Source organism: Pogona vitticeps, chromosome 2 (genome assembly GCF_051106095.1).
Source record: "Pogona vitticeps strain Pit_001003342236 chromosome 2, PviZW2.1, whole genome shotgun sequence".
Taxonomy (NCBI): Eukaryota; Metazoa; Chordata; class Lepidosauria; order Squamata; family Agamidae; genus Pogona; species Pogona vitticeps.
The window spans coordinates 238,616,577-238,688,665 of NC_135784.1; the positions used below are offsets into that span (position 1 = coordinate 238,616,577).

At 41.5% G+C, this 72,089-nt stretch overlaps 1 long non-coding RNA gene across 1 annotated transcript; it reads right to left on the bottom strand.

Moving 5' to 3' along the window:
* Positions 1–32,574: 32,574 nt before the first annotated feature.
* On the bottom strand, positions 32,575–54,414 carry LOC144586946 (uncharacterized). The gene is made up of 2 exons (XR_013542043.1): positions 52,699–54,414; positions 32,575–34,270 (listed from the first exon to the last, which is right to left on the bottom strand). It is a non-coding gene; the product is annotated as an uncharacterized LOC144586946 (long non-coding RNA).
* Between the last annotated feature and the right edge of the window lie 17,675 nt (positions 54,415–72,089).

Consider the following 72,089-nt stretch of genomic DNA (forward strand, 5'->3'; position numbering starts at 1 on the left):
TTTTTGTTGGATACTGTGTGATTGAAGACACAGATTCTTCTGCTCCAGTTAGGTAGGAGCAGGAGCTTTCTTAATCATTTAAACAGAAGTTCGTCATAGAAATACTAATTAAATTCATCGTTTTTGCACCTCCCTTTAAAAATATACATTTTAACATGAGCAACAGGAGAAAACCAATCTTGCCACATAAATCCTTAGCTTCCTCAGGCTTGTGGTGTATTTTGGCGAATGCATACAATTGAAAATGTGTACAAATCCACTTCGAACAGTGGGAAATGAGCACACATTGGGGAAAAATGGATACTTCAGGAAAGACATAGACAAAAATATACCCAGGTTTCCATGGGGAAAGTGGGGGCAGGAGATCTTAAAATCCAATACAGAATTGGGGTGGGACAATAATGCCACCGAGATTCGGAAAAACACCACAAAAACAAAATTCACCTATTTTCACATCCAGCCTCTGGTGTGAGCACCATGACATCACTGATTTTAATTACATGTACACACAAACACATACACAGAAATAGAATGCTGAAGCGGCAAAACAGTGTGAGAAATGAATCATCGTTAGGACAAAATCCAGGTTTGCAAGACAGCCTCTTTTTGCTGATGAAACCAGGCCCAATATATGATATTTATTATTATTGGCCACAGCCATCAGCCTGTTAAATTTTATCTGTATGTGTCTCAGGAGGTGAGCAGTAACAAAATTAATATTTTGTTGCGATAAATTCATTTCACAGTCATAAACCCAGAATCTCTGCTGTAGTTCACATGCTCAAATATTAATTGCCAAACTACAGTACAATTAAAGGGTAATAGGTATTTGCCTTATGCAAAGGGTGAGGCTTGGTAACTAGAAAATGTAAATGTAGTAGCGGGTACAAAAGACTCACAATGATGTGCTCCTAAATACTCTGACTATAAAGCAGTCCAATGGTGTAACTGCCATCGTAAAGAGCTAATCACCCTCACTTTGCTTTCCTTCATTTGCTAACACACTTAAGGGGTTTATGATCAGTCAAGGCAAGCTGGTAAAGTAGTCTCTTGAGAGTAGCTCTTTAGCAAAATAACTTAATATTCACATAATGTTTATTATTATTATTATTATTATTATTATTATTATTATTATTATTATTATTATTATTATTATTATTATTATTATTATTATTATTATTATTATTATTATTATTATTATTATTAACAACACCAGGCACAGTCAAAATTATAAAAACATTGACTATTATTATATAACAGAAACAAGTTTTAACCAAAAACCTAAGTAACTGTTAAATATCAGCACAGTATTATGCTGCTCCTAATATTGCTGGTTTTTTGTAGCTCTGATGGTGTGATTTCTGAGATCTACAACTGCTTATAGTACTGTGAGAAATTTCTTCATATTGTTCCCAAAGCCCCAATGACAACAGGGACCACTGGAGTGTGTTTCATCCACAAGTGAGATGTTTTGATTGCCAGGTCTCTGTACTTTGTTAGTTTTTCCAATTCTTTATTTTTAACTCTGGCATCCCCTAGAATTGCAATATCAATGATCCAGACATTTCTTCATTCTTTTACTACTATGTCTAGTGTGTTATTTTCAAGGTGTCTGTCTGTTTGGATCCAGAAATCCCACAGGATCTTGACTTTCTCATTTTCTGACATCTCCTCTACCTGATATTCCCACCACAGGTTTTTGCCATACAGAAGCTGGAAAGTTATATTTTTGCATAATGACCAATGCACTGATTTTGCCACTCTATCATGTGTAACATTGCAGTCTGTTTGTGCAATCTTTGGACATTTGCAGATTAGGTTTCATCTTTTTCTTGGCAGAGTTGACATTTGCCATTAGCATTAATTCCTTGTATCTTAGCTTTCATCATGTTGGTTTGGAGTGCTTGTTGTTGTTGTTGTTGTTGTTGTTGTTGTTGTTGTTGTTGTTGTTGTTGTTGTTAAGCAGTTGGATAAATCTTATAGATTATAGATTGTTCACATCTTTTCCTCCATATTATAAATTCTAGCCACCTCCACTTTTAGAAATACTGTAGTGCAATACTACAAGCAATTTATCATAGATAAGACAGTTGATCTTAATATGCTAGATATTGTACTTCTGGATAAGCAATAAAAAATCATACCATGTACAAGCTGGAGTTCTATGAACAAGCAAAATATTGTGGACTGTACCATTTCAGCATAGGGGCATGAAACTCTCTATACAAATGCTTCCCAGCTTTTTAAAAATAATTTAAATATATGAAATTCCAGAAGATTCATTCAGGCCTTCTCTCTGATGTGCTTCTGTACTGCTTTTGGTCTGGCTGTAGTTTTAATATGACAATTTGTTCAATAATATTATAACTTTGGGTTTTTTCAATAGTACCTTTTCTCTCCCCCACCCCCCAAATCATGCCTTGTGTTCTGGTCCCTGGAGAAAGGGAGGAAATGAAATGAAATGAAGAAGCACATATTTTTAAAATGTGGTGAACCTTTCAAACAGGGCATCTTTCACATGAATGTAAACAGTGAAATGGCCTAGTAATAGCCCTGGGGTCAAAATCCAACTGGAGCAGATACATCAAAGCAACTGCTGAATGGTAAGTCAACGCTTACCTGATGGTTTTAATGGCCTTTACTGTAGCTGGGACTAGCACTGTGTTTTGCTTATTATGTCTATGGATGCTTGAATATAAAGAAGCCAATGATTAGCTGAACCAGCATTGGCTGAATCGACGTCCATAATTTATGCAGACCTGAGATCCTAACTTACTGATTCCTAAAAAAAGTTAAAAAGGAGAGAGAGAGAGAGAAAGAAGAATAATTTGGTCATTTAGCCAATGCTATCTTATGATCACTACTGGATTTCTACAAGTTGTAGGATTCATAAAATAGTATTAGGAAACATTTATTATCATTTTCTAAGCATTCACAGGAAAACTTATTTAAAGAAAAAATATATAGAAGCATTCATAAATTAATGGCTAGGATGAGAAGGGACTTCCCAAAAAATTTTGACTCCAACTCCCAGAATTCTCCAGGAATTCCCCAGGGAGAATTCGGAGATATGTCACCCAAGAACAGAAGTTTAGCTTTCCTTACCTCCCTGGGTGCCTTTTAAGGACTGGTTTCTCATTCAAAAATTGTCCCAGTGGTTCCCAGGAATCACAGGGCTCCCTGGGAGGAGCCCTCTATAAAGCCTAACAGACAGCAAGACTTCCTCTCCCAGGAAGTCCTGCTACTTGGAGGACAAATGTTGTAATTTTGGGAAAGCCTGGTAAGTGAGCAGGCCGCTGAAACCTGTTTTGCAAAGCTGCCTGCAAACAGGAAGCAATGGACCCGTATGAATAAAAGGAGGTTTTTAAAAAAACATAGTACAGTAAAAGCTGTTTGTACCACAATAAAACAGTAGATATTTAAAGTGTCATTGTCATTTTGCTGCAACAACGAAACAAAAGAACAAAGAAAGGGTATTGTGTCATTCCAAACCTGATGTGTATTTGTGGTAAGTTTTCATAGGCTGCAGTTTCATTAGGGAACAATCCCATATACAGATAGTATGTTAATCAAAGTTGCTACTGAACAGAAATGTGTAGGATTTGCATGGTTAGTTTGTTTGCAGGGTGGTGGTAATTTTTACTTGGCTCTGCTGGGTTTCTCCCTCTGAAAGCTACATGCTGAAGTGCAACAGAGAAAGCTCTACAGAAATAATTGGCATGGTTCTGGAGGGATTTTGGATAGTTTCTTTAATATAGTGGTTTTTAAAGTGTATGGTAGAAGGAAGTTAGCAGAAAACACAACCTCTTCAAGATTAAACAACAACCCAATAAACTCAGATAGCAACACCAAACACTATCCTCCTCTTTCGGCATTGTTGTTCAACCACAGTGGTTTGTTATTTTCCATAAACGACAATGGAGCCCATGTGTTTCCCTAAATGAAGCAAACTGCCCCTTTCACGGTGGTCACGTGAAGCCATTTGCCTTCTCAAGATGTATTAAAAATGTTGTCGTTTTTCTTCTTTTCCTAGGCTTAAGTCAAATGCAACACACAAATCCAGAAATGTCTGGGCTTAAAGTACCACAGTTTTGCATGTTCACCCTTGTTAGTAATGTTGGCTTTTTACCAAGCCCTGGGGTTGCCATACCAGACCTTCAGCCGTGCTCTCACATTGTCTGGCCATACTCTCTTGACCATGCCCTAATGTTGCTCAGCCACAACCATTACAAAAATACCGACATGTCTCTCATCTCATCCATGCAATATCTGCTAGTGTGAGTTTTTGTGCTTGACCGCAGAGAAATGCAAGTTTTGTAATATGGAAAGGGTGCAAATAATTATATAAAAGGGAGTCCCAGGCATGGCACATATGCTTCTATGGACCGTGTTTTTCCACAGGCAATCTGCATTTTCAGTGTTTGTACATTAAGCCATGAATGCAGTGGGAAAGATTGTATTAGCTTCCTAGCTAAAATTCTATTTGGACATGCCATGAAAATTACGCCTCGAAAGATCAAGTCATCTTGTAAGTGAGGGAAATAATAGAAGTACATCAGACCCAAATCCAGACTCGCTAGCTTTTAAAAGGGATTTCTGCCTCCATCCAATGGAAATGTGAAATCATTTCTCACCTTGTAAAAGTCAAAGGCAGTCTCTGCATTTTCATTATTGTGTTGAAATCCAAATATTATTCTTCCATTCTCTAACTCATTCTCATCACTGTGTGATCAAACTATAGCCAGGGAAGGAAAGGTTAGATTTATCAATCAAAGTTTTGCTACCAGCATTCTAAATAATTGAACCCTCTGGAAAAACAAGCCTTATGTATTCTTTCTCTCTCTTTTTGTTTTGCTTTGTTTTTCAATATCTCCATAAAAAGTCATTTCAATATGTTTGGTTCTGTGGCAGGAGGTTTTTATGAAGTGTTTATCCTTTTCATAGTTCTTGACAGAAAAGCTGATATATACATATAAATATATTTGCAGTTTGGGCTTTGCAAACTTTCCAGAAACAGCCCAAACTTTTTTCTTTAATAATATTTGCTTTGCGTGCTTGCATTTGGAGCTGATGGGGCAAAGGCAGAGGAGGGATTTCATAAAATGTAAAGGTTTAGGAATGCTCTAAATATGGAACAGAATGAGCTGACAGAAGCTAGAGATGGTAAGATGGATTGATAACAAATTACCTGGAAATACTACGAAATGAAGACTGGAAGTACTTCCTGTAAAACTTATTGCAAATAGAAAATTAGCAAATGTATATGTGGGGATGGAGGGAGAGAAGTGTCATGCATTCCAATAACTATAATTTTTGCCACCTGAGGCTTTGGTTGTCCTATTGGTTGAACCTGGGTCATGTGACATTGGGCCATGTGAGGAAAAGACATGGGAACAGGGAGGAATGCCAGATCCTGACCATATGAGAGCCACACATAGAGCCAATCCATTCTGTGCCTCCTTCTGACCAGAAAATAGTGGCTGGAAATTATATACATGACCACAGCAGGCAGGTTTGTGCTCCACTTGCAGCAAATATTAGCAGGTGACTTCACACCCTTCCAGTAGCACATTTTTGCATCCCCTAAATTGCAGCATTCTGGCTCAAAGCCCCAGTCTTGCATATAGCTGTGGATATGCCACAGTTGGATCATGGAGTCCAAGGAGACCAAGGAGTCCAACAGTAGTCTGTGCATGGATTCGAAGGCTGAGGAGCCTAGGAGGAGACACTTAAACCAGTCAGGCCTGAAGAATTTCGACTGAGGCTGGACACCCAAGGACTGGTCCATCCAGAAACAACTGAACCAGCAGGCAAGCTCCATACTGCAACACCCTTGGCAACTGTGCAGCCCTATCACATTCCTGAGATGTACTCACCTTTTCCAGGAGCTCCATGTCCCTGGAAATCTACCTGTCTTGCCACTTGGCCATCCTCTGGGCTCGCCAGTCTGAACAAGACAAAAGGGCTGGCACTCAGCTCACTCCCTTCTGTGGTATCGATATAATCATTAACAACAAGTGGAAGGTGTTTTTTTTTTTAAAGAACATCGATCTCTTAATTAACTTGTAACTATTTCTTCTAAATAGATACTAGGCGTGAATTACATTGTTGGCATTCAATGAAACAGAAGTATTCCTAAGGTGGTGAGCAAGATGTGGCCTGGGAGATGTGCTAGTTCCCAAGACCCTCATTGCTGCCACCAAATCCCTGTAGCCCCCAAATGGTCAATTGTATAGCAATGGTGAGCAAAGCACAATCCTAGTCTCTATCAAACTGCTAAGGTTGTTTTGCAGCCTACAGCCCCACTCAGCTCCCTTACTTAAATCACTGAAAAATTGGCATTCCTCTCCTTGCAATCTTCTCATGGAGAATCCTGGGGACAGTTCCTGTCCCTCATATCATGGGTCAGCTTTTACTTGTAGGGATACCACACATACATTGATTTACTGTCATGATTTATTGGACAAGGTCATGTTCAGGTTTAACACACGACCAGGGGACACAATTTCCCTTTGTGCAATGAGTTGTGTCATACAACCAGTTTTGCAAACAGCATCTGCCTGGTTGCACTGAGGAGATTCTGAAGGACAGGGTGGGGGAGAAAAGTGTATGCAATTGCCTTTGTATGCCTGTTTAAGCAAACCAGATTGTAACCATTGTGTCTATGTATAGACCAGATAGATGGGGTTGTCAGCTTTTTGGCACAGCTCAGTGCCTGGAATAGCAACTCATTGTACATGCATTAGCAATGATAACTCAACAGCTCCATGCTGTGAATGGTGTCATCTGCTGAATCCTATACTTAGGAGCACAAGATCTAAATACTCTACCTGCCCATGTTCCTGCAAAACACAATCTCCCTCAAGCCCCATTCAGGATAGTATTAATGTTAATGTGTGAGTAGTAGGTTATTTCTGCTCTGCTCCACATTTACTGTCTTCTCATGGAAGGCTCTAAGCCCTATTCAACCATTACTGACCTGACTTCCTCCAATGCACTTAGAGGGGAGAATCTAGCCATTGTCTTCTTTGCTACTTTTTCTCCATATGGCAGGCAATGTGTCCACACAGGAACAAGACATTCATGCCTAGAATCCTGGAGGGGAAAAAGTAGTGACTGAACAGAGCTATTGTCAGGAATGAAGGGCACCCTTGTGAGTGGCACTCTAGACATGATCCAGAACCCTGAAAAATCAAAGCTTCTGGTCATGTGGAAAAGCTGCACATGTAGAGAATATTGTCCTCCTCAGGCTATCAGTCTCTACAAGAAGAAAGTTCCACCTTCTCACACATTTAGATTAACCTAATCCTGAGTGCCTACCCAGGACTTTACAGTAGTTTGCTTAATGGTGGATGCTTTGCTGTTCTGTTTAAAGAACAGGGCCATCATACTAGAGCCACTTGCAATACATTTTGTATTCCTACAAGCCTTCCACAGATAACTGATGAAATTTTTACCAGGCAAAAGGAACTTTCTGGCAGGATTATATTTTAAACCCTGACATAAGACACTGTTCATTTAATTTATTTATTGAATTTGCAACTGTCTCAATTTAAAATAGCTTAAAGCCTCCTTGAATCAATGTGCCCTTAGTAGCCATGGGTGTCAGAGCGCTTTGAAGCTCATTTTGGCCAGAATTTGTTAACGATCCCTGATAATGTTACGCCTAACAGCAAGTTAAGAGATAGTTTTCACTTTGGCAGAAGATGAATTTTCATTCCTTTATGTCTGGTTTTATGCATTCTTGGCTAGATGGAGAAATTCAGATTCCGAAATATATCATGATGAACATAAAAACTCACACTGCATTTCTTCCAAATGCTCAAAGCATCGGATTCAGTTATCTTTACAAGAGAAATAGGGGAGTTAGGAGTGGACTGCAGCTCCCATCAGCACTAGCCACCACAGCAAATGGTAAGAGGTAATGAGAACTGAAGCCCAAACCCAACACTGAGCCATTGTCTCCTGCTTTGCCACAACCTCAAGGGAAGGCTGGTCTTCCTATCCCTATTTTATAATATGGGAATTTTGTGAAACTGCCATTTATATGAGATATGACCCTCTGTATCTGTTCGATTGCTAAATACGTGGTCCCTTACCATTGGTTTTGCTGGCTAAGTCTGATAGGATTTGAGGTCCAACAGAAGTGGAAATGCTCAAACCAGCATTGTCCTCCACTGGACTTTTAGTGAGGTCATAATATGAGTAAGCTTTGTAAGCAAGCCTTAATTTACTACTTAATTAGTTATTTTCTGATTCTTCTTCTACTCTACTGCACATCTCCATTCTGTAGGATCAGTGATAACACCCAGTGCCCTTGGACAACACCTGGAACACAAGTGCTTCACCAAGCCCCGGATGCTGCTCCTGGGCAAACAAAGCAAAATAAAAATGTTTTTAAAAAATCATTTTGGTGTCATTTTGGTGATGAGAACTTGCCCACTTTTTTGCAAATGTCTTCATATTTGAATTGGAACAATCTGAGAAGGAAAAAGGAAGGAGGGAGAATAAGAAATCCACCGATTTGTCTATTAAGCTCAATTAACGATGTGCCCAAAAATTTCTCCTGTGAGGACTTCGTGTGTTCTCAGCCAAGTTAACAAAAAAGCAAATCCTTCTGAAAACAATTCCAATGGAAGAGAAACCTGAGAAAATTTCTCATCGATGAGTGTCATGTAGAGACCAGATGTGTCTATGATGATCTCTCTAAATATGGCAATTTATAGGCCTTGGGAAGGTGCTAAACCTTGAGGAAGGGCTAGCAGACTTTCTCTTCCATGGGAGGTACTCCGAAATTTCTTTTTTTTTTTTCATATACATTGCAGAATTATTTCAACATTTTTTTGTTTGTGTGTGTGAGGGGGTGCTTCCTTCATAACACTGACTCCACTGCCACCATTCCCTACACTAGCACTAGAAAAAGGGTATTGTGGAAGAAGCTGTTAAAGTTATGAGTTTGTGATGATGGACTTTGCCATTCCAGCAGAGAGGAGTATCCTTAGTTCCTTAATTGCACAACAAAAATAGTAGCAGGAGGTGAGATTGAGTCCCCAATTAAAACACTCACAAACACACACACCCCATAGCATTTAATGAGCTTGGTTAATTACTCAAACATTGGTTTTAAGGGGAAAAGGAAAAAAAATCTCATGGAACAAGAATAGACGCAAATATAAAGAGGACAGCAAGAAAGACGAAGAAAAAAGTTAAAATAGTAAAAGAACAAAGGTTTGTTCTCTCAGACCATATGGTCGGGAGAGAAAACATGGTGGACAAAGGAAAGAAGCTCAGTGCAGCATCTTTTCCTTATCTTGTCCCCAAAACTTCTGATCAGTTAAAGGCAATAAAGCAATTTGAAAGGACAGAGGAGGCCTTATATTTGCCTGCCAAGAAAAGGCATTAACTAATTGGCCAAGGAGAAGTGGGGATCAGTCTAACTACCAAAGATGTTAGTAAACAAGCACTTCCTTCCACTCAGGGAATCACGCACTGACTTGCATGTAGAAGCAAAATGGCAGCCAGGCCACCAACACAATTCCTAATGCTTGTCACTTGCAGTGGCTGCACAAAAACAATGGTATTTGAGGGGGGAAACACTACTAATGGCAAACGTCACCTCTGGAAAACTGGTGGAGAATTTCTTCTTCCTTTGAAGAAATTCAGCAAAATTGACCCTTCAACTTCCCTTCCCACAAAAGGAGAATTTCTCAGTGCGATTTTTGCACAGCGAATAATTTGTAGTCCCGTGCAGTCTGTCTTGTCAGTACTGAATTAGAATAGCAATTTCTTCCCCCCACCCGCCTCTCTCCAACAAAACATCTGTATGGGGGGGTAGGTATGATGTATTCCTTTCCATGCTCAGAAGAATTCTCCCTCAGGAGTCGCATTTGACATGGTGAAAATGGGTGAGAATTTCGGTTCAGTCTAATTTTTGAATAATCTACTAAAATCTAGACAGAACATGGTTTTTGAAAAAAAATCTAAATGCAAGAAAAGGTGAAACAGATGTTTTTCCCATGGGGGCGTCTGCATCTTGGCTCTTCTTGTTGCTTGAGTTTTCCATGGTGTCCTGAAATGCCTGACATTAAATATTGCAGTATGTCAGAATTTGGTTTAATACTTGTAACCCTGTCTTCCCTCTCTCTCTGATGTCCTGGGTCAAATCATATTTAATGAGATACAGTATGATTTATCCTGAGACTTTATAGGTCAACAGTCCAATACAGTTGTTATTTGTAACCCATTTTGAATACAAGAGTGTCTGATGCATAAATGTGCATGCATATGTATGTAATGATATGTATAAGAGAGACGGGCAAGGACTGAACTATGAACAAGAAAACCCCACAAACTGCGCTGATTCATGGTTCAGTATATGACCCAGTTCAGGGATCCCATTTTGCCAAAATGAAACAAACTGCTGCATTTCCCCCTTCCCCCTTGGTGCTTCATTTTGCTTTGGCAAAAAGGGATTCCTGCCCATCCCTTCCCAATAGCCCTGTTGCCTCACTGCCTGGTCCTAACTCTGTTGCTGCCACCACGACCACCATCCTGAAAGACAGCAGGCCCAGCTCCTGGCATGGAAGTTGGGCCCACTGCTTCCGCACATGCACCCACCACTCAGCAGACAAGCAGGAGCATGTTCAGATGCAGCAGGGGGGCTCCCAGAAGGAAGGCCAGGCTAGCTGCCTCTGAGGATGATGGCAGAGGCAGTGGAGGAGGAGGAGGCAGTGGCGACAGTGGGAGAATCAGGTAGGGAGGTGACGGGACAGTGGGAAGGGGGCAGGTGGGTGGCAGAGGGCAGGGGCACATAGGCTTCCTCCCAGGCATGGGGGGAAAAAAGAACCACAAACTAGCCTGATTCATCATTTTTCCAGTTTGTGCCCATCTCTAACAAATAGGAATGAACACTGATTTGTGTATTAAATTATGGGAATACATGACTGGCCCCATTTTTGTCCATTTTGACATGTGCAAACTTTGCACATGTGGGTATAGAATTATAGATTTACTTCACAAATCTGTAAGATTCCTTCCTTACTAGTCACATTTATTGGCATCCAGGAAAGGTTTCTTCACATGGGTAATTAGTTCTCCCTTCATTTTCCATCTGCATACAGTAGGCTCTTATATGGTGGTAAATGTGGATAAAGTCTGTTTGTGATGCTGTTTTTCTGATTAAGCTCCATCCATGCAACCAAAACATGTGAAAGATCAGATACCCAATTTTTAGCTACTGGAACCTAGAGTTGCAGTATTTCAAGTCTCTAAATCCAGCCACTGTAATATATACATTATGCTAATTTGTTATTGTTCAGTCATTAAGTTGTGTCTGACTTTTCATGATCCCATGGACCAGAGCATGCCAGGCCCTCCTGTCTTCCACTGCCTCCTGGAGTTGGGTCAAATTCATGTTGGTAGTTTCGATGACACTATCCAACCACCTCATCCTCTGTCGTCCCCTTCTCCTCTTGCCCTCACAATTTCCTCATAGCAGGATCTTTTCCAGGGAGTCTTCTCTTCTCATGAGATGGCCAAAGAACTGGAGCCTCAGCTTCAGGACCTGTCCTTCCAGTGAGCACTCAGGGTTGATTTCCTTCAGAATAGATAGGTTTGTTCTCATTGCAGTCCAGGGGACTCTGAAGAGTCTCCTCCAGCACCACAATTCAAAAGCATCAATTCTTCGGTGGTCAGCCTTCTTTATGGTCCAGCTCTCACTTCCATACATGGCTACTGGAGAAACCATAGCTTTGACTATGCAGGCCTTTGTTGGCAAGGTGATGTCTTCACTTTTTAAGATGCTGTTGAGGTTTGTCACTGCTTTCCTCCCAAGAAGCAGGTGTCTTTTAATTTTGGGGCTGCTGTCTAGAGAACATGGTAGCTGCTTTGCCAATCCAGCTCGACATCTAGAGAGTGTGTCAGAGATCGTTGAGCCAAGGTTCAAGAAATCATGAACAGCCTCTAATTCTTGTGCAGAGATGGTAATAGGGGGAGGTGAGTACATGTAAATGGTTGGTACATATAAGTTATAATGTAGGTGAGCAACTGTACAAGGGAGCTTACTGGTGCTGCTGGCCAGTCATTGTGCTTCTCACCTCCCCAAGGGTAGCAGTGAGGAACAGTTCACATGGTGAGTCACACCGTGGATGGCAAGCCATGAGGGAAAACTGCTGTGGGATTTTCCTTATGTGTTCCAGTAGGACTTGGGCCATTGAATTGTAGGGCTCCTAATGGTTATTGAGCCCAATTCCCTTCCAAAGCAGGAATAACAGTAAGAAGTATCAGAGCAAGAAGAAATTCAATTTTTTTGGACCACAGCTCCTTTAATCTCTCAGCTGGCATAAAGTGTTCCTTGATTTCTATTCATTTGCTGCAGCCAGCTCTGCAGGCAGATTCCAGCTTCCTGCAGAACATAAAGAGCCAGGTTTCCCCACAGTCGCAACATGTATCCATGGATTCGGAGAGGATGAGCCTTTAATTCATGCATTTGTGAGCTCCTGTCAAACTGTGGATAGCTTTACTCATTGGCTAGTCACAGTGAATACTCCTTCTACAAACCAATTGGACAACATGGTGACAGAAAATGTTGCCTTATTATGTCTGATTTTTTATGGCCATAGACTTTTTGTTTAAAAAGAAAACACACACAAAAGCATCTGGACCAACTAACAGGCGAAGTGTGCCCAGATGGCATTCCTAAAATACATACTACGCTGGAATCTAAAGAAAACTCAGAAAAGTATGTCACCAGAGGCCTCCCCACCCCACCCTCAAAATTTAAACAACTTAAGATCCAACAGAGATCTGGTACTTGGCATTAATACTTAACTACTTTTGTCATGTTTGCAAGACATTTAAATATTTCACAGACATTAGGCACATATTTCATGTTTACTCAGCAAAAGGGTTCTCCTCTCTTCTTTTTTGCATATCGGTGAATAAAACATTTATGAGTTGTATTGTGTCACATGGAGGCAGCCGGAGAAGTTACTGTTTGCACTTGGTCATATGAGAGCAATGGTCCCCAACTTTGGGTCCCCAGAAGTTCTTGGACTAAAACCCTCAGAAGCCTTCACCACTAGTTGTGCTGGCCAGGACTTCTGAGAAGTTTAGTCCAAGAACATCTGGACACCGAAGATTGGGAATCACTGTTTTAGAGCATCCTGGCCCAGGTCCATTGGGACAGATGGTCTTTTTTGGACTCATGGAATGATTCAGCAGAGGAGAACAAGATTCCTACACATGATGCTCATTGTTAGCAGGCTTAGAATAAAGAACAAAGGCTCTTTATATTGACAAAATATTAAAATATCATGCCCAAATCATGGGCTCCAATCTCAATCCTGCCCTTTGGGGAAAATACATAAATAAAGAAAATGAGAAAAACTTCCAGAAATGTTACAGACTACAGGGACAGCTTGTTGATGCCGGGATGCAATCTGTTGTTTGTGGAAATGTCTATCAAGATTTTTCCTTGTACAAATGCCACTGAAATGAAGAGTTGGTCTGTTCTTATGAAATTCTGGCCTGTGACCCCCACAAGCTGTTCCAGTCTTTCTCCCAATTTTGCTTGCCCCACTTTTGTGACATCAAAATAATCCGTATCAGTGACATCAACCTTTGGTCTTTGATTTTGGCCTTGAATCTCAAGAAAATAATGCTATAGAATGCTACAGTGGCAGCCATTGGCCCAAGGCATAGCTCATTACCGCCCCTTCTACCTTTGTTTGTGGGCCCTTCTACTGCCACTATTGCCATTCAAATATATTAAGGCACCTTAACAAAAGGAGATCAAGAGAGAACAATGCTTTTAAATTTCACACATTGTAGCAAATTCATAACTAAGGCAGAGATAATCATCTTTTTTCCTCCTCATTCCATTGGCAGAGTAGAGTGCTCTGTGCAGAACAGCAGATATGGCTGAGAGACATTGTAAGATCTGACAATAGCAGACAACATATCTGAACTATTAAATAAAATCATCTAAAAAGGAGCTTTTGTTTCTATGTCTTGTCTTCATTTTGGTGGAACTCTTTTTTTACAAAATGCATTCTGAATTAAGGTACTGGTGTGTATTTAGCTTAATTAAATATTTAATCAAATTCAATTCTTTAAAAAAAACACTCTGGTTTATTAATGTGGGATATCATGCTTCTGTATCCACAATTCAAAACACCAGGAAATGGCCTGTTACTGATGCATAATATCATGCCGACATTGCCGGTAGGAAAAAGGATGCCAAGTCTGAAGTAGCAAAGGGCAGCCTGAATGCTGACAACACCAATGGCAGCAAAGTCAAGATGGTCTACAGGATACCTCTTGTGCTCACCATCCACAATGTGACACCAAGTAAGAGAAAATCCCAGAAGTTGACTCCTTTTTTCATCAGGTAACCCCTTCTGAACCAGACACAAAGCAGTTGTGAAGAAAGGTAGGAGGAAAAAAATCAATTCATTTGAAATGTGGCCTTACAGAAACCACGGAAAGGCAAATAATTGGGTGAACTCTCACTACAGCAAAAATGAGTAAATTGAGACTATCCTATCTTGTATATATAATGAACATGCAGAACTGACCAGAAAAGACAATATTGCTGGGAAAAGTGGTGGCAGGGGCAGTAGGAAAAGAAGAAGACCTGAGATGAGTTGGATTGACTCAACAAAGGCATCCACAGCTGTTAATTTCCTAGACCTTAGCAAAACTTACTGGAGAAAACAATCTTGCTAGGAAGGAGGGAGCAGTAGGAAGAGAGAATGACCGAACATGAGATACCATTGGTTCCAAAGATCTGAGTAGAGCTGTTAATGATAGGACATTAACTCATATACGCATCACACATCAGAAGGGATTTGATGTTACATAACATCTTTGGGTGCTTTTTTAAAATTATCAAACAATTGTATGGTGATGAGATTGATTGAAAGGAGACTATGACAGAAGGCTATGGCAAGATATAGGCACCAAACCTCTGCTAACATCAGGGAAGACCATCTTATGCCACAACTCAAAAAACAGCAATTTCATAGCTTAAACAAGTGAGCTTCTCAATATTTGTTCTGCATCTGTTTTTAATATATTTTTAAAAAATATTTTTAATATCTGTAGTTTTCTATTTTTAAAATATTCTTTCTGGATCTCCATTTCTCCAACCAGACACAGAATTCCCTTGCAGGCATGATTCAGATAAAACTATTTGGTTAGGAAGGAGATAACCATCAAAATTTAGCTAAGAGTCAGCTAATTGTGTTCTGACTAACAAGGTGACAATTTCAGATTGTCCCAGTTGTGATAATCTTACACGAGGAGGCTGTTTGGTCTCAGAAATCCTGAGATAATTTTTACTGAAGATAAATGGCAAATGAATGAAGTAACAGTCATCCTTTCTGGAAGACTGTTACTCCATTACTTTCTTTAAAGCAAACTATTTTTTACTTATTAAAGAAAAACTGTCTTTTCAATCTTTCTGTGACCATTCTCTTTAAACATGCACCTCTCCTGTACCTACAAATGTGTACAATGTTTGATTTCACAAAATTCCTGATGGTTAGCTTGTATCATGTATGTTTGGCCTCATAATAAAGTGGCTATGTTTCCCTTTTGAAAGGCCTTTTTTGGGGGGGAAATCAGTATTTCAGGCCCTGCAGCCTGGACTCCTTCCAAATAAAAAGGTGGATGGGGCTAAGATAAGTAAGATTGGTCTTTTCAATTTATATAAAATCTTTTAAAACTAGAGACATTTAGGGTTGCCTATTTCTGAACTGGGGGGGGGGACTATTTTATTTTTAAAAAACATAATTCAAAAACAATTTGTCCAAACTTCACAAAATTGAGCTCAAGGCAAGAGCAATGCCTGTCTGCTACAATGGTGCTAATGCAAAGCCAAGTTTAAAAGTTATATTTTTTGGTTGGACTGTGCTGATTTTTAGAATTGCCTTACAGAATGTTGTTATGCTCTGCCAGCACAAAATCATTGCTGTGTTCTCATGTGGCAATGTAATTCAGATATCACTTCTGCTACTATAAATTTCTGTAATGCCCTTACAAATTTTGCTTATTTTACCATTTCTGTTGACTTTTGGAAAGTTTAAGACTGTTTTAAGGCTTTATTTGTGTAGGCTCCTCCTTGAAACTCATTCTGTTCCTTTTTTGTGCTAATATGTATAGAGAAGGAGCATTTCCTTGTAACAGTGGTTCCACAGATATTCTTGGACTAAAATGCCCAGAAGCCTTCACTACTTCTTGAACTGGTAATGAGGCATCTCCCAAGAACATCTGGAGACCCAAGGTTGGGAACCACTGGCATACAACATGGGAAGGAATTGTATGACCTATGGATCACCATCAGCCCTTCCATCTGATCTCCTCCTACCACCAACATATCTACCAATTTTTAGTGATATACTCTTTGAAGCAGGAAAAAAAAAGGGTGTGTGTGCAATTCTTGCTTTTACATAACATGCAAAGAGTGCACATCTTGTTTCAAAATGCACACACAATTTATCATCCAACCTCCAGTGCATCACCAAAATTGTCCAGAGGACTAGTCTATATAATACATCTGATAATACAGGGGTGGGCAATCTCCAGACCACAACTGCCTATCCCAGGATTCAGAGGATTGTAACCCCTCCCAACATTCCGACCCCCATTGTTTTTGAAAAAACGTCCACCTCCTGAAAAGAGAAAATGTTTTAAAAGAAAGGACCCAGGATTGCTGAACACCATCAAAATATGGTAACATTGACACATGTCACTAGAGGTAGGATTTTTCAGCCAAAACTACATTTGTTTAGTGTAGTATGTAACACTAGAGTAGTAGTAGGCATCCTTCAGTCTCAAGAGACTATGGTAATATGTTTTGAATAGAGGTCTTTGAATAATGTCTAGTGTAACTCAGAAGGCCAATTCAACAGTGACAATTCCTTCCATACTGAAGACAAATACAATTCCTGTCCAGCTCCTTGATTTGGCTGGTTTCAGGACTGCCTCTTTGCCTCGGCCTGCTGGACAAGGGTCTCTTCAAATTGGGAGAGGCTGTGATGCACCACCTGTCTCCTAAGGCCTTCAGATCCCGCTTGCAGATATCTTTGTATTACAGCTCTGCCCTCCCTCTGGGACAATTTCCCTCCACTAATTCTCCATACAGGAGATCTTTTGGAATCTGCCTGTCAGGCATTCTCATGACATGCCTGAGTCAATGTAGATGTCGCTATTTCAGTACCGTATACATGCTAAAAATTCCAGCTCATTCTAGGACTACATTATTTGGAACTTTGTTCTGCCAGGTGATACCAAAAATGTGTCAGAGACAATGCATATGGAACGTGTTCGGCTTCCTCTCCTGCCATGCATGAAGGGTCCAGGACTCACTGCAGTACAGGAGTGTACTCAGGACACTGCAGACCTGGATCTTGGTATATGCCATCAGCTTCTTATTTAGCCATACACTCTTTGTGAGTCCAGAGAACATGGTAGCTTCTTTGCCCATGCATTTATCCAGCTTGACATCTAGGGAGAGAGTGTCAGAGATTATTGACACTGTGGAAAACTTCTGCTTAAAGGCTGTAGCTGCATTCTGCTTCAGTGACGTGCATACACTCCTGGCAGGATGCAGCAGCTGCCAGCAGGCAGGTTAGCCCCCTCTTTTGCCCTTTCACTTAGAGATAGAGCATAAGATCAAAGGGTTATTTTAGCCAATCCTAGTTATGATTAGGTAACTAGTATCCTACCTGTTTCTCTCATAATATACTATGCAATCATGCTAAGTCAATAAAAGAGGGTGTTACTAGTTGGCTCTGTTAGCTCGGACATTCGCTGTTGACTCCTTTGTTATCCCTCTAAGGCAGTTAACCTTCCTTTGTTCCGTGATTGCCCACAGTACACAAAGTCATGAACAACCACCAATTCTTGTGTAGAAATGGTAATAGATGGGGGTGAGTCAATGCCCTGGCCCATGACTTGTGTTTTCTTCAGGCTGATTGTTAATCCAAAGTCTTGGCAGGCCTCACTAAAATGATTCATAAGTTGTTGTTGCTTTTCAGCAGAATAGGCAACAACAGCTCAATCATCGGCAAAGAGGAAGTCCTGCATGCATTTCAGCTTGACTTTGGTCTTTGCTCTCAATCTAGAGAGATTAAAGAGCTTTCCATCTGATCTAGTCTGGAGATAGACACCCTCTGCTGCAATTCCAAAGGCATGCTTCAGCACAATAGCAAAAAAGGTCCCAAACAGGGTTGGTGTGAGGACACAGCCCTGTTTCACTCCGCTTCGGATGTCAAAGAGATCTAATGTTAGGCCATCAAAAACTACAGTGCCCTTCATTTCCTCATGAAAGGACCTGATAATGTTAAAGAATCGAAGTGGACATCCAATCTTGGGAAGTATTTTTAAAAGGCCATCCTTGCTAACCAAGTCAAAGGCCTTTGTAAGATCTATGAAGGCCACAAAGAGTGGCTGTCGTTGTTCCCTGCATTTCTCCTGCAACTGTCTGAGGGAAAATACCATGTCAGTGGTGGATCTATTAGCTCAGAATCCACACTGTGATTCTGGATAGACTCTGTCTGCAAGCACCTGGAGTTTTTTCAGAACAACACGGGCAAGCAGCTTCCCTACAATGCTGAGAAGAGAGATGCCATGGTAGTTATTGCAGTCACCCTGTCTCCTTTGTTCTTATACAATGTGACAATGTTTGCATCCTTCAAGTCCTGTGGTACTCCACCTTCCCTCCACCAAAGACAAAAGATTTCATACAGCTCAGTGGTGATGATCTCTTTGCAGCACTTCAGCAGGGATGTTATTCTTCCCAGGTGCCTTGCCAGATGCTAGGGAATACAGTAGAGTAGGTGCACTGAAACAGTGGGGCTTTGGTGAGTCAACATCTCCATAACTTCCATAGATTCCAATGGGTTTACTCTTGTTGTGACTTGCTATGCTAACAATAGCATTTTGCTGGGTGTGTCCAATTCTATTTTCTAGTTTCTTTTTAAATTTAAAATATCTTCAAGATAGATTTTTAGTAATGTTTTGATCATATTATTCTCTTTCCAGTCCTAAGACCTCTTTAAAAGGATATTCAAACAACATAGCAAGTTACTTTTGAAACACTACCCAATTTGAATGCCAACTAATAGTAATTAAAATTCATTCATTCATTCATTCATTCATTCATTCATTCATTCATTCATTTATTTATTTATTTATTTATTTATTTATTTATTTATTTATTTATTTATTTATTTAATTTGTATAGTGCTCCCATTAGTTCTGAAACACTGCTCTGAGCGGTTTACAATAAAACATATAATCAAAGTAAAGTGATGTAATTCACCTACTAATGACACCAAATTAATTTTTTTAAAAGAAACCACTGCAACAAATAAAAAGAACAAGTAACTTCACAAGAGTATGTTTCCAAGCTCCCCATCCTATTTCATCTGCTTTTACCACCTGTTATTAGCCTTCTACTCATCCTGAGCAATGTTGACATATGAGCTGGAATCTTACTGAATCTCACCTATCACCCTTTGACAGATGGCCTGCCGTGAAACTGGATATTCTTCCTCAAGGAAATTTATCTGCAGCATTGCCTGTCTATCCCCCAAAGGTCTCATGAATTTTATCAACTTCTGGAACTTTTGCATGCACATATAAGTAAATGTAATAGTAATGTCATGTCTAAATTTTCCTTGAGAAACATGAAGGCTCAATTCAGCTATCATCCTAAAGTCCCCATGTTTGACATGATAGATTAATATAGTCATACAGATTCTTGAAGAAGAAAAACAGCTCTGAGTTCTGCCAGCCTGAGACTACCTAATCCTATATCATCTCAAAAGTTCAACAGGGTCAGCGCTGGTTTATGTTCGGAAGGGAGACTACCTGGCTGGAAACACCATATGCTGTATAACTTTGGTGTTAGAGCCAGTAGGCCTTCGAATGCCGGTTGCTAAGATACCTGAGAAGGAGTATCTTACCAAAGCTTGGAAGTAACTCACTTTTCTAAGGACTTACATTTTGCAGCAGCTGAACTGGAGCAAAGTTGGGTGTGTGTATGTCTGCATCACCCCCTCATTCTAATTTGTTATTTTCCCAAAGAAACAAGAATGAGGTGCTTGTTATGTGCTTTTAGGAGGAAAGTTCAAGGTGAGCAGTGAAGGAAGAAGAATCATAAGGATGGTTCATTTTGTTCAGCTACCTTGCCTCCCTTTCTTGCTAGAGACATTTTAGGTATATAGGGTTCTGTGCAATAGCATAGTACAGACACAGTAACAGGCACCAGCTGTTTTTCCCAGGGTGATTTAGAAGGATCTTTTAGGGCCTCCCCACCCACCCAATTTCTTCCTCATTTTATCCCTTCCTTTATCTCTCTCCTTTCCATCTCCTGACTTGTACTTCAAAGCAAATCAAGCTCTTTACTCTCTTTGGGGAGTGAGGTGGGGGGGTAGGAGTGGACTGATGATAATAAATACCTAAACTGATAGGAATGATTTGTTTTTTTAAGTCTACTTTCAAGTGATACCATGTACACTTGGAGCACTGATTCCTGGTACATTCAGTGGGATTTTTCTCTGTGTAGTTGTAACAAACTGGAATGAAATGTAAAGGCTATCTGGTACACTAAGATATAATAAATGCAAATGTATGATAAAACTGAATATGGGTGCAAATACTGTATCTTCTTCTGTATCTTTCTATTTAACTGACTGAAAATAGAAGAACTAGGTTTTTTGTTAGTGATACAGAGGTCAAAACTGTGATAATGAGACATAATTATTCATTTAAAACATTTTGTCTTATTCTGCCCCACTCAAACAGATTTGTTTTTCAAAGATTTTAGAATTTGTTCTAACATTAGTTACAGTGCTTCAGTAATAATAATCAAGCACCATCAAGTTGATCCCAACTTATGGCAGCCCCTTTCAGAGTTTTCTAAGTACTGTATAGAATATTGAGAAGTGATTTATCATTCGCTTATTCTGAGCACACTCAGGAACTATGTAGCTTGCCCAAGGACACACAGGCTGCTTTCTCTCCTATAAGGCACAATAAGAAATAAAACTCTCAACCTTGATGCACCCATTTCACTGACCTATCCAGTAAACCATACCATCATTTATACTGTTATCACCATCTATAAATGTTTAAGAGATGGTGTGTGTCCAGGAACCGAGGGAGAGTTTCTGCCATAGTTCCAAGACTCTTGACACTGGGCCCTAACAGTGTGCAGCTTAAGTTTATTTTCCTTATCAGGGATTGGTTCATTTTAGTTAATTAAAATATGGCTGCAAACTACAGTACAATTTTGAATCACTAGGTGGCAGTCTCCCCCCAACTTCCCTTAACCAGCAGAGACAAAGCTGCAGTAAGCCTAGTGCACTTAATTACTCAGAAGGGATCTAGGCAGTTCTGCCACTGATTGACTCTGGAGGGAGGGAGGGAGAGAATGTTCTAGTTCTTGGCAGAAGTACCAAATGACAGGGACAGAAAGATCACAAAGAAAATAAAAGAACTTGCAAAGGAAGAGAAAAGAAGAAAAAGACTGCATTAACAGAAGTATAGTCTCCACATTCCGTGAAGTACTAGTTCCCCTCTACACGGTACTAATTAGGCTTCATCTTACGTACTGTGTCCAGTTCTGGACACTATGCTTTTAAAAGGATGCAGACAAACCAGAATAAGTTCAGAGGATGGCACAAAGATGATCAGGGGATTGTAAGCCAAGCCCTATGAGGAAAGACTGGAATATCTGGGCATGTTTAGCCTTTAGAAAAGAAGACTCAGGGGAGATATTATAGCATGTTTCAAATACTTGAAAGACAGCCATACAGAGGAGGGCCATGAGCTGTTTTCAATCATCCCAGAGTGCAGGGAGCTAAATTTTGGCTAACTTCCTAACTGTTGGAGCAGTATAACTGTAGAACCAATTACTTTGGGAAGTGGAGAGTGGTCCAACACTGGAGGAGAAAATTGGACAACCATCTGTCAGATCTACAGTGGACCCTCGACTTACAGAATTAATCCATATTGGAACGGTGGCTGCAGGTTGAAAAGTCTGTAGGTTGAGTCTCCATTGAACTACAATGCATTGTAAACCGATTAATCCCGTAACCAGTTGTTTTTGTTCCATTTTTGTTTCATTTTTGTTCCATTTTGGTTTTTTTCTGGTCTGTAGGCTGATTCTCCAGCTACAATTCAAACCTAAATTTTGTGGCCAGAGAAGTCTGTAACTTGAAAGTCTGTAAGTCGAGCCGTCTGTAAGTCGAGGACCCACTGTTCTTTGATTTGGATTCCTGCATTGAGTAGGAGTTTGGACTCGATGGCCAGATAGGCCCCTTTCAACTCCATTATTCTATGAGTCTATGATTTTAATTTATAAGAATGGAAGGAAAGAGAAAGCGCACTGGGAAGAGTGCTAAGATGCTATCAGTTTGAAAGTAGGATGCTTGTGCTAGCAGTACATAATGAAAAATGATGAAATGACTAATTAGGAAAATAAAATGGCTACATAACTTCCTACTATTGGCTGAACACCCATTTTGTCACAGAATGTTCACATTTAGGTTAGGATAAGGAGTCAGCAGGTGCCAGAAAAATAAACTCTTGATTTGCTGAGATCTGAATTCCCCATGTTCAGTAAAATCTTTGCTGGAATAAAAATAATTCCATAAGAGCAAAGGACCTTGGGTAAGATATTCCCTTCATTAGATATGTAATCCTAATACTGTATGTCAAATAGATTGATAAATGAATGTCATACAGAGCCAGTGATGATATAGGACATTCTGGAGAGTACTGCTTAGTCACAGGAAATACTTGTTAGATTTTCATTTTGATTCACACCTTCATAGACTCATGTCTCAATCTTGAACATATTTTCTTCTTCTAATCGTGTCCCATTATGTCTGGGCAAAGCACTTCCATGTTCATGAGTCACTAAGCTGTTACATTAGCAAATTGAATGTCTCCCCAATTCTTGTTTGTACTCTAGAATCAACATTTTCTTCTTTCTCTGTTGAAAGTGTGTTGCATGAATCATTCTATTTTCTTCTCTTCTAGAAGAAATAAATATACTTTTAACAAAAGCTAAATAGTGAAGGAACAATGAAAGGGGGAGTGAAACAACTTCTTTAAAAAGACTCTTAAGATTTGAATTTCTACAAAGTGCAACAATATAATAGGAAAACTGCTATTTTTTTCAACTGTTAGGTAACCTTCAAGAGATACTGCTAATATATGTCTAGGTTCTGATGTACTGGAAAGTGGTGCATTTGTTATTGCAAAATTCAAAGTAGATACCAGCACTGCTTCTTCAAAATCAAGAAAAACATTCTTGAAAGGTATACTTCAAATATTTGAGTAATATTTTATGATAGGAACATTGCACAAAAATGTAACAGCTGTTACATGTCTATAAAACGTTTTATGGACATATAAAAAGAGATAGAGACAGAGAATATTGGGGTGGTGGAGGAGAAAGGTTAATAAAGAAAATAGGTGAGCTTATTGTTGTACAAACTGGATTCTGGAATCTGAATTACAGATGGGCACAAACTGCCAAAATGGTGATTTATCTTAGTTTATGGTTCGTGGAAGGCCATGAACCATGAATTAACAATTTCTCTTGAAAGAACCATGACTCCATGTGTTGGTCTGTTCGGGACAATTTTTTAAGACAGTCCAGTGGCTGTCTAAAAACAAACAAACCTGGCTGCCCCCCATCCCGCCCCCCACCATCCCACTGCCCCTCTTGCCTCCCTACCTTTTCTGCTGGCTGCCTCCTCCTTCACTGCTGTCACCGCTGCCATCTCGAGAGGCAGGGGCATGTGCAAAGGCACCCTCGCCAACTGATGGTCCAGCTAATTAAAAAAGAAATTTAGAAAATTGCTTCATTTCAGCCTGCCTGGTGTCCTCTGCATATCTCCCCATCCCTCAGTTGAGAAATGGGGTCATGCACAGAAACTGCCAACCTGTGGTGGGCCTCTCAAGATGGTGGCAGCAGCAGAGGAAGAGTAAGCAGTGGCAGGAAAAGGTAGGGAGGTGATGGGGGCAGTGTGAAGGGGGTGGGGACAAGGGGTAGGTTGGAAATCACAAAAAAAAAATGGTTTGGTAAAGTTTGGGTTCTCCCATTTGGATTAACCTGAACCAATCTGAATCAATGAATTAGCAATCTTTGACAAATTTCCTGGTTTGGAGTTGACTTCATGCCCATCTCTAGTTTGAATCCATTGCTCTGGACAGGATATAGCATCCTGGTAAAATGGCAAAAAGTAATCCAGTGTCCACTGTGAGTTAGCCTGAATGAAAGATGGAAGCTTCTGCAGGAAAAGGGTAAGGCACCTAAACCCATCCTCTTAATTCTCAGGAGCAATTAGGGTGAAGTGAGGGGAACCTGGAGGAAGTGAGAGGAACTGAATCATCCATGAGGACCTTTTAAGTTTTCACCCTCGACCCTTTCTCTAAACATTACACAGGGAGGATAATAAGCATTCCTGGCCCCCATCCATGACTTCTGAGCCATAGTATTATCTACCACATGGTTCTTTAGCAAAAAAATAAAAATAAAAAATGTTTGTGAAGTTCTATAACAAGAAGACAGAATTGTATTTTTGGTGGACTATCCACACAGAATTAGAGCTACGAGACAGGTTTTCTAGAGCAGTGGTCCCCAACCTTGGGCCTCCAGATGTTCTTAGACTTCAACTTCCAGAAATCTATATATAGGAGTTGTAGTCCAAGAACATCTGGAGGCCCAAGGTTGAGGACCACTGTTCTAGAGCATTCTCACCTGAAGAGTTGTAAACAATTCCCTCAGATACCAGCCTCTTGCCATGTTCCTTTTCTTATGGCCAATGTAACATGCTGGAAAAAAGGGGGAAAATCCATCCTACTTTTTGGTACATCATGATGCACTGAAGCTGAAATGAAGTCATTGATTGTAAGTGGTTTAGTCCTGTTTAGTGGGAATCAAACAATGAGGTAAAAAAACCCAAGAGGCATAGTTACTGTAATCTTAATCCTGACCCTCCATCTATTTTTAAACTCAGGTTCATAACAAGCTATTTGGAAGATCCATAAAATCTTCTGAGATGCTGTCTGAAACAAATGTAAAAAATAAAAATAAATTCTAGGCCCATCCAGAGTTGCTAATACACAGAGGCGACTCCTAGATATTCTGATAAAAGTGGCCACAATTTCAAAACATGGACATTATATAAGGAACTGTAAGGGAAAATAAGTTATTCCAGTGATACTATTGATAATAGTACCTAGGAAGTTTTGCATGGGGCATTTTTGATATTTTTTTAAGTGAACAGCTTTGTAGGTCTGAATTCTGTTATGTTATATTGTTTCTAATACATTTTTTCAGCAACATAATGTCTTTGTATCACTAAACAACATCTACTTGCAAGCGAGGAAAGAACAAAAGCTCATAAAACTGCAATAAAATATTTATTTCTCTTCAGCAATAGGATTAATTTTATCACTGTAGATTTATGACCCTGGAAATTCGTTCCTGGATATTTAATATATCAAAAGAACAGAACAAGGAGACCATGTTAGTGAAATGGTTTAAGAAATTTGTGATTTACTGAAAAGAACAAATTTAGGTGGTGGGGTCCCCCCCCCTTTTTTCCAGAGGACTTAATAAAATAGTGACAAAATTGAATTAGCTTGGCATAAAGTTTAATTGCCTGACAAAAATTTGATACCTCTATTGTGTTACTGTTTATGTACAGCATATATCAGAGAGAGCTTTTCTGCTGTGATTGAGAGTAAAATGGAATAGACTTACAAATTTATCAACTGGAGAAAGTTTACTTGCTTATGCTAGTGATGGACAACAGTCACCCTTCCCCACCAGTTTCACTTTGTCTTTTTGGATCTATTAAGGTCTCCTCAGAAGACCACAGAGTTTAGAACCGGCTGGTGATTTGCCAGGGAAGCACCAGAGTTAACTTTCACAGTTATGAGGTGTTTCCTTCCTTTGAAAAAAGCTCAGTAACAGAGCCCTTTAATCACAAAAAACCCCATGAAAACAAACAAGCAGAGCTGCAACTTAGCATTCTTAGATGCTATGATTAGGACTGTCAAGTCCAAGGAAGCAGAAAATAGCTCATAAAGGTCAGAGAATATCTATGCTTCTGAGTTCCCAAGCAGGGTGACAAATTTCAAGAGTCAGTAGCACTGGATGAAGAGGTAGTTTGATTTTTGGAAATCCAGAAGTTTTAAAGGTTACATCACACACACACACATTCCAGCTAGTCATATGGTTCACTGGATGACAATATGGCTCACACTGTGTGTGTGTCACTTTGTATTGCACTATAGGCCCAAGTACAGTGGTGCCTCACTTAATGATGATAATCCCTTCCAGGAAAATTGCCGTTAAGCGAAAACATCGTAAAGCAAAAATAAAAACCCCATTGAAGCACACTGAAACCCATTCAATGCGTTCCAATGGCGTAAAAACTCACCGTCCAGCGAAGATCCTCCATACGGCGGCCATTTTTGCTGCCTGTATAGCAAGGAATCTGTCCCTAAACACAGCGGAAAGCCATTTTAATCACCCGGTGGCCATTTTGAAACCGCCAATCAGCTGTTCAAAAAACATCATTTTGCGAAGAATTGGTTCCCGAAGCAGGGAACCAATCATCGCAAAGCGAAATTCCCCCATTCAGACCATCGTTTTGCAATAGCAATTGCGATCGCAAAAAGATCGTCATTAAGCAGATTCGTCGTAATGCGGGCAATTGTAAAGCAATGCACCACTGTACGTATATAGTACTTCCCCCAGTGGAAGGTAGTGATTTTGATTTTCTGGGTGTGGGCCTTAATATGAATTGTAAAGGAACTGTCCAAGGTGTTGAAGCCTCTTTTTCTGTACAACAGCTTGTACAGTTCAGACTAAAACGCAGAGCAGGTTCACTGCCCTCATGAGATATACTTCCACTGACCTACCAATTCTCCAATTCTCTCCCCTCACTCCAGGGTCTTTGGCACACTGATGTGGGGCCCACTGTGCTATCTGGGATTCAAGCAGGAAACACTGGCATCATGATTCACAAGGATTCCTTTTGTGTGAACCATGGTAGCAGCTGTGGAGAGTCTGTGGAAAAACACATTTTCCTCTCAACCCTTCTTTGATGTTGTTTATAGCATCATATAGGGTTCCACCTAAGATATGGGCCAAGTCCCTAGTATAAGAGAGGTAAGATTGATAGTTTTGGAATCCAGGACAGTCTTATGGCTTGTCTGAATCAGTGACTCAATGAAATTATGACCTACTATATTCCTTTCTCTTATGTTAGGTCTGGATCATCTGTTCTGCACCTAAGAATTCTTAGCTGCAAGGAGAAGTCCAGTTAAGCTTAATAAGTTTATTTAAAGGAATTGTTTTAACAGAAATAAGATAAGGTGTTATGTGAATTAAATGTTAAACATACATCCAATGAAAGGATAGAGCACTTACAAGATAAAAAAAAAGTGGTAGTCATCTAACCTGAAAAGGTGCCCAAGTTAAAGACAAAACCATGAAACCTCTTGATCTACTACATCTTTTATTGTCCTCTAACTCTTCTCTCTAAAACCAACTTCATATAAGCTGAAATCCAGTAGAAAATCATAAGCCAAGTGGGCCCACTGAATCAGTGGAACTTACAGAGGAAATGACTCATCAGATCTCCAGTGATTCAATGAGCCCACTTTAATTGTGAATTACTACTGGATTTGAGCCATTATTTAATAAAAATCTAATGGCTTTAATATATCCGAATGGTTTTAATATCAGCTAAATGCTTGGCTTCTACCCCAGTGTTAGATCACCATTTCCTATACACATGGTCCTCACATCTGTGGCCAGTTTGTACCATATGCGTTTCTAATACCTCTGGACAACTTATGCCTCCTGATATTCATCAAGTCCCACAGTCATTGCTTCACCTACTACTTCCTCTTTCTAATTCTCCTTCAATATCCTTACCTTTTAGGGCACAGCTCCTCCCTGCTAGCTGATATCAAAATTGTAGTGGATAATGAGTTTAGTATTTATTTATCTTCCAAATGACTCACTCAATGTACTGGAACTGGAACTGTTTATTACAAATATAAAATATATGACCGATAGCTTGTATTTTAATCCTGTATGTTGCACTCAGTCTCACTCTATGCTTGGCATTATGGCATTTTCTGCACAGTCTATACTTATCATAAGTATATCTAAATGTACTTATGCTTTGTGACTCATGGCCTATGCGTGCTTATGTATATTCATGTCAAAAAGCTGCATACAGTATGAGAAAAAAGAGGACTTTCAGAAGCTACAGTGGTTTCAGGATTTAGGACTGAAACCTGAGGGAACGGGGTGCTGCTGACTAGTGATTATCAGCAACATGCAGATGTTGAGGCTATTTGAATAGTGAAAGCCATCAGAAGAGTGAAACCCCCACTTTTGATTTTTCCTTTTCTGAATTAGAAGGCTAGAAAAGGAGAGGGATGCAGCTCCCTGCATCTGAACAAGAAACTTATCGCCCTGGCTGATGAGCCAATAATTCTTTCTAAATTACACAGATTCTTCTCCACATCATCAATTGTTATGGGGTCTGAAGCCAAAGATCTCATCTAGAAGCAACCCTGTACCCAACTGCATTACAGTGGTGCCTCGCTTAACGGCGATAATCTGTTCCAGGAAAATCGCCGTTAAGCGAAAACATCATAAAGCGAAAATAAAAACCCCATTGAAACGCATTGAAAACCTTTCAATGCATTCCAATGGGCTTAAAACTCACCGTCCAACAAAGATCCTCCATACGGCAGCCATTTTCGCTGACTGTATAGCGAGGAATCCATCCCTAAACACAGTGGGGAGCCATTTTAGTTACCCAGTGGCCATTTTGAAACCGCTGATCAGCTGTTTAAAAATCATTGCAAAAAGATTGTCGTAAAGTGGATTCGTCATAATGTGAGGCAATCGTAAAGCAAAGCACCACTGTACGTTCCAATGCAGAACCCTGCTTTTTAATAAATGTATTACAGATCAGCAACTTTAGGTGGAGTTGGAGCTCATATGTATCATGGCTCCACCCGGTTATGTCTTTTGGAAAAATGGAATAATCATTTGAGTCTTTTTGGCTCCTCTGTCCCTGTTCCGGTGAAGACTGATCTCCTTGAATATCAGGTAGATCTATGTACCAAAGTTGCTAGCTGATCATTAATAAAGCACCCTGGCTTTTCTCGCCTTGCCTTTGGTTGTTATGCCTAAATTAGTAGGTGACATTTTTGACTGGACAGAAGTGATCACACCATTGTTTTTCACTTGCTGCTGGTCAAGAGACAGTTAAGACATACTTGCAGAGGCTGGTGGAAATCTTGTAAGTGTCATAGGACACTTCCATTTCATCTTGAAAGTATATTAATCCTGTCAATTTCTGCTCCAGAAGCAAGGAAGATGCTATAAATAAGAATGCAGATCTTTGGACGTAGCAAAAATTGAAGAGAAGTTATTGCACTAGAATTCAGCATACTTATAATAGGAATGTGTACTGTCTTTGTAAAAGTGTGTAAAAACAAGCTGAATCATGAGTTGTTTGTGCACCTCTGGGGTGACCATGAGCAAAACAGACATCCCAGAGACATTAATGGAGGAGAGGAAGCATGACACCCATGGCTCTTCATGTTAAATACAGTATTCATGTGTTATGATTAGAAGTGAAGAAAGAGAAAAGAAAATCAGAAGACACTGAGTTGCTGGCAAATGAGAAAAACAGCACACTGTGTGCTCTTTTCCTAAGAAATGAACCTTCCTTATCTTTCCTTACCTTTGCAAAGTCATCGATAGAATCACCAAAGTCCATTCTGTGGCATAAGCAGCATTAATTGCAGGAAAGAGGGATGGTTGAGGAGAGCAAGGACAGGAAATGTGGAGAAGTTCAGGGTCCCTGCATTGTTCTTTTAAGGGACCAGGTAAAAACCAGAATGGAACAAAACAGAAAGGTGACTTATTAATAAAAATTGATGCCAGAAACAGTGGGATGTGCTGGGCAAACATGTAAACCATACCTTAGACCTAAAACACAATGAATATTGCTTTTCATCAATGTTTTATTACCCAAAAACCTGCTGGAATAAAATATGATGACCCAGAATGGCAATTTCCAAGTAGGATCACCCAACCAAATTCACAACACAGATGTGCCTAGATGAGATGAATTCAGCAAGTCACAAATCATCACCAAGAACATCATTCTAGTACCCATTCTGGCCATAAAATCAACATTGTGCAAAACAGCCTGGAACAGCAACTTCCATGTAGGACAGCCCAACCAAATTGACCCACCTCGTCCAGTTAGAAGGGACTGATGCAACTAGCCACAAAACATCCCTGGGATCCACATTCTGGTAAATCAATGTTTCAAAAAAACAGCCTGGAATGTTGACTTCCAAGTAGGCCAGCTTAAACAAATTCACCAGACTTGTCTAGCTAGAGGGGACTGATGTAATCAGCATCAAAACATCTGCAGTATCTATTCTGGGCAGAAAATCAATACTGGGGTTGGGGGGAAACCCAACAACTTCCAACCAGGACATCCCAACTGAATTCGCCCACCCCATTGGACAAGAGGAAACAAATGCAAACAGGCATAAAATGCACCCAGTAAAAGCATTTGAAGTACCTGTTTCATGCAGAAATCCAATATTTTAAAAAACAGCAGAGAACAGCAACTTTCAAGTACCCAACATAATTCCACAAAGCAGAGGGGACTGGAATATGTACCTGTGTATGTTTTGTAACTTCTTGCATTATCACATTCAATTGTATTTGACTGATGAATACAGTTCCCTTGGCCTCCCCATAAACTGCTATTTTAAGATGCTATACAGATAAACAGATTTTTGGTGGGGGTGTGGTGGGTCAGTGGTGGCAGTAGGAGCAGAGCAGCAGAGGCACAATCATGGTGGTGGTGCTACAGGATGGGTAGACCTCTCCCCCCTCCCCAGATATTAACCAAAACCTGAACCACAAACTGATTCAGTCTTCCAGTTGGTTTGTAGTTGTTCATGCTTCGTGATTTGCAACTAACCATAAACCATGAGCCATCACAAACCATAATTTTTCAGGTCCATGCCCATCTCTAATCATTACACATAACCTGTCAGGATATAAGAGACTGAGGAAAGAAAAATCTATCATCGTAAGTTTTTGAATATTATTCTTTCATGGGGGAAGAGAAAGGGAGGGAGGAAGAGAAGGAAAGAAGGAGGGAAGAAGGGTACAGAAATATATTATTGTATTATTGATTAATATATTTAATATTGCCATTGTTAACATTTTCAGAAGGCTTTTAATTGAAATAACATCAACTGTGGGTCCTGATGGCAATTTTAATTGTATTTTAATCATTTTATTTCTTATTGTATTGAATTTTAATTGTTGTAAGCCGCCCAGAGACCTCTGGGTAGAGTGGGTGGCATATAAATAAAATAAAATAAAATAAAATAAAAATTTAAATTTAATTTTTTTTAAAAAAAAAAACCTTTGAAAAAGTCACTTAGCCTTATCTTCTTCTAAGGGCATCCTGGAAGAAGTTTGCCCAAGGCTACATGGGAGGCCCAGTGGGGAATCAAACTCTTTGACCTATTTAGCTCACTGAGCGGGTGCCAAACAAATCCCTAAAAAAACAAGGGTAGCCCACACGTCCTTTCTTCCCTGATTCCTGCAAAATGGTCCTGAAAACAGTATTAAACTTTCTTGAGGTAATTCTGAGATAGTCTGAGGGGTTTTCAGGAAGCCTAACACAATCTCAATGGTGAATATTCTCTGAACATACCTAGCAGTTTTTTGTTTTGTTTTTTGTGGTTTCCTATTGATTGATTGATTGATTGATTGATTGATTGATTGATTGATTGATTGATTGATTGATTGATTGATTGATTGATTGATTGATACCCCGCCCATCTGTACTATTGCTTTGGGGTCAAGGGTTCTGAAGTTGCTCAGATCAAACACATGTTATTACGGCTTCCTCTGGGAGGGAATCAGAGTTCACTATCTCCTCTCTGTTGTCCCACAAACTTTGGCCCCTATTCAGATCACAGAGAATCACTAAGAGTCTGAGCCAGACAAGGGATCCCAGTGAGAGCAAGCAGGGATCATGGCAGCCTCGCAAGTGCTGGGGCTAGATTATGGCATGCTATGTCATGTACAAAAGGCTCCATAGCATTAAACCCTCCCCCAATATACTTATTCTGTCAGATTTGTTGTAGTCTATTGCATTGTTTCCCAACCTTGGGTCCCCAGATGTTGTTGGACTACAGCTCCCAGAAATCCTGGTCAACATAGCTAGTGGTGAAGGCTTCTGGGAGTTTTAGGCTAAGAACATCTGGGGACCCAGGATTGGGAATCACTGGTCTATAATACCGAGTGTCCCCTGATAATAAGGAATCCTCAACTGTATGTTACTTAATTTGAGTGTGAATCTGACATTGATGAGTGCAAATGTATCAATGTGCATATATGTGTGCTTACCTGGATGTGAGTGAGTTTAAACATACATATATGGAGAAAGAAGGGAGCAGAGGGGTAGCTGCACATCTGTTGAGCCGATCATTATCAGAAGGAATTACAACTTTGCATTTTTCATCTGATTAAAAGTATTTGCAGGTCAAGGTTCTTCAGAAGATAGATCTTATGATATATTTATTTGTCTAAGTCTCATGAACATTATATTAAATTGAACAAATTAGGAACACACAGCAAGAGTGAATTGGATTAGGGAAGCTTTAAAAGCTTTACTGTTTCCTCATATCATTATTAAAGAAAGCCTGTTCAATTAGCATAAAATGCATTAGCAACAATTAAACAAAGCTCAGGACAACAAACTGACCTTTGCTAATTGAGAATTAACTTTAAAAAAAAAAATTAGGGTGCAATCTATCCAACAGGTTAAAAAAACTGATTTAAAGGGGGTGGGAACCCTTCTGTTGTAGTTATAATGTGGAATATTTTTGCTGTTGTCTTGTAGACAGATGTAAATGAGATTAATGAGCTAGTTTCATTCCTTGTGCAAATATATTTTTCCCCAATGGGGTTGTATAAGAGAAAGAGTTTTCCCTCCCTGTGATAGATTTACAAATAATTTCCTTCCAGCAAATAAGATTCGAGGTATTTAAAAGGGAAGGAAAGAACAAAGCATACAAAAATATGAGACGTTGCTTGTTAGACATTTTGCAGAGCAGGATGGAAAGAAAGAAAGAAACAGATCACACTCAAGCAGTTGCTCTGTTTCCTAATTCCACATCATGCACCTCAATTCAAAAGGGTTAAGAGTCCATCAAATTCTTTTTCTAGTGTTTAAGATTCTTTGCCAAACACCTCTTTGGTGTTCTGAAGAGAATGTCTTGTAGGTGAACCACAAAGAATGACTGTACGTCTCAAATGTCCCTGGCTTATACCTTGAAATATAGGGCCATTTTATTTGCTTACAGAAGAAAGTCAGGGATGTTCACTGTCATCAAACCTGAGGTGTTTCTTATTCTGTAGAATGTCTCAGAAATCTATTTAAGCATTACGCTATACAAGCAATACAACTGATATTTAAAAGTTTTTATTAAGTTAGGCATGTGTTTCAGTCCCTCCAATTCTTCTTTATTACAATATTTTTTCTATAGTTAATTGTAACTTACTGAAAAATGAAGATGAGAAAAAAGAACAAAGAAGGAGGAAAGGAATAGCCAACATACCTATGGTGAGAAATGGTAAGTGATGATGGAAGTTGTAATCCAACACTATCCATAAGACCACAAGACACCCATCCCTTTTATAAAATATACTTGTTTTGTTAAGAAACTAGGAAGGCCCTTAACTGGTCTAGACCAAAGATACACTGAGTTGTATTCTCTGTCACCAACACAATCCTCTAATCTCTGGGCTATTCCACTATTTGATGATCTAATGGCATTCATCTTATTAGTGTTTTCTTCCATTTTCAAACCCTCAACCTATCTTTATCCCCAACTTGCAAAATGGAATTCCTTTATCTTTGTATGCCCAACTTTTGTGTAATTCTCATTGTGCTCAATCAAATTAGCTACCTGTTAATCAAATAAAAAAGTAAAGTGAATTACATGTGGATCTCTTGATGATTTGATTGAGTTATTCGTAGCTTGCACATCTGCTGGTTGAGGTCACACTTGTTGACAGTGGAGGTATCACAGTGGGCTGAAAATTTATTGTACGTGCAACCATAGTGAATCCATTCCACTAGTGTCTCCCTTCCTGAAAGAGAAAGGTGGACAACAAATTACTGACATTTCACTAGGCTTTGCCATGCTAACAAATCAAATGTATGTATTAAGAATAAAGAAAATCATGGAGCTGCATAATTCCATTAAGCCAGCACAGCAGAAGGGGGTGGGAGAAAGGAATGGCAAGTTATGAAAAGGATATCACCACAAAGCCTTACATTTTGAGAAGCAATGGTGAGCGTAAAAGCATGGCTGAGTGCCAGAGAATTAGGATGCATTAGGCTTGCTCCTAGCATTGAGGATGGTGGGGAGGGAGTGCTTTGAAGTAGATGAAGAAAGGCTGTGGAATAGGGATTGCAAGTCACATGGTAGTGAAAAATATATCCCTTTAAGGTGAAAAGGGAGGGAGAGAATGATAAAAACAGTTGTTAAAATGGATGTTGGAGCAAGAAGAAATATAGAAAACTATGTTGTTCAGCACTGGAAGGTGGTATTATAACAGCAGCAGCAACAATAATAGGGATAAGAACAACGTCCTGTCATGTCTATTCTGACTTATAGCAACCCCTTCTAGGATTTTCTAGCTATAATGTATTGACAAGTCATTTACTATTCCCTTCTTCTGAGGGCACCCTGGGACTGTGCAGTTTGCCCAAGGCCACATAGGCTGGGTCTTCTCCTGGGACACACAGTGGGAAGTCTAACTCCCAGCCTCTGGCTTTACAGACTAATACCTAACTCACTGAGCTATCTAGCAGGCATCTATAGCAATAGTGATACAATTAGATACAGAGATGGATATTTGAGGTTCTGAAAATCAAATTGTATTGCTGAATTTCAGAAAGAGAAACCTGTGACATCATTCAAGACTGAATTTATAAGTATAGGTTTATACTTCCATGTTGTTTCTGGAGTATCCTGGACACCTTTCTGGTTGCACTGGGTTTACCAAATTACAATGTATGAAATTGTATACAATTTAAGAAGAGTATTGTGGTATGGTATAACGGGCAGATTTCAAAGCCTAATAGAGGCATTGCTGTTTTATACATTTGATCTACATAATGAATAGGTGGTTCACTGGAACATATCCAGTATACAACCAATCCAGGGCACAATGCAGATCTTGTGTGTCAATATGGATCGGAAGTGCACCACAAACCAACAGGCTTGCATTACTGCACACAAAGAGGATTGCTTTTTTTAAAAAAGTGAAACTAAAGGAAGTCAACCAGTCTAAACAGTGACGGATCACCAATGTGAAACAGGAACATGAAAAATTTCATGTTAGCCAAGCATCAGTGTCAGTCTTATTAGACAGATCATTTTAGGTTGCAGATGTGGGTATCGAGACTGAATATTCATTTCCTAATACTGGATAATTATTTGCATTTTTTAAAAAAATGCATTCTAAGGGGAAGAACTCATTGCTAATTTCTTCCTATCAAATCCCAATCCATAAGCAGTCTGAGTTCTCTCTCTCTCTTTTTCACATGGGAAGAATTGAAACAGGGAAACCATTACCTGTTGTCTGAAGAGGTGTAGACCAAACATGGAAGACCCATGCCCACTCTGTACTCATATGTTGGCCATACAGATTGGGACCAACTCCCCCCCCCCCAATGCTATCTAAGAGACAATCTGACTCATTCTGTCTGAAGTCCATGATGTTATCTCTTCATTTCCAGTTCTCCAGCAAAAAATAAAGATAAAACACTGCAAATGGATGGGAAACATGGAGAACTAATGCAGCACCATCCATTTCAGGCCTGTAGATCTTAACATTTGTCCCTTTGTCAGTCAATTCATAAAGGCCTTATTATCATTGCTTATGGAATGGTTTATTTTACAAACCATACCAGGTCTTGAACTCCCCCACCCCACCCCAGACAGACATCCATTCCTGGTGACCCCTCTCATCGAAATGTGCTGAAATCTCAAGATTCTTCTACAGTAAAGGAAACAGATCTTCCTACTCAACAGGATGTCCCATAATGTTCCAGATCCACATAAGTAGGTATAGCATTGTTGACCTTATGCTGCAAATCATCCCTATGTTCCTAAACCTGGATTTTATCAATCGATCGATCGATTGACTTACCGACTGACCAACGCCTCCCTGCTTGCCTACCTATTATCCTTTTAGTGTATGCACTACTCTGGGCAGTTTATAAGTTTGAACTTAAAAATCCCACATAACAATACATATAAATAATACATACAAACAACAATCATACAAAGAAAACAAGAGAGAACAAGAAAGAAAAATAAAATATTAATATTAATAGCATCTGGGGACTCAGTTGTTGAAAGCAGCTTTTAATAGTTCAACAATATCAGAACATAAGGAGGGAAGGAGCTGGTGATGTATTCAAGGGACTGGGGGCCACCACCAAGAAAGCCTGATCCATTGTCTTTGCCTTCTTGACCTCCCTCAGTGTGGCCACATTTAGCACCATGGATTAATAGGAGTGGGTGCAACGGGTCGCTGATTTCTTGGACAGATGCTCCAACAGGTATCAATGTCCTAAAACATTCAACTGCATACCAGCATCTAATGACTAAGATACCCAGAATAAAAAAAGCTCTTCCCAAGGGCACAGCATTGAGATGAATCCATTTAAGCTCATCTCTAGAAAACAAATAAAAAAAATCACATTGGGGTAGAACAAGGAGGAAATCTAGCTTATTGGTTAGTAGAATTATTACCATCAAAACTTTAGATGAGACTGGTGTTCTCTTGTTTTTACCACAAATAATATATATTAAAGGTAGTGCATGGCATCAGTTATGAAGATATCTTTGCAACATTGTACACCTAGGGTGTATTATAGGTGTGTAGAAGAATGATGAGCATGTAGATGCGGAGTAAGAAAAGCATACTTTATACATCTCAATAACCCAGCAAATACATTTCACTATCAAATCGAGTTCATTTCCCTACAGTAATTTTGGCTGGTATAGCATACTGTACCAGAAATGTCATAAGCAGAATATACAAAACAGCAATTCCAATTCTCTGCCACTTGGCAGGCCTACAATACATTCTGTAATTAATCATCTGCCATGAATTCTGTTTACTTCTGTTCTGTTCGCAGTCCATTCCTTGTGTTAGACAAGGAAACAGTAAGCATAAGTTTTATAGTATCATTATAATATTTCCCAGCTCAATGTTTAGTGAATCCAGGAATTCTATGAATTCTGATGAGTTTCATCAGGATCTGGGCCGGGGTCACAAGCCCAGCTTCCACTCACTATTCCAAATGAATGTTTTCTGAAGTCATCTAAAATGTCAATCTCTATTTTCTTGGGAGACATATTCTGAGTTTTTTTTTGAAAATAATATTCTTGCCCTGCTAACATATTGGTATGATCCAAAGGAACTGAGGTTAACCTAAGTTCATTGAACCAAACAACATAGTTCAGTGCTAATGTCTTGCTGCCTTATTTGGCACTTAAGCATTCTAGACTGTGCCCATTATATGTAATCAAATATGGACAGGGTTAGGGGGCAACCTGTATGATGGCAACTTTGCAATACCTTTCCAGAAACAAAATTCTTCCAAGATGCCATGCTTGAGCAATGAGATGTACAAAGTAAGGCTGTGTTTACCTTTTCACGAAGGTAACCAGTATGCTGTAATGGACAGAGTGACTGACTAGGAGTCAGAAGATCTGGGTTCAAATCCCTCCTCAGCCGTGGAAAGTTATGGGGGGGGCATTGATAAAACCTCTCTTTTAAATATCTCACTTACCTTGAAAGCCCTGTTAGGGTTGCTATAGTTGGATATGGCTTGATGGTGTATAAAACATTACTGATCCTGATGACTAATTACAAAATAAAGCTAATTGACAACAAAAATTGCTGAAGAAACTTCATCCAAGAATAAACAAATGTTTTTGGGCTTCTTTTTTTTTTTACTTCTTAAGGAGACTCCATCTTCAATAGTGTCCTGCATTTGGCTCTAAGGACTTTTAGTGAGTTATAGTCTCAGTATTATTCAGCTAGATGGAATAGCCCTGAATGCTTCTACTGGAGAAAAGGCTGCACACATCTTTTCAGTGAACTTCCTAATTCCAGCTCTGCTATTGTTCGCTGAAAGTATGTTTCGCAAAAAAAAGTATGTTTTTGAGGAATATAAATAGGTTATTTTTGAGGAATATGGAGGGTGAGGGGAAATGGCAGCTCTTTATTCAGCCTGTGCAAAAAATAGTGTATAAATTTATGTTTCATATTTTTGTTGTACACTGACTACAGTAGCAATTGGCTAGATGGGCAGTATATTCAATCAATCAATCAATCAATCAATCAATCAATCAATCAATCAATCAATCAATCAATAACCTCTACCTGATGGAGGAGCATTATTATCTCAAAAATCTAAACTGTATATTTTGAAGTAGGTGGGTGAACCTCTGTTTGAAACTATATTCAGTGAAGTGAGTGTATAGGCCCACAGATGTCTGAATACGATTGAATCTACGCAGTGTTTAATAAACTCAGTATTTTTGCGCTCTGAGTATGTGCTAATGTGTACAGATCTGTATACCTATGATCCCACTTTCAAGTTTAGCATTTTGAAAGCATTTTAGTAATGTGGAATCTGTTTATCTTTGGAGGATCCTGAATTTCTAAGAAAAAATGGATTCAGTGACTGATCTCTTTAATGAGAACAGACGCTCACAGCCACTTACTTTCAGCTGTGACTAATTCCATCTCATAAGAAAACCGTGATTCTTTTAGTCAAAAGTATACTGCACAGAAGTGAGACAGATATAACATCCTCCTTTTCTGGTTGTTTATTGCATGGCAAAGGGAAAACCTTTATATCTCTCATATATATCACACAAAGCACTGTAATGTTGCCAGGTATGGTTCTTAGAAGAGTACCTGAGGATAGTAGACTCCCATGCAACCACCCAAGAATGAGAACCTCTTGCAGCCTGCTCAAGATCACGCGGGGGTGCTTACACAGTGCACCAGCAATGCTATGTAGTTCCACTTAACAAGAACATAAGAAAATGCCTTATAGGGAGTCAAGCCATTGGTCAATCTAGCCTGGTAATGTCAACTGACTGGCAGTGGTTTTCCAGAGGGTCAGGCTGGATTCCCGTGTTATTATATGGTGGCTAAGTACATCTAACATTGCTGAACTTCCAAAATCAGATCACTATGGATGTGTCCAGGGTAGTATTGATTGATTGATTGATTGACTGATTGATTGATTGATTGATTGATTGATTTGATTTATATCCCACCCATTTAGACTAGGTCTACTCTGGGTGGCTTACAATAAAATATCATAAAACAATTAAACAATAATTTAAATCAATGATGTTAGTATCATTCAAGATGGAGAAATATAGAAAGAAAATTAAGATAGAAAATAAGAATCAAGTATTGACGGGAGGGAAGGCCTGCCTGAAGAGCCAGGTCTTAAACTGGCTCTTGAAAATACCCAGCGAGGGTGGCAGGCAGATCTCTGGAGGAAGACTGTTTCAGAGTCGAGGGGCCACTGCCGAGAAGGCCCAGTTTCTTGTTCTTTCTTTCTGGGCCTCCCTTGGCATTAGGCCCCTCAGCTGTCTGTCCTGGCTATAGCGAGTGATCTCTCTCTCTCTCTCTCTCTCTCTCTCTCGTTATGCCATCTTGGAAATGTGTTGTTTGGAATTAATTCTTATAATTGTATTTTTATATAAGTTATATTAATGTGTTAATGTATTAATGTGTTTTTATCTATGTAAGTCGCCCCAAGTAGACATTGTCTAGAGGAGCGGGGTAAAAAATCTAGTAAATAAACCAACCGACCGACCAACCGACCGACCGACCGACCGACCGACCGACCGACCAACCAACCAACCAACCAACCAACCAACCAACCAACCAACCAACCAACCAACCAACCAACCAACCATTTAGGACTTTATATGTCATCATTAACACTTTGAAATCAATGCGGAAATGAATGGGCAGCCAATGCAAGGCAGACAGAGTGGAAGAAATATGCTGATGTTTTCTTGTTCCACTAAGTAATCTGGCTGCTGCATTCTGCACCATTTGAAGCTTCCGCATCAATCTCAAAGGTAGCCCCACAGTGAGCACATTACAGTGGTCTAATCTTGAGATTACAAGTGCATGGACCAGAGTGTTGAGGGCCCCACCATCAAGATAGGGACACAGCTGGGCAATCCACTACAGATGGAAATAGACGGAGTGGACCACTGATGCCACCTGGGTTTCCATTGTGTGCACCGGATCCAGATGTACTCCCAAGCTGCGAACCTCACTTTTCGCAGAGAGAGTCACCCCCCAAAAGAGAGGGAGTTTCCCAAACCACCAATGGAGGGGCCACCCATCCTTAGGACCTCTGTCTTGTCCTGGTTCAGCCTCAACCCATTCTCCTGCATCCATTGCAGTACAGTCTCCAGACAGCACTGAAGGGACAGAACGACATTCACTGAGGAAGGTGAAAAGGAGATGTAGAGCTGAGTGTCATCAGCGTACTGATAGCAAGAAGCCCCACAACCCTGATGACCCCACCCAGCGGCCTCATATAGATATTAAACAGCACTGGGGAGCCCTGCGGAACCCCACAGTTGAGGCTCCGCGGGGCCAAAACACTCTCCCCAAGCTGTACTCTCTGAGGACAGTCCTTCAAAAAGGATCAGAACCAGTCAAGCACTAACCCATCGATTCCCCACTTGGTGAGCCTCCCCAGGAGGATACTGTGGTCGACAGTATCAAAGATGGCTGAGATATTGAGGAGGACTAACAGGGACATTTTGCCCCCATCAGCCTCCTTCAGGAGGTCATCCAACAGTGTGACCAATGCCGTTTCTGTGCCATGGCACAGCCTGAAGCCCAGCTGGAACGGATCCAGGGCATTGGTTTCATCCAAAAGGGCCTGAAGCTGGTCAGCCACCACCCTCTCCACCACTTTACTAAGGAAGGGAACATTGGTGACGGGCCTATAATTGCCAATGTCATCTGCCGCCAAATTTGGTTTCTTCCTAATGGGCCTAATGAGTGTCTCCTTGAGGGCAAGGGGAACCTTGTCCTCCTGGAGAGACCCATTAATTATTGCTGTGGCCTATTCAATTGTTATAGGCCTGGCTGCTTTGATTAGCCAGGCCAGGCAAGGGTCAAGAGAGGAAGTGTGTAGAAGGTTCCACTCTGTGAACCAGAACACAAGAGTAGGGATTGTTGAGAAACTTCCAAAAAGTAACTATGCTTGCCTGCTTCAGCATGGGGAGGGATGGAGAAGAGAGGGACAAACTACTGTGGAACCCTGAAGATTAACATATTTGTTTCCCCTTCCTTTTTTCATGGATCAAATATACTTCTGGTCAACATTTTACAAGAGTTCTCCAAGGTGCTGAACCTCTTTTCGGCTCATGGTTCAGCACTTTGGACAGTTCCCTGTAGACTAAAACCCAGACTTGATTTGCAGCACACTGGAAACTGGATTCAGCAACCACTTATATACATATATGCATGGCTTATACAGAGATGATAGAATCAATAAATTGGGATTTTGGGGCTACATAGTTTAAATTTAAGTTTTACTTTAAAGCAACTAATTTTTCATACTGTTGTTGTTATTTAGTCGTTAAGCCATGTCTGATTATTCATGACCCCATGGACCAGAGCACGCCAGACCCTCCTGTCTTCCACTGCCTCCCACAGTTTGGTCAATTTTTCATACTACTGCCTTATAATTTTTGCTGAGGTTCATTTCATTATTCACTCATGTAAATTACACCAATTTTTGTTACTTGAAACTGCTTTAATGTTCATAAAATGATCAAGATAGCAGACGTATCCAAAAAATGATAATGCTGACTAGTGATGGGTACTAATAATTCTCTGATACTTGACATCAAGGGTAAAATGTTATGGGCAGTGAGTATAATTAAACAGCTGTTTTAAGATGACAATCAGTAGGATATATTGTACCATAAGTCAGTACTGGAGTCAAAATGCTGATACCTGAGATCTAAAATACAATATGGCTAATATAAACAGCAAATCTCCTTGATTCAATGATAATTTTACAAAAGTATCTAAGCTTGCAAGAGAAGACTAATGTTTTAGTGGTTTTTAAAATAAAATCTGCAGACCAGGAAATATTTTTGAAATTTGACTGAGATTGAGCTCTGTATTACCTTACCCTAAGTGCAAAATGCCAACGCTTGTAATGACTGTAGAACAACAAGCTTAATCAACCATTTGCCTAAGGTTTCCTTAAAGATAATATACAAGAAGCAATGAAAATAAGAGTCAAGAAACATGCAATTTGTATTCACAGCAGGATTTATAACGAGGTAAGCACTATTCTTTCTACCCATACTTGGGGAGAAATTATGTGACACAAACATGGATATGTATCCTTGCTTTATTGACCATGGGAAAGTCTCTGAAAAAGCCAGACATGGCAAGCTGACAGAGCTACTGGCAAACACAGAGCGTGATTGAACAGTTATATGCTTAGTTATCAGCCTGTTCGGACAAGAAGGGAATAAGGTGCAGTAAAAGTGGATGGTCAGGTGACAATAGTATCCTTCTCATAGAGATATGAAGAAAAGTATGACAAAGAGAACTATTACAACAATCACTGCAAAGAAAATAGAAAGGTATAACAAAAGAAGAGAAAAGATATATTTTTTCTTAAACCCAATCAATCAAATGGAAATTTAAACCCAGATTAGGGATGCTGAAAGATCAACAGGAAAATAATATTATCTGCCCAGGATAACATATAAGAAAGACGGAAATAAATATAGTAAAGAAATACATAGAATATATGCAAGGATAATAAATTCTTTTGAAGAAGAATCCTGTGATGAGGAACCTTTGACTTTAGAAAGTGAAGTGAAAGCTGCTCTCAAACCACTTGAAGGAAATAAATCACCAGGAGTAGATGGGATACAAACAGAACTATTCTAAGCTACAAATAAGGAATCTACAAAATTCTATGCCTACAAATATGCAAAACAAAACTGTGGTCCTCAGACTGGAAATGTTCGATATAATTCTGATTCCAAAAACAGAGACATCAAAGAGTGAGGAAACTATGGGACCCTTGTTTTAATTTCCCATGCAACAAAGTGAGGCTCAAGCGTTTGATCAAATAGTTTTAAAAGGAAGGTATTTCAAAATGCCAGATGCAGGGGTGTGGTACCAGGAGACAGGTATCTAGTTGTCTTGTGTGCTCCCAGAGGCATCTGGTAGGGCCACTGTGAGATATAGGAAGCTGGACTAGATGGGCTCTTGGCCTGATCCAGCAGGGCTCTTAGATTCTTATGTTTTACCATATATGGGGGAAGATACCCAATATTCAAACTAAATTCAGAAAAGAAAAACACACTAGGCACCATATTGCAAATATACAAGATGATGATTACTGGAATGTACCTAATAATTCAGGAATAAATTCAGTCTGTCAGTCTGTATTGTATAGACTACAGCAAAGCATTTGACTGTATGGGTCATAGAAAGCTATGGGTTATTCTAAAAGCAATGGATGTGGCTAGGTTGTCCTTACGTATAACCTATACTCTGGTCAGGATGCTACTGTTAGGATAGAATATGGAGAAAGAGAAAGATTTCCCGTAGGAAAAGGGTCAAAGATATATTGTATTTCCCTATCTGTTTAACCTGTATAAAAGCATATCATATGGAAAACGGGAATAGATAAAGATGAAGCAAGAGTGAAAATGTGTGGAAGAAATATCAGTAATTTAAGATATGCAAATGACACCATGTTACTGGCAGAAAATAGCAATGGTTTGAAAACTCCTGATGAAGGTAAAAGAAGAAAGCACAGAAACAGGACTTGGGAAGTGGTGAGCACTCCAGTGCTGGAGGCATTGAAGAGAATGTTAGACAACTATCTGTAAGATATACTTTGATTTGATTCCTGAATTAAGAAGGGGGTTGGACTCGATGGCCTTATAGACCCCTTCCATTTTTCTATGATACCTCAGTTCAATTATGAATCCAAATGAATACTACAACCAAAACAGCAGAAGATTGAGACCCAGAAAAGCATCTATTGAAGGAACTAGAAAATATCTTCCAAGTGTGGGGACAGGGATGTGCCATTTAGATATTTTGGACTCCAGTTCACAGAATTCCCCAAGAATTCCCATACAAATTTCAAGGAGTTCTAAGCTAAAGACCTACAGACACCTACATTTCTCTCACTTGACCAGGGTCTTGTTTTGGAGGCTGTATGGCTGTCTTGGACCTACATCCTGTTGATGGTGTACTAAAAAAAGGAAACTGTCATGGTGCTTTCCCATAGTCTCATTGTGCTGTACGCTTTATACAGAGCGCTTCCCAAAGAATTATAATGCCAAGGAGTACTGCAACAAGATAACAAAGATCTATACTTTTGCAGTGTGTTACATACTGTCAAGTTACTTCCACCTTATGGTGAGTCTATTAGGGTTTTTAAAGTGTAAGAGGTATCTATGGAGTGGTTTTACCTGTGCAGCCATCCCATGAGTTTCCATGACTGAGTGAAGATTTGAATTCACATCTCCTGGGTCCTAATCTGATACTCTATCCACAATATCATACTGGCTGGTGCTACTCTTTTTCAGTTTGTAATAATAATAAAAAAAATTTAATGGATAGTACAATCTGGTCAGTAACAGAGACGTCCCAGAATGCCTCAGCCCGCATGGCTGTTCTATAGGATTTTAGGAGCTGTCACCCACAAACAGAAACTTCTCCGAGCTCTTAACAAAATTCAGCACAAGACATAGGAGTGCCTGAAGAGCAAACAGTTTCAGAGGATTTCAATCAAATGAGCCCAACCACATACGACAATGTGCTTGATCCAGTCTAAGTTTGTCTTATTCCTTTCTTCTCTCCAAATTAAAGACAAATATTAGCATCGTGTTAGCGACTGCTGTTTGCATACATGTGCAAACAAATGTGTATCTGTGTGTGTGTGTGCATGCACACACACACACACACACACACACACACACTCCTTTGCACACAATGTCACATAAAACTACCACCCTGTCGCTCACATGGCTGATTTTTCATTACTGAATACCAGATACCTCACTAAATTATTAACAAGGATCCTGTTATATTTATTACTGAGCTGGGTGATATTACTGCCAATTGTCAAATTTCAGTTTCCTGTTGTTGATTTTCATGCATGAGGAACACAGCATTGCTGGATTGGTGCCAGCGCTCCATCAATCTCTCGAGCTGACTTCGACCTCAGGATATGTAAGAGCAGTGGATAAATTGGAAGATCAATGCCTTGTCCCTCCTGCTGTGCCAGCTGCTATTGAGAAATTAATATGAGGATCCCTATAAATAAAAGATAAAAGATTATATGGCTTACAGTGTAAAATATTAAGGCTGGACACAATGTGCTCTGTGAATCTAAACCAAGAAGCCAAGTATGTTAACCCTGTAAGAGCTCGCATACTGCTGTGTGGGTTGGAGGGCAAAATAAGAACTGGCTGGCTGTGAGAAGCCATCCCTTTAAAGTTTCACTAGGATATGTGGAAGGACAGAGATGCAACAGAATTCAAAACGCTGCATCAGATATTCAATTCTTCAAAAAACCTCTGGTTTATGAATGTGTGATATTGAGCTTCTGTATCCACAATTCAAAATGCCAGGAAATGGCCTGATATTGCTGCATACTGTAATAATATGCCCACATTGCCTGCAGGAAAGAAGATGCCAAGCTTTACATAGCAAAGGGCAGACTGAATGTTGAAAACACCATGGGTAGCAGTCAAGATGGTCTATAGAACACCCTCTTGTGTTCACTGCAATTCATGCTTGTTGAAAAGGAGTCCAGACAATTGCTTTGTATTTGGGAAAGAAGTAGCTTACTGATGAAAAAAAGAGGCAGCATCTGAGATTTTCTTTTGTTTCGGGTCACTAACTGGACCATCTGGAAATCACTTAATAAACTTCAAAGTGAACTAGGAAGACCAAAGAATAATCAGGCAAAATAGGCTATTTGCACACAGGCCAAATTTTCTGTGACTGTAGATAAATTCAATCAATGCAGAACTTGTGTGCATGTAGTATAAGCCCCATCATGTGTATAAAAGAATATCTAATAAATTGCCAAGATAACACTATTTATGTCCATAATTTTAAATTGTGCAGTGTTGTAATATGAATGAACAAAAGAAGACTAATAAAAATCAGGAGATAATTAAGTTATAATCATACATCTCTTTTCTTCATTTTATATTATCTTAAAGTCAGCATTTTGGATAGATATTAATAGGGATTTTACAGTAAGAAAATTAGGTTTTAGAGCCTCACTTTATTTGTAAAATGGATTTTTTTCCTAAATACAAGCCAAGCAAATTCATGCATTTTACAAATGCTTGATTTGTCTAATAGTATGTGCATTTATGCTCATTCTGTTTTTGGAGCACTCCTCTGTCTGTCTGTCTGTCTGTCTGTCTGTCTTTCTCTTCAATTTATATCCCACTCCCATTAGTGCTAAAGCACTACTCTAGGTGGTTACAGCAAATATAACACAAAACAAAAAATTAAGATAAAAGCATTAAAACCATCTACGATTTATCCTTTAAAAGATTATAGCACAGACCAATCATGTAAAACCAGAGCAGGTGGATGAAAGGGGGAAAAAAGGTGATCAGCTAAAGTCAGTGTGGAAAGCCTCCCTGAAAAGCAATGTTTTCAATTGCCTCCTAAATATCAGCAGGGAGTGGGCTAGAGGGAGCTCCCTATCTCTAGTAGATGATTTATGGGCCTCCCTTGAGGTGGCCACCTGGAGTGGTCTTGGCTGGGATGCTCTTGTAGGTTGGGCAGATGGCATTAAGGAAAGATGCTCCGACAACTAACATGGGCCCAAACCATGGAGGGCTTTGTATGTAAGTGTCAAAACCTTGAACCTGATCTGGAATGCAACAGGCAGCCACTGGAGTTGAGAAAAAAATGAGAGTGATACTGTCAAATTTACTCACATCCACCACCAGACTGGCCACTGCATCCCACTGAAGTCCTCAGATTAGGCTCAAGGGAAGCCCCATGCAAACAGAATTGCAGTAGTCAATCCAGGAGATGACCAGGGCTTGCACCAAAGTCTGGGGGGGGGGGTCACTATCATTATCCCTGAAGAACCCCAAGCCTTAGGGTCCAAGGTGCCAACACCTCCTCCACTAGCTGAACTATCTGGACACAGTCCTTGAGGACGGATCAGAGTCAGCTCAATGCTAAGCCCCCAATCCCAACCTCCAAGAGCCTGTCCAGGAGGACACCATGGCTGACAGTATTGAAAGCTGCTGAAAGATCTAGGAGTAGCAACAGGGTTTATCTGCTAATGTCAGCTTCTTTTAAAAGGTCATTCTGCAGCATGACCAGTTACGTCTCAGTACCCAGTCATAGCCTGAATCCAGACTGGAATGGGTCAAGGGAATCCTGCTCCTCCAGGTATGTTTGTATCTGATTTGTCACCACCCTCTGTGCCTGAGAATGGAAATTGTTAAGGTTGTCCAACGCTAAATGGAGATATTTGATGATGGGTTGGATTATGGTTTCTTTTAAATGGCAGGGGAGAATTATCTCCTTCAGCAATGAGTTAACAATGTTCACAACCCAACCAATCATAGCCCCTTTTTGTCTCTAATCTACCTCACTGGGCAAGGATCAAATGAGGAGGCAGTGGCCCTACAACTAGCTATCATGCTGGAGGCTTCCTCCAGTATTACAGGGTTAAACCGATTCAGCTGGGCAATGTGAGATGGGGCAGCGATGGTCACCCCCAAATCAGCTAAGCTCCTGGTGGAATCAAGATCAACCCAAATGGCCTTGATTTTCACTCTTAAAAAAGGCTGCACACTGATCACTAGTGAAGTCAGAACAAGGTCTTGGTTAGACAGACCTGGTAAGGTTGCGGACCACCTGGAACAATTCCACTTGTTGGTTCATTCCCTCACCAATCCTCCAGATGTTAAACGTCTTTCATCCCTTATAAGGGCATTAGCATGTTTATTGGCCATGATCTTAACTGCAACCTTATTTTGTGCTGACTGATCTCTTCTCCATCTGTTCTCTCACAGTCTCCTTGATAACTTCATAGCTTGCAGCCCCATGATATACCAAGGGGCAGAGTGAGCTCAGGAATAGAGAGGGCATTTGGCGGTGATTGTGTCAGCCACCCAGATCATCTCAAGATATCATCTATCAACCTGGGCTTCGACAGATCAGCTGGAAGCCCTCCCAGAGCCTCTCAAAACCGTTCCAGGTCAAGAAGCCTGAAAAGGCAGATCATTTTCACAAATCCAAGTCCACAGTCTGTAACAGAGATCTTTTTTTTGGGGGGGGGAGTTATTGATTCTATGCATATTTCTAGATTTTAGTTAACAGTGTCATGATTGATAGACAGCATTGTGTCTCCTGTAATCTGCATGGGTCCATCCATTTCTTCAGGTGGAATTTTCTATGTCTGGCCTTCCTCCAAACTAAATGGATCCCTCTAAAGTTGATATTATCAAGGACAGGGAAGAAACAGGTTTTAGGTTGTTTGGGATATGAATCTAATATTTTCACTTAGTAACAAATGTACCATTATCATAATGCTATAGATGTCAATCAACACAAACCAATATTGTTGAAAGGCCAGTCTATGTACTATCAAAAAGAAAGAGATATAAAATAACACCAGGGAAAAATTCTGCGAGGGGTGGAGCAAGGAATCAATACTATCATCACAAATTCTGGCACCGGAATGGAGGAAAAGCACAAATTGCTGGATGTACAACTGCATGAGAAAGCCAGAGGGAGCGGGGGGTTGGGGGTGGTGGAATATGTTTGCCATCTTGCCATGCATGAAATTATGCATCTTGTATGGCCAGTCAAGATGACAATTCTATGGGGTCAGAAATGCCTGGCCTCCTTTAAAATATGCACGTTGGCAAAATTAAGGGGCAAAAAGGAAAAAGGTGGGCAGCATTTGTATCAGTGTAAGCTTTCATGGATAAAGCTCCACTTCCGCAGACTGTCACTACCAGGGCAGGCAATGTGGCTCAGCATAACCTCCACCCCAAGAGAGTCTAGGTAGCCTACCCTTTGTGCCAAACTGACCTGTGGAGTGGAGGTTGACCCTTGGCAAGAGTGGGCAGAGAGGCAGAGGCTGGGAAGAGGCATTGCATCCACTCCAGCCCCAGAGCTCATGGTCCCTGTGTTGAGGGGCAGAGGCTGAGGGAGAGGGAGGCACACACTTCTGCACCCGAGGCAATTACTATACACACAGCTTGGTGACAGGCACCTATGGCATCCAACAGGATCCACAGCACCTGTCTTCACACAGCTGAAGTGCAAAAGTGGTGCAAAAGGATGAGAGAGAGAGAGAGAGAGAGAGAGAGAGAGAGAGAGAGAGAGAGAGGCTATATGAGGAGCAAGAGGCCAACCGTCACCTGCCACTAGCTGCTTTGTTTGTCATTCTTTAGAAGGCTTCAAGCCTGGACCTGGGCTGGGCTTGATTACTACCTGGATTTTACTGGTCTCGGTGACAGGAATGAACTGACTATTGCTGGGGGCAAGTGAAGGGAACTCAGTCCTTTGTGGTGTGGGACGGCAGTGATGGGAAACAGCAGTTAAAATCACCTGAATCAATAAATAGCCTTGTAACCACCAACCTGGGGACCCCCAAGCTGCTGGCTGTGCTGGAGGCTGAGATGCCCACACAGACACATGGAGTGCTCATGCTCCGTGGTCTGAGCTACTACCTGAGACTGCTGAGACACATATGAATGACCAACAGCCTGTTCTGGATAATATTGTGTCCCTTCCCCAGGGTTTAGCTGGCTGGATAGCTCAGTGGTTTAGGTATCTGGTTGCAGAGCCAGAGGTTGGGAGTTTGACTATCCACTGTCCCTCCCTGTGAGTACAGCAAGCCTGTGTGGTCATGGGCAAGCTGCATAGTCCCAAGGAACCCTCAGAAGAAGGAAACGGTAAGATGCTTCTCTACATGGAAAACCCTGAAATGGGTCACCATAAGTCAGAATTGGCCTGCCGGCACATGATTAATTTTATTCCCCAGGGTTTTGGGTGAGCAGCCTGTACTCACCTGCAGATAGCACCCCAATTTGGGGAAAAATACTAAAACACAACAGTCAACACAACATGAAGAGAGAGACAGCAACAAAATCCTGCCACACCTGTATACAAATTCTGTCCCTACAACTACACTGGAACAATGTTGAGGCTTACAATATCAGCCATAACATCTGGGGCTTATTTACTCCAATGTGATTTATGCCATCTCCTGCTACCAATGTCCTCTGCTTTCTAATAAGACAATCTCTTCACCAAACAATGAATGGACACAACTCTGACATCAGAAGTGGCAGAAAAACCAGACTGAGAACACTTCAGTCTTCCAAGACATGCTCTCATGGACCTCAAAGTGGCTTTTGTAGAAAAAAAAAAGAGTGACAAAGGGAAAATCTGAAGGCAGACAGAAACTCTATGGGCCTCAACAGAGATGGAGGCTTCTTTGCACTGTACATACTGCATATCAAAAACCCAGCTTTCTATTAATATCTAATGGGTATAAAATAGTTTTTTTTCCCCTTGATATACTCTGGCCTATGCCCTAAAGGTAAAGGTTCCCCTTGACAATTTTTGTCCAGTCATGTTCGACTCTAGGGGGCGGTGCTCATTCCCATTTCCAAGCCATAGAGCCAGCATTTTGTCTGAGGACAATCTTCCGTGGTGACATGGCCAGTGCGACTTAGACACAGAATGCTGTTACCTTCCCACCGAGGTGGTCCCTATTTATCTACTTGCATTTGAGTGTTTTCTAACTGCTAGGTTGGCGGGAGCTGGGACAAGCGATGGGAGCTCACTCCGTCGCATGGATTCGATCTTACGACTGCTGGTCTTCTGACCCTGCAGCACAGGCTTCTGCGGTTTAGCCCACAGCGCCACCACGTCCTCACGGCCTATGCCCTAGAAACAACCAACTCCACCCGCTAGACATTCACTCTCCTAGGCAACAACCTAAAATATTAAGTAATAGAGATGGGGGTATCATGATGATAGGATACGTAGTCAGAGAAATGTAAGATGGAGTCAGACAGGTTCTGTGTGAAGATGATTTGAGAGACATTGGAACATGTTTTTCTAAGTACTGTGAAAGTGTTTTTCTGAAGATCAGTACAGCATGGTTCGAGATAGAGCTGAAGGTCAGATCAAGAGGCCCATGGAAGACTCAGCATTCCAAGCTAATTGAAGAGATAAAACACCTGGAATTAAGGGAGGAGGACCCTTGAGGCTAATTGGTTAACAGCCAGAATTGTCAAGAAGAAGGGAGGAGTTAGAGAATGTAGAAAATGGATGATGGGTTATGTGAGAAAAGGAGAGAGATTCAGTTCTGTTCTGGAATTCAATTCCATTATGATGGGAGAGAAAGGTACTTGATTGAGAGAGGATGTAAGTAGAAAGAAAGAAGGAGGTGGGGCTACCCAATGTAGCCCACCTTGGCCCAGCTTAGTAGTGTTTATTATTTTAATGGAAATTAGTTATTTTATTTAACTGTAACAATCTTTGAATATGTTCTTTATGCTAAAGCTTGTGCAATATAAACTGATTCGATGAAACTCTATTTTCTAATAAAAATTAATTATAAAAATTCTTACAAAAGGACTGATCTCTTGAACAGCAGGGTCTGGCTAAATCCAGGAGGTGGAGAGGCCACAAACTAGCTATCTTTAAAAGTCCTACCTAACTGAGCTGTTGTGAGTTCTAAGGAATCACAAAGCTCATGTGTCTGTACTTGCAAAGTACTGGGCAAAAGTAAAGTGTTCTGTTAGGGTCAAACTTGTTCAAAGGGCTTACGCTATGCACTGCTGAGGTCTTGGGACTTGCCCCAGCGCAAAGGTGGTAGGTAAGTGGCCTGTCGAACTCTCTGATTGAATGCTAAGCGCTCCTTAGGGAGGCTTGGGCACCACAGGGGGTATTCATATTTGTATATGAATACGAATAACCCCACACAGATGGATGTAATAAGGATCTGCCTCCTGAGGCTGAACTGTCCACTCATCCATCTGCTGCTGCTGCCGGCTGTGCTCTCCCTTCCAATCCCTCCAGTCAACTAGCCACTCATCAGCCGGCAAGGAGACCCTTCTTCCCTCCTTCTGCCAGGAGTGGATAGTCAAACATGAGCTCCAGAGCAATTGGAAGGGAGAGCAGAGCCAGGGGCAGCAGCAGATGTCCAGCTGTGTGGGGGTATTTGTTTATGAATACAAATACCTCCATCTCTATTAAGTAATTAAATTTACTTAAATTAGATATGAAGATATGAATACTTCCTATCCAAAGGGAAATATAGGGTTGGCAAGTTAGTTCCAAATAGTAATTAACTGCTGTTAGAATTTCAAGCTTCTATAAGAGGTTAGTTACCACTATAATTACATTTTAAAACAACTCTTTACCTTTTCATTACTCAAAGGTGATGGGGACAAAATACTCCCCAGTAGCATGGACGAGTCATGATCTAGGGAAAGGATTACCATTACATTTCAAGCTGAAGTTCTGAACTACTTGGACCTCAGGCAGCCACATCATTCTGTAACTAGAAAAGTAAAATACACAATGACAGTTACAAAAAAGAGTGCTATTATCCCTGATTAAGCTACGGTGGAAACACAAATATGGGTGTTCTTGAGGAGAAAGTAATATGCTATTAGTAATAAGTTACTTTCAAAATCTGCTTAAAGCACATTTCTAAAATGATGTAGTATTCTATAGATTAGTGAATGAAGGCTGCACATTTCCACTGTGCAAAGACAGCATCAAGAGGGAAAGAGAGTAGGTTGTTGCTCACCTCACTGATCTTTGACTCCCATCCATATGTCATTTGGTATTCAAGTTTCAATTGATGTGCGAGACACAAGCTACTTGCCTCCGGAAGACGAATTCACAAAACTTTCATATAGATATAGATACATTCTTATTTGTAGCTCAGCTACCTGCTGAGTGACAAAGGCAGCTTTTGGTCTCCAGCTTCTTATGAAGAATTCCCAAACTGTGTGGTGGTACTCCCTCCTTCCCTCCCCCCCTGCCACCCCCACCCTTCCTTTCTTTCTCATTCCCTCTTTGCTGTTTCTTAAGGGTCAAAAAGCATGCATTACAAAAAGGGAAAGAAAAAAAATTAAAGATCAATGCCTTCTTCCCCTGCAGTGCCAGCCTTGGCTGAGAAATGAATATGAAGATCACTATAAATAAAAGATAAAAGATGATATGGCATTTGGAGTAAAATATTAACACCAGGCACATTGTGATGGATCAAAGTCCAACCAAATTAACCCCCTGGGATAAACAGGGGGTTTGTTTATGTTGAGAAATAGAAGCCTCTCTCTCTCCCCCTCCCTCCCTCATCCTTTTGTGTATACAGACACAAACATGAGCTGTGCAGGACTTTGGAGGAGGAGAACTCAGAAGGGCATCCAGCAAGCATTGCACGGGGTTCCTTGCCTCTTCTGTGTTCTCCAGGTGATGCCCGCAAAAGATTGGGAGTCCACTTTGCCTTTAGGACATCCAACTAGACTAGTAATCACTTAACCATTTGGTGCAGGGATTCAGATATAATCTTACAGACAGGCACATTAGGGAGAAGCAGACCTGCCATATCACCCCTCATAACGACTATAGCAAATAAACACTATCCAATATCCTTCTCAATTTACCTGCCTTTGGATGGATGTTGACATGTGAAAACAGAAGTTTTGTGTCTACTCTTTGAAGAAGAGCTTGCTCCTTCTTCCATGCAATAGATATACTATCTGAAGAAGGCTCAATGTTTAGCTCTTTTTTAAAAAGTCAATTGATCTTAATTGCTTATTCAAGAACAAAGTGCTTTGCTTTATAACAAAGTTTGCTCACAGCAATACATGTTTATTTGAAAACCCATCCCCTTTTAATGACCAGATTGAAGTATGCAGGTGGGAAATAATTTTGTTGGATGTGACAGTCTTGATAAAAGTAGGATTGTCTTACCTCTCAAGACTCGTGAGAACAAACTCAACTTTCACCAAAAAAATAAAAAAAATCACAGAATGATTGAAATCCTATTGTTTGGGCTAGAAAGTTGTACTAGAGTAGGCCTACTGTATCAGTGGAGATTTGGTAAATCAATTTGTCCATAGGTTCAAGTGGTTCAAATGAGCATACTCTACTTATTTTAGTGTGGTAAATCACAACTAAAGTAGATCCATTTGAATCCATGGAACGTTTAGAGCAGTGGTTCTTAACCTTTGTTACTCGGATGTTTTTGAACTGCAACTCCCAGAAACCCCAGCCAGCACAGTTGGTGGTGAAGGCTTCTGGGAGTTGCAGTCCAAAACTCCTGAGTAACCCAAGGTTAAGAACCAGTGGTTTAGAGGACTGACTCATAAAATTTCCATTGATTCAATAGGCCTACTCCAGTGTGATTTACTGTGCTAATCAAGAGGGTTTCAGCCAATGTTTATCTCTGAAAATGTACACAACTAATATCCATACAAAAAAGCCACCCAAAATCATTTTTGTTAATGGGGAGAAATGGCATAAACCAAGGTAGAATGTGCAAATCAATGTGCATATTATGTAAAACCTGTTTAAAATGTGCACAAATTATAGTGTAGGGCAAAAGCACAAGCAGTTTCTGATCTATGATGACCCTATCAACTGGTGATCCTATCATTAACAGGCCTGTTCAGGTCTTGCAAGGGCAGTTAATTAAGGGACCTTAAGAACCTTTGGAGGTCACTAATTCACAGGTCACCATAAGCTGGAAGTGACTTGATGGCACATAACAATAACTAGGCTGGTGCTTTTGACCCACACCAGTCTAGTAGCCAAATAAAGAACATAGAAAATGCAGGTGGAATTCAGAGAAACACAATGGAATGGAATTGAAAATGTTCACATCCTTAAAGAAGGAAGTCAAGTGGAAGAGATGAAGATGTATTCACCATAATCTCTGCTGATGAAAAAGCCTTGGTGCTTCGATTATACAACTCTTGGCTTCATGCCTACACAAGTACCTTCATTCTAAACCCATAACATTTCCTCAATAAATTAATGCCATTTTATGACATTGACTTTGTTTCTACAAGAGGCATTTAGGAATAAAAAGTGAGCCAAAGAATGCACAAGTCAAAAGCTTACCTGTGAATGAACATAACATTACTTTGCGGCTTGTCACCAAAAAGCATCAATAGGAAAAGAACAGACCAAAGGCTTCAGCTTGTCAGTGTGTGCTGGAAGCACCTATTTGAGAAACTAGGAAGAATGAACGGAAATTGGAAAAGACTATAATATCAGTACTTGCTAACCTTAAAGAGAAAATATGGAGTGAGATGCCTCTGGTCACGAAGTACATCCAGTCAAAGAAATCTACAAGATACCTGCAGAAATGAATTGAACAATGTTATGAATTTTTATCCTTTTACAAAAAGTAAATGGAATCCAGGCAATGGAGACAGGTGACTTCAATTTCAGAGGTGCTATGAATTCATTCCATGTTTTAGGCTTTATTTTACAAGAGTCACCCAAAATCCTGAACCTATTTTGACGATGGAGACAGTGCCTTGCATCATGCCTGGAAAGTACAGACTAGAACCTGAAGTGATTTTTCAGCACCTCTGAATTGGGAGTCACTGGCATCCATTGAATCAATGAGTTCAAACTTGTGCAGTTACCTGCATGTAAACACCCCTGAATAAACACAGTAGAGGTTGCTTCAGAGTCAGCATGCATAACATTTCACTGCACAGCATAATAAACAATAATTCTGTGCTGTCACATCAACCCTGACTTATGACAACCCTTTACAAGACTTTCTAGGTAGAAAGGAGTTTACCATTCCTTTTTTCATTGGGCATTCTGAGAGTGTGCAGCTTGCCCAAGGCCATACAGGCTGGCTCTTCAGTGGGGAACTGAACTCAAACCTCTGGTTCTGCAGTCAGATACTTAATCCATTGAACTATCCAGTCAGCTCTTCATCATGTCCCATCAAGTCAATTCTGACTTACTGTGAACTCCTTGGGTCTTCTAGGTAGAGAATATTCAGAAGTGGTTCATCATCCCCTTCTTCTGGGGCTGCCCTGTTACTGTGCAGCTTGCCCAAGGACCCACAGGTTGGGTCTTCTTCTTAGAGTGGGGAATCAAACTCACAGCCTCTGGCTCCATAGCTAGATACTCAACTCATTCAGCTATCCCTCCAACCCCACTGCATTTAACAGAATTGGGTTGAAAAAGACCTAGTAATAAATAAAAAAAGATGGCATGGATGGGTGACACCTCTGGGAATGGTATAAAAGTCATTTGCTGGGAGATCTTAGTGTTATTGTTCTGCGAGAGGTTGCATTAGATCCCACTGCAGCACCTTGGATGTGCAGAGGGGATGCAGAAGGCATAACAGATGAGCATGAAAAATAAGCAGCATATTATATACTGCAAGAAGGAAGTCGTTGCAAATAAAATATGGCCTTATAACAATCTATGCAGTGTTCGATGAATTAGAATCAGCAGGAATTTATGCAGAAAACATAAGTTCTTTATATTTTCATTTAAACTCTGGGAATATAATGTCATCATGTCACAGCTATTGTTTTTATGTATAGTCATAGAAATTGGCAAGGTTATTAGGCTGGAGATTTGTAAAAATTATTTTTATTCTGTTCTATTTTATGCCTATTAATCATGAGCATTGGCCATTTTCCCTGTCCCATAGATCAAATGAGCCTAAACAACTCCCACCAGTCTGATTGGAAACTGTATCTATTGGCCTTTAAAGGTCAAAGATGCTGCCATGATAACATAAAACAAACATCTAGAGCAGCCTGCTGCAATATGAGGCCTTCCAGATATATTGGACAAGAGCTCTCATCATTCCCAGTGATTCTGCTGGGGATGGTGGCAACTGTAGTCCTACTTCTCAAGGAGATGAACTGAAGGTGATACTGAGCAGGTTTATGAGCATAATGCCCAGTTAGCTCTAACACTGTAACATCATAACATACAATAACATTTAAGCACTTTCATATGAGTAGAGAGAATGAAGATGAGAGGTGATGTAATAGGTTTCTCCCCGTAAAATATGGATTTTCTGAGTCCGGTCAGATTAATAAATGCTGATCCTAACTGCTGGTTTCTCTGGTGAATATGAGCATTAATTGCTAGGGTACAAGGATTAAGGATGATATTAAATGTTGGGATTAGGGGGTTAGAACGAAATGTTTGGCGGAGCACAGAAATACCTCGTATCTTTTCAGTTGCTAAGGTGAGGGCTGTTGAGGTTAATAAATAGAACTCTTCCACTATCAGCCAAAGAAGAACAGATTATATATACTTGTTTTCAAATCCAAACCTGTTGCAACTCTCACAGGCATTTTGCATACCAATAAGGCCTGAGTTTGCTCCCCTTTACCTGCTGTACTTATTCCACACAACTGACACATATTTAGCTGAAATCCACCTGAGGAGACCCCTCTGGGTCTCTAGTATTCCCAAACACACCACAGCATCTACGATTGTCAGTGGCAAACAGAACAGCAGCAAGGTAACTGTAGGTGTGCCAATACAGAGAGACCAACACTGTAAGAGTGAGATGGATGAAAAACATGTATGGAATGAGGCCAACCCCTTAGTTCCTTTCTTACACACTGTCAGCATTAGGGAAAGAGGAGTGGAATTGTGCTCCCCTTTAGATAAGGAGCAGGTATGTGCTGGGAGATGGGAGTCAACTTTCCTTGGTGTCAGGAGGCCTCAACGGCATTCCCATGTAAATTCGAAGGTACATAAGTGCTGTAATATATGGGTGCAAGAGAGTGTGTGTATGAATGGCACAGATGGGAGTTTTGGTCAGTGGTGTGTGGGCTATATGGGTGAATCTGCCTGTGAATTGTGGAAATAGGGTGTGTTAAGAATGTGTGAGGGAGAGAGAGAATGGCGCAGGGATGTTTTAGTGGTGTAGGCCAGTGGTTCTTAACCTTTGTTACTCGGATGCTTTTGAACTGCAACTCCCAGAAACCCCAGTCAGCACAGCTGGTGGTGAAGGCTTCTGGGAGTTGCAGTCCAAAACTCCTGAGTAACTCAAGGTTAAGAACCAGTGTTGTAGGCAACAGGTTGTGAAAGAAGGGTGGCCACTTCCACTTTAGGCTCTGACTGTGCCTGCTTTGTGCTCTGGACACACCCTTCCCCAGACATTCATGCCCTGGAGGTTTTCCAAGTAGCCATCTGACTTTTGGGCTGGAAGATATTCCTCATCCTAATAATACATAGCTACCTATCTATGCTTATCTTGCTGGATTTATCTAGAAGTAGTTCACTAATTTGTTTAACCCTATGATAGTTTCCTTAATTAGCACAAAATTTATATATCTGTGTGTGTCCAGGAGGGTGGTGGGTGGGAGGCCACTTTAAAGCCAAGCTTTAACCTTGTAGTAAACCTCTGTGACTTTCTGAATGTATGAATTGTAGCCATTGCAATATGTAGCCATTGCATTTGTCGTTCTGTGTTGCAAACTCAAAGCCAGCAGTTGGAAAAAGCACTCTCCGGAATTCTGATTGATATTTTTGCCATTTGCTTTCCTATTTAAGGAGGAAGAGTAATATATGGTAGCTTCTATAAAATCTCGGATGACTCACATTTTCTGCAATATATTTCACTAATTAAAGTAAAATACCTTATGGAATATCTTTTTAGTAATTTCTCTGGGTTTCATTAATTCTGGTTATTGACAATTTAAATTCACTCTTACGAAGCGAGACCTGCTACAGCAGCCTTTTCTTTGGTTAACACAGTCAGAGGGACTCACAAACTGCAAGTACAAAGAAACCATGAAAGCTGAAAATGGACAGGACCAATAAATCTTATTTATGCTCAAGGACCTCGTATATGAATGTTGATAAGAAAACACAAAAGGCTCTCTTTGTGCTGAAAAACAGATGCGTATCTGAGATTTACCCACCTTTGTCTTGAGAAAGAGTTGTCGTTTGTCTTGAGAAAGAGTTGTTGCCAGTACAAAGCTAGTGCGGTGTGGTGATTAGACTAGAGCTGGGGATATGAGTGGTATACTTCAGATCTGGATGCAACTTAAAAAGCTAAGCCTGCAATGAGCTGGGAAGAGAGGGTAGTGTGCTTGCTACAGTCAGAATACAGAGGCCATCTGGAACTGTCTCCTCATGGGACCTGAACAGGTATCAGAGTTGGTGCTTATTCCCTTGGTTATACAACAAGGAATTTTGCATGTACCATTCCGTCATGTAGATGGGCCTCATAATGTGTGCTGTCTCAAGGTACAAAGAGAAATGTGTGTGAAATATATATATATACAGTAAGCATGCTTGAGTGGATGGGGGCAGTCAGCTGATGGATACCAGCTCACCACATGGCAGCAACAGCATATGGATATCAGGAGGTTGTAAACAGCACTCACTAAATTCTTCTTCCTCATGAATTTAGACTGTTCCAGCTTCATGAGATATCCCAACAAGAAATTTTTAAGCCCCACAAGACTCTTCCCTTCCAAGTGAGTGTGAAGCAAGAGGCATTCCTTTTTTTCTCCTCACAGTCTCCATAATTTGCACAAGCTGTCATCTGGAGTCATTTTCCTTTGAGAAGGAAAGCATGCCAACAAAGCAAGATTATTTAGGGAGCTCCAAATAGCCCCACCTGATGCTGCTTCACATTCAAGCCAATGCAACAGAACAGCAATCATTACTTTCTGCAAGTTGTCTTGTTTCTATTAAAACATATTTGTGAAGAAGTCTTGTTTTGTGCAATTTTGTGCAATTTGCACAACCCCCCCATGCTTATTTTCATTCTTATCTCTGGTCAAGAGTAAAACCTTTCCCTTCTTTTGCAACCAGGAGAATGATTTTACAGTTCCTTGCTCTCCTATGTGACAGGAGGCAAGTTAAGATTTCCACCTCTATCTTGGAGACATTTTGGAGTGCCCTAACACTTACCTCAAACTAGGCAGATAATCTGTTTGCCTAATCAGCTAAAGACCCAATAATCGGTCAAGGAACCCCTACTATACTGATCTCATGCATGGCTTTCAGAGCAAACAAGGCCTGTTTTCCTACTGAGAGTTCTGTCTTTTCCGTGGAGACCCATTCCATGAAGGTATAATTTTCATTGCTGAATTAAAGTGTTTGGAAACGATGCTTTCCAACAATGAATTCCATTCCTCATCAATCCCTGTCAATGTGGCTGATGGGCAGTGATGATGGACATCCAGAGGCCACAGGTTCTCAACATTTTATCTACAAGACCTATTGCAAGACAGATCTACAGATGGGATTCCATCAGCTTCAACAAGCCTGGGCAATGGAGAATCCTTGATGGAAATTGTAGCTTAGCACCTCTTGAGATGCATAGATGTTCATCTCCATTCCTGGTCTTTTATATGAGATAACAGAAATGCAGTGGCAAGGATGGAAGGAAAAGGGAAGTGTCACCAGGTCCTTATTACTTCTAAAAGTTTCTGTCTTTCTTTATCTACCACTGGTTGAGTTGAGCTCAGTTTGCAAAGAGGTTCACAAAGAGAATGGCGGAGTTTGAGCTGCAGGGAGTGAAGCAAGCCATATCCTGCTGGTTTGTTTGGTATTCTGAGTTCAAAGAGGCTGAAACACCGTAGCCTGAATGAAGCTTGCAGATTAGCAGCATTGCCTGAGGTTTCCCAAAGGCAGGTCAAGTTCAGCAGGAGTACAAGTATTTTCAGAGCTTTCCCATGTAGTTAAAAAACAGGTCTGATAATATGTTCAGTCTCAAATCACTTCGGAAATCCAACAGAAGGTTGTTAATATTGATATGGTTAATATACATCAAACAGGATTCCTTTAATTTTTTCAAATCGAAAAATTCTCCACAGTGTTGACATTTCCTCAGTGAACTCTCAGGATTGTTTGGTTTCCAAGACTGTAGGGCCCAAGATGTATTTTGTTTTAAATAATCCTTCATAAAAAATTCAGCTTTCCGTCTAATATGATTGAAACCCAGCTTGACTGTGTTTTATAATGCATTGAACCTGTAAGACTATAGGTGTTGCATTATTCAGGACATGATAGGGAAAATAGCGATAGATGTATGTGTTCAGGGAAGGGTGATCAAAGAAATCAGTGCAAGTTGATCTGTCATGTTATTTTATTTACTTTTCAGAACTCATCCAAATATTAGAGGGAGAGAAAAATCAATATCAATTTTCACCTTTGTCACCTTCCATGCTTCAGTTATTAATGAATGTCAAATTTGACCACATTTCTTCACACCACCTGCTCTGCAATAATATTTCAGAACCTTTATTAAAAATGTAAAATTGTCATTGAATTTCCAAATACGATTCTCCAGTGGCTAATTCAGCTTGTTTTATTAATAAGCGGGTTCTGATGAGTAATACTAATTTAATATGCCTGCATGTAAGATTAAACCATAAATTATTCCTGCTGAAGGTGATGAGATTTGACTGCTATGTGATTGTTAGGCAATAACCTTCTGCGTTAACCCCCTAGGTACAGTAAGCAAACGAGCCGTTGTTCCCTTGAAAAGATGATCAGTCAATATCCTGATTAAGGTGTTGCTGATATAAACATAGTTCTTTGAATATCATATGTGAAATCTTGTAAATTTTATATATAATAAGCAAGATGCTCACCAAAGCCTGGGCATGTCTGGATTCTGCATTCTTCTATTGTTCTTTATGTAACATATAACCATTCTCAGGACACAAAACAACACAATGGTATTTTTTTTTCATGCAGTATTAAAAGGGACTCAACAAACTCTGTGGACATGAGTTTCTTTGTTTGCCCTTTTATAAGAAGCAGTGAAGGAAAAAAACAAAACAAAAGAAACCTCACTACCTTACGACTCTCAGAGGCTTCACCAAAGACAAGAAAAGAAACAAACATAGCCATCTAAATCTAAAAATCTAATCTAAAAAGAGATTGGCCTGCTTATCCAGCATCATAAAAGCTGTTACGGTGTGCACTGATGCTGAGAAAACATTTTGGCATTCACAGGGGGAATAGTATCTCATTTGAGAGAGATATATTAAGAGAAAAAGTCATATTAATTTAAATCACCAGATTGTACACATGGCATGGGACAAGTGGTATCCATGACTGTGGTAGTTAGAGCACATTTTTTTTCCTGTTTCTATGAAGGGCAAAATATGTACTAAGGAAGTCACATTAGTCACTCATGTAGGAGGTATGAAGGAGTCCTTTATTCAAACTGAAGTAGAAACTTCTTACCAAGATAGTACAATCAAGTGAATAACAGAGCTTGGAAAATTATTTTTTTTGGAATTATAATTCTCATATCTCCACAGTTAGTATGGCTGTGGAAAATTCAGGGGCTTGTAAGCTAAAAAGATTTTACCTACTATCCTTACTATCAGTATGAAATCTTTTCACCGCTTATATCAACAGCAGACAACTTCACTGAAGGAAAGACCATTAATATATATTTTTTTCACAAAATTCTAATTACAATTAAAGGAAATGCAAAATTAGGAATCTGTGGAACTGTGTTTCAGGATGGCCAAATGGAAAAGAACACAGTGAACCTTTAATTGTTGCACAGAAGAGGCAATTTCAGTAGACAGATCTTGTATGACCTATACCTGTGGGTACTCCTTCTTTTATACAATTGTTACAGGTGAAAAAGTCCTGTACTCTTTTGCATCTGGCCTCCCTACTCTGCTTTTGTCTGGAATATTTCTCAAGGCCTACTGGAAACAGCCAGGTTCAGCCAAGATGGATTCTCTCAACTGGGCTTTCTTTCTGATTTTTGTAGAGTGGTTGGTTTATCACTAAAATTAGGAATATGTACGCCTGTGAAAATATCTACTTCTTTACAGTATTCCTTAACAATATCTAAAAAAATGAATGATCGTGCAAATATGACCCTTGAAATACTAGGTTTTGGGCATAACTTCTGATTAGGCATGCGTAGTATTGCACTGTTCATCTCAGCCCCTGCCTCCACAAACATGTTGCATGAGATGCCTTTTAATCTTTGGATTTGCTTTAGATCATGTAAAGCAGTGGTTCCAAACCACGGACCGGTCCATGCACAGGGGGCGCCCCTGCTTGTGGGTGGACGTGGCATGCTCACACGCATGCACGGATGGGTGTGGCATGCTCGCAAGTGAGTGGGGTGCACTCGTGCGCATGTGCAAGTGGTTGGGGCACCTGTGCAGGTGGGTGGGCAGGCCATGTGTGCAGGTGGGAGTGTGTTGGGGGAGTGCAGGGGCAGGAGATCTGTCTCCATGGCCTGGTCCTGCAAAGGCCATGGACCTGTTCTTAGACTGCAACTCCCAGAGCTGCAGTCGAAGAACACCTGGGTTACCCAAAGCAAATCATGCCGCTTATATACCACCCCATAGTGCTTAAAGCACTCTCTGGGTGGTTTAGAAGTTAATTATGCAGGCTACACATTGCCACCCCCCAGCGAGCTGGGTGCTCATTTTACTGACCTTGGAAGGATAGAAGGCTGAGTCTACCTTGAGCCAGCAACCTGGGATTGAACCCTGAGGGGCAAAGTTGTGAGCATAGTTTTGGCTGCAGTACAGCAGTTTTAACCACTATGCCATGAGGCCCAAGGTTTGGAGCCACTGACCTAAAGCATTGCTTTAGTTTTTGCCAAAACATTTTATAATTCATAATATAAAAGAGATCCTGTTTAACAAAACAAAGCAAAGCATTTTGAAACTAATTGTTGCCACCCCAACCCCGGAATAAAGACACGAGACGTTAGCTTGGGTTAATGCGGGCCACACTTTTATTAAACTTAATAACTTCAATTAACTTGCCTTTTGGCCAACCAAGATAAATATGGGGGGCCTGCTGTAGTGCGGAAAACCGAGAGGCTGGGGTATTTCATACCCCATCGAAACAAACAAGGGCGAGTCCCCGGCCGCCAAGCTCCTTCGGTCAACCAACCGTCGGATCCTGCCTAGCCGCTAATAAACACCCCCAGACCTCCAGCCATCTTTAGCTGATGTCTGTTGGTCTGTGAGTGGCCCAGCGCATCCTCCCCCCACAGGCCTTGTGATCGCACGATCCGCAATGCCGGAAGGTCAGATGCGCTGTTAGCTTGCTTGATTTACCCCATGGGACACACCGAAATACCGGTTATTTCCGCACTACCCGCCAGTGTGACCAGAATGAATATCCCGCAAATGCCAACAACCCTAATCCAGTATGGGATAGGCGAAAAATCCCCCCATCCAAAGCCAATCAGGATGAAGGTCAAAAATTCCTATCCGGCCCCAAAATAGGCGACCAAAATTCACACTGGAATATAGGGCGGGCGGGTGGGTGCCTCCGGAAAAAGAGGCCGATGTAAGGGGGGAGCAGCGCTTATAAAGCCTGCCCTCCCCCTTCTACCACTTCCGGTCCCGCAACCCCTCGTCTCCTTCCGGGTTGGGCGGCAAACCCCGCCCGCTCGCTCAAAGTCCACGGACTTAGCGGCGGGCTATCTCTTGCCACCCCAACCCCGGAATAAAGACACGAGACGTTAGCTTGGGTTAATGCGGGCCACACTTTTATTAAACTTAATAACTTCAATTAACTTGCCTTTTGGCCAACCAAGATAAATATGGGGGGCCTGCTGTAGTGCGGAAAACCGAGAGGCTGGGGTATTTCATACCCCATCGAAACAAACAAGGGCGAGTCCCCGGCCGCCAAGCTCCTTCGGTCAACCAACCGTCGGATCCTGCCTAGCCGCTAATAAACACCCCCAGACCTCCAGCCATCTTTAGCTGATGTCTGTTGGTCTGTGAGTGGCCCAGCGCATCCTCCCCCCACAGGCCTTGTGATCGCACGATCCGCAATGCCGGAAGGTCAGATGCGCTGTTAGCTTGCTTGATTTACCCCATGGGACACACCGAAATACCGGTTATTTCCGCACTACCCGCCACAGCATGCGCACTAGCTCAGCTATGTCGCATGCCCGCCACCGAGCCCCTGGAGCTCGCGAAGCAGGCCCCCTTTAATATCATCCAAGAAGATTTCTAGACCTGCGTCCGACAGGTGCACACCATCACTGCGGAATAATTCCGACTGTGACACATGGATTCGATGATGGTAAATCACCGATCCGAGGCCGCCGCCGCAGACGCCTCTGCGCACCTCCTTATTCACGCCCCGTCGGGCCTTATTCACTGCATCAGTCCTCCCTGAGCCTCGCCAGGCCAACCGAGGAGTGATATTAGACCACAGGATCCGCAGCGTAGGATACCTGCTCCGCAGCCAGGTGAAATCTCTCAGGATGTCTAGTATCAATGCCTTACCAACCACTCTGGGTAAGTCATTGCCTCCAAGATGCACGACCAAAACGTCAGGCGGCGACGGACCGAATGCCGTTGTCCTGTTGAACTGCATCCACCGCATTCCGCGGATTCCTTTCCATGTAACGTGCGCCAAAGCGCCCAAACCTAAATCCCTCCCCCACGAGGAGGTGGCAGCATAACGTTCTGCCCAATACACGTAACTGTGACCGACGATCCAAACTTCCTTCCGCCGTCCGTGAACCCTGGAACCTGAAAAACACCAACACTCTACCTATTCATTAGATAGGTTCCTAATATATTTTTTATAACTGGCAGAGGACCATCTGCCGATGCGTTTAATGTCGTCAGGGCTGTAACCCAACACCGCCGCTGTGGAAGCTGCACCTATCCGGAAGGAATGTGTGCCAAAACGCAAGCCTTGTATTCCCACTTTCTGCAATGCCAAATCAGTCATCCTCCAGAATTGGTACCTCGTTAGAGGGGCTTTATTCTCATGTAGAAGGAAGTACCCTTCCTCTTGCCCCCGTTGATCCATGTACTCCCTGGCAGCACGCACCGGACATATACTCCCAATACTACATTGCCCTAAAACTAAACGCTGTCCTTTTCCTGTTTGGTCAGCTTTCGAGCGCCTTATAAACAATTCCAACCTATTTGCTCCCACCAAAACATCCCTCAGTTGCAGGGCCATACCGGACGTGTCCTCCTTGCCCGTTGCCACTAACTCACTGACTCGGAGCGCCCCAAAAAATGCAACCAGAGATGCAACATGAAACAATGCCCTCTCATATTCGTTCCTGCACAAGATCGCCCATTGCCCGCACAACCGTTGCAGCAGCGCTGGAGAAATGGGCGACCTGGAATCCTGCACCTTCCCTCTCTGCCTTGTCCACCCCTCAAGCATTTTTCTGATCCTATAGTCCTTCGAGTAGTCCTTATGCCCTTGAACCTTGGAATAAAATGCCAGTGCGGACAATTTTCCTTGTATGGTCCCCGGTGCTAACCCCTTTCTATGTAAATGAATCATGAACTGCTGTAAGTGTTCCACTGGCAATGGCCAAACCTGCTCTAACCGTACCATCCTTCTGAATTCTACAAAATCTTTACTCACAGCCGAGTATCCCTTCCGCGTCCTTTCCGCCAAAGCCAAACCTATTGCTTCTGATGCGTCATGACGCCAATGTGCCAGACCTCCTGTGGCAGCACCTCCGGAAACTCCCTGGCCTCCGGCGCCAATTGCCTGAACCGATCCATCTGCCGACGTGACAAAGCATCGGCAATGCTATTATCCAGGCCTGGGATGTGTTTTGCTTGTACTAATATGTTATACCTAAGTGCCCTCAACGTAAACGCCCTTACTAACCTCATAACACGTTCTGACTGTGACGTAAGGCTATTGATGATGCACACCACCGCCTCATTGTCACACCAGAAGCGCACTACTGAGTCCGCCCAATCTTCTGCCCACAACCAAAGTGCTCCCACGATGGGAAAAAATTCCAAAAAGGTCAAGTCTCTGGTAATGCCTTCCTCCTGCCAAGCCTCTGGCCAAGACCCTGCACACCATTTCCCCCGATGGTAGATGCCAAAGCCGTGAGCTCCAGCGGCATCCGAGTGCACTTGAAATCCTACCTGTACTCTCCTCTCCGATCGCCAAAAAGAAACTCCATTAAACCCTTCCAAAAATTGCATCCACACCTTGAGGTCCTCTTTCATGCCCAGTGTAACCCTAGCCCGATGCAACGGGCGCTTAAGACCTGCCATGGCTGCAATAATGCGCCTAATAAAAGCCCTACCTGGCGCCACAACTCTGCATGCAAAATTAAGGTGCCCCACTATCTCTTGCAATTCCCTAAGCGTCGCCTTCGACTTCCCCAGCAGAGCTCTTATTTTGACTTTCAAAACCTCTAATTTCTCAACCGGTAACCTCGAAGTTTGCTGCTCAGTATCCATTTCAATGCCTAAGAAAGTCAATACCGTAGTCGGCCCTTCAGTTTTTTCCTCTGCCAACGGCAAAGCCAGCTCGCCTGCCAATTCCTGAAATGTCTTCAATATAAACTGGCACCTTCCTGAATTCCTTGCCCCGCAAAATAAAAAATCGTCGAGATAATGTGCCGTCGAAGTGCAGTGCGCTACCTGTCTAACCTTCCATTCCAAAAACGTACTAAACTTCTCAAACGCCGCGCAAGATACTGAACAACCCATGGGTAGCGCTCTATCAACATAATATAACTCCTCAAATTGAAAGCCTAGCAAACAAAAGTCCTTAGGGTGGACTGGCAAAATCCGGAAGGCTGACTGCACGTCACATTTCGCTAGCTCCGCTCCGATACCACATTTTTTAACCATTTCCACTGCTTCATCAAACGACGTATACCGAACTGTGCACAATTCGGCTGGGATAGCATCATTCACCGACTCCCCTTCCGGAAAAGACAAGTGGTGAATGAGGCGAAATTCACCCTGAGTCTTCTTAGGCACGATACCCAACGGCGAAACCCTCAAATTCTCAATGGGCGGGTCACGGAAAGGACCCAGTACCCGCCCTTCCTTAACCTCCTTGCTTATTTTCCTCAAAACAATACTTTCCATCCCTTTAACCGATCGCAGGTTATGCGCAAAATAACTTTTACGCTCTCCCACAGCCGGTATCCTAAAACCACTTTTAAATCCTTCCAGTAAATACGCAGCATCCCCCCGTCTTGGGTATGCCTGCAACCATAATTCCAACACCTCCAACTTAATTGGGCTGGGCCCCTTTTCCAGGAGCACTTGCTCCTCCCTGCTTCCTAGGACCTCCTGCTCCTCTGTCCTGTCGTGCCTTAAAACAACTGGTGTTCGGGTGTTGACCTCCACACGTAAGGCATTCATGCCTGAATCTGCATGGTTTTCTCGCACAAGCTCCCTTGGCATTATATTGGAAGCACAACAAGCGGGGTTGAACCGCCTGACCCGCCCACGGGCGGGCAAACTGTGTCTGCCTGGACCTCTTATTCAGATGACCACTGTCAAATCTATCCCCCATATTTGATTTGGCTGGCGTCATATGCTGGAGCCATAAACGGGGATGAGGTTCATCCCACCGAAGATTGGGTTGAATGGCACTACGCATTCTAAATGCCTCATCATAACGGAGCCATGCCAAACCTTCAAAATCCGTGGACGCCCTGATCATTGTGTCTAAATACTGGATCAACGCTGGTGCCCTCCAGGGTTGCATCTTGATCAACACACCGGCGTAAATCACAAAGCCAGGCAACCAATTTGTCCAATTCCTATCTGGCTTTTTTCTCCTACGCTTTTCTTTCTCCCTCTCATCCTCCTTGTCCCAATCCTTCTTCTCACAGTCCCTATTAAGGAGATCAAAAAAATCCACGTATTCGCCACGCCAAATTTTTTCCTTTGTGGCTGCCGTCAGGTGGTCTCCCACGGGCGTCGCATAATCTGCATACGGCAACGACTCCGCTGGCACCGTGTTGTAGCCAGTATTAGGTACCGATGGATGCCAGCCCCCTAAAGCTTCTGAACTGCCCTGCAGCGGCGGTGGAGGTGCGCCCCCCCATGGGCTGCCCCATGTACCCCGCTGCGGTCCCATATAGGGCCAAGGTGCGCCTGCATACCCTCTGTCATGTAACATCTGCGGTGTATGCCCGGGTTGTGTGCCCACCGCCCCGCCTGCCCACGGCCAGGCGGGCCCAGGCGAGTGCAATTGTGGTGCGATAATGTACTCACCCTCTGAAGTAGCCGCTACGCAAGGCTCCCCTGGTGCTTCCGCTCCAATCTCCCCTTCTTCCAAGTCCTCCCGGGCATCGTGTCTTGCTGTCGGGGCATCAAAACTCTTTGAAGTGGTCGCCATTTCCCTATCACTACCTCGTGAGCTGTAACGCAGTGGTGACTTGGGGGGCTCCGCCGTGCCCCCAGCTTCCTGCCCCTGCAAGGACTCAAAAGCAGTAAAACGCGCCATCAGATCCTGGGCTATTGATTTCAGCCTAGATTTCCTAAGACCCCTAGACTCTCTAGCTGACCTGCGTAGCTGTTCCTCCCTACACTGTGTTTGCTGCCCAGCCAACCTCTGCGCTTCCAGGGCTGCCATTTTGTCTTGCAGCTCCTGCCATATCGGCCATGAATCTTCGTCCGAAGATGATTGGGGTGGCGACAGCTGTGGTACGTTTCGTTTCTTCGCTGGCTGCTTACCCTTGGATGTTCCGCGTCCTTTGCGCGGCGCCATTCTCCACCTTGCTTTAATCGCCCTTCAGGCACTAATTTGACCAACCAAACCTCTCTCCCTTAAAATTCTAGCCCGCCAGCTAATTTGCACCTTCAGCGACTACTCCACCACTACCAGGCCCTGGAAGACACCACTGACGACCACCAGCCTGTCACTATAACTCTAATGCAACTGCAACCCTCATGAAAGGCGGTCGCCCTGCCTGTCCAAACCAAAAGGAAAGATACAACCTGTTAACCAAATGCTTCCTCGCCAGGCCGTCTGTCCGTTGTCCTAGAAAAAAGGCAGTTCACCGTTATTCTCCTCATGCATGCATACTCGTGACCCTGTTCGGCCATAGGAAGTTGCCGCCCCGCTACTGGCACTCATCCATAGCCCTGGCCTCAACCGCTATGCTTTCACACCCTATACATATATCCATACAGTCCCTAATCACACACCTCTACCTGTTTTCCATATCTGATTCCTTAACTAGGTTAATATTACCAGTACTCTTTTTTTTTTTTATTAATTAATATTGAGCACCAGAAGAGACATGCACTCATTCCCCATTCTTCTCCTTTCTCCCTGCACCCACTCTGTGTGTGCCTTCTCTCTTTTTCTCTTTTCTTTTTTTTTTTTATTTATCAATACTATTATTTATTATATTTCTTTCTTTCTTTCTTTCTTTTTTTTTTTTTTTTTGCTGACCTTCATCCCCTCGTTATTCCATCTTTATGCTCCCCTCACCTTCTATCATCCCATTGCCTTCTGTTTATCTTAGCTGCTCTTCATTCCAGCTTTTTTTTTTTTTTTTCAGCCCCACCTAAAATGGCGCCCAAAACAAAATGGCGCCCGCACGTGGCCCTCCATCCCCGCAGATGACCGCCATTACTGAGTGGGGGGTGAGGGCGCTGCAGGGGGGGTGCGCGGCGGGGTTCCGCGTGTCTCCCGGTTACCCAAGGCCGCCCCCGCACCGCGCACCCCCCGTTTCCCGCCGCCGCTCCTTTCTGGCCTGCAGCCGGTTCCTTCTTTTTTTTTTTTTTTTTTTTGTTGCCCTCCAGGCCGGGCCCGCCGCACGGGCCAGCTCCCCTAAAGGCACCGCTCGCCCGCAGCCGGGCGACGCTACGCCCAAGACCCCAGGCTGCACCCTAGGGGGGGGAAGGCCAACCCCTCTTAGGACCCCCTCCCATCGCCGCCTCGACCCGGGTGGGGGTGGGGGTTCGCGCCGCCATAGCGGCCACTGCCGCACCGCTCGAGGCTGGGCAGACCGTCCTCTGCTCCAGCCCTCCACTATCCCCTCCCGTACTTAATGTGCCGCCGCAGCCCGAGCTCCTGCCGCTCCTCCGCTCGCCGTGACGCAGCTCCCAGGCTCGTCACAGCGAGGCTCCCGCTCTCCTGCTTGCCTCCGGAAAAAGAGGCCGATGTAAGGGGGGAGCAGCGCTTATAAAGCCTGCCCTCCCCCTTCTACTACTTCCGGTCCCGCAACCCCTCGTCTCCTTCCGGGTTGGGCGGCAAACCCCGCCCGCTCGCTCAAAGTCCACGGACTTAGCGGCGGGCTATCTCTTCTGGTTTAAAAAGAGAAATAATTAAAATATTTTTAACAAGTCTGGTATAATCCCTGTTTTTCTTTGCAAGGGCGTTTATAACATTGCACTTTTTGAGTTACATGAGTGATCCACCCATGCACTAAACATGTGCATGTTCTTCTATAGATTCAATTCTTCAAAAACCCTTCAGTTTATGAATGTGGGATATTGTGCCTCTGTATCTACAGTTCAAAATGCAAGGAAATGGCCCAATATTGATGGACAATATTGTGTCCACATTGCCAACAGGAAAAAGGATGCCAATACATAGCAGAGGTCAGCATGGATGTTGACAACACCAATGGCAACAGTCAAGATGGTCTATGGGATACCCTCTTGTGTTCAGTACCATACAGTTTTGTCCAAAAACAGCCGTGAGAATTGCTTTGAGTTTGGGTGAGAATTGGTTAACTGAGGGGGAAAAAGAGTCAGTTTCTGGGATTTTCCATTGCTTGGTGTTGCTTTATGAATGGTAGTGAACACAAGAGGATGTGGAACATATTTGTTTTGTTTTGGGTTGCTTTTATTAGGCATTTGCAATTGCTTTTAGTGCTTTTATTTTTATTAATCTTCTGTTTTATATATGTTGTAACCACTCAATGTAGTGCCTCAGGACTAATAGGAATGGAATAAAAATCGAGGAAATAAATAAATAAATATTGATTACTGCCATTGTTGTTGTCAACATTCAGACTGCCCTTTGTTATGTAAAGCTTAGCATCGTTTTTCTGGCTGGCAAT